This window comes from Psammomys obesus, unplaced genomic scaffold (genome assembly GCF_907164565.1).
Source record: "Psammomys obesus unplaced genomic scaffold, mPsaObe1.curated_primary_1811, whole genome shotgun sequence".
Taxonomy (NCBI): Eukaryota; Metazoa; Chordata; class Mammalia; order Rodentia; family Muridae; genus Psammomys; species Psammomys obesus.
The window spans coordinates 175,721-247,809 of NW_026590767.1; the positions used below are offsets into that span (position 1 = coordinate 175,721).

Genomic DNA, 72,089 nt, shown 5'->3' on the forward strand with positions numbered 1-72,089 from the left:
TACTTAAGGTGGAGGCAGAGGCTGGTAGATCTCTGTGAGTTTGAGGCCAGCTTAGCCTACAGAGAGTTCCAGGACCCTGACTCAAAAGAAATTAAAACTAGCAAACAAAACACAGAAAGAAAGAAAGATGGAAAGCAAGCAAGCAAGAAAGAAGGAAAGAAAGAAAAGAAAAACACTTCAAGCTGTCAGGGCAGGCCCACCAGCCCACTGGACTCACAGGGACTACCGGTACCTGGCAGTCTCCATCCCAACTGAAGACGCTCAGCCTCCAAGAGACCACTCCTCCAAGCCACCCCAAGCCACTCTGTAGTTCCTCTCACTGGAGCCTTCAAGAGACTTGATGGCAGCTGATTGCCAAGAGGGCAAATAGGTCATGCCCCATTCCTCCCCTCAGCAGCTTAAACTTTTAGATCAAGGACCAGCTATTGCAGGAGACAAGAAGCCACGGCCCTGGCGTTCTTTGGGTAGATGGGGATTTCAGAGAAATGAGCTTTATAGGTCAGTGTGGCTTATGCTACCCAAGAATTCTAAAGCTTTGGTGAGGACGGGTGAGATGGCTCAGGAGATAGCAGAACCCACGCGGTTGGAGGAGAGAACCAGCTCTACACATTGCCCTCTGACCCCCGCAGTCACACCAGGACACAAACACGCTATGCAGCCCTGGCTGTCCCAGAACTCACTAGGTGGACCAGGCTAGCCCTGAAATTTACAGAGATCCACCTGCCTCTGCCTTCCTAGAGCTGGGATGGAAGGCATGTGCCACCACACCCATCTAATTTGTACACTCTTATACCCTTACATACACAAAATGAGTAAATGTGAGGAGTGGTGGGATGGCTCAGTGATTAGAGCAGAGGACGTGGATTTGATTCCAGGGCCCAGATGGTTACTCACAACCCTCTGTAACCCCAGTTCCAGCGGATCTAACAGGTATGCAAGTGGTATATACATACATACATTCAAGGAAAACACTCATACACATAAGGTAAAAATATCTAAACGAATAAATAAGTGTAATAGACCTGGTAAGTCTGGCTGGTGATGGAGCTCAGTTGCCAGGCAAGCACCAAGCTGTGGGTTTGTTCTCCAGCACTAAACAGAACAGGGCATGATGGCGTACACTTGTAACACCAGCTCCCAGGAGTAGGAGGCAGGAGGATCAGAAATTCGAGGTGCGCCTTAACTATATAGTGGGTTTAAAGCCAGCCTACGCTACATGAAACTCAGTCTTAGAAAGAAAGAAAGAAAACTAGTAAGCCGTGAGTAATTGTCTTCATCTTACAGCATGCATACATATATCATACATACATATATTAAACATGTTATAGTATGTACACACGCATGGATATTAGATATATCATAGGCCCTTGGAGGTAGGCTTAAATATGCAAATAGGTCAATGCTAGGCTCCTAGTCAGGCCACCGGGTACTAGTCTTGATCTTGCAGACTAGCCAGCACTATGTCCTCAGCGTATCACAGCCTCGTGGGACAGGAGAACACCTACATTCCGAAGGTGTGGTTGCAACAGTAATAAACAAAAAAAGCACCTGGCGCGGTGCCTGGCACGTGTAGGCGCACAGAGAAATCACTGGAATCCAAATCACCCGTACTCCCATTGCAGGCTGTTTCCATAAGAGGTAAGCGTCAGTTAGCCTCCACAAAGTGGAAAGGGTTGGGGGGTGTTTGCCTTGCTTATGTGTGGTGCTGGGGATGAAACCCAGAGCCCTGAACATGTTAGGCAAGCCCTTTCTGAGACAGTCCGAAGCCCTGGGTTTTCTTTGTTAATTATAGGAAGTTGACACGGTATTAACAGTGTGATGTGCACAAGGTATAATTACTAATAGTAATTCTTTCAAGATATAAGGGGCAAGCAAGCCTTTACAAATAGTCAAGGAGGCAGGCATCGTAAGATGCTATTTGGCATTAAGCATGGGAGTCTTTGGAGTGTTTATATCCATTGAGCCAGTGAATAATTTGACAACCAGTCATTTTTGCCAAAAAAGTAAAAAGAATAATCAGTGCAATTATTACATGTATCACTGCATAGTTCTTCTCAGTGGTATTTATGGTAGGGAAAAGCCCACTCAGAAGATGACAGAGCTATAACATATTCCTATGGTAGACTACTTAACGGTTGTAAAAGACCGTGTGCCAGCAGGGAACACGACTAGGTTGGCAGAGCACTCGCCTAGCATGCAGGACCCCCTGGGCTCCACCCCCAGCGGCACATAAACTGGCTGTGGTAGCGGGTGGCTTTAATCCTGACACTCAGGAAGTGGAGGCAGGACATCGGAGATTCAAGGTCATTCCTGACCACATGGTGAGTCTGAGGTCAGCCTGGACTACGTTAGACCTTGCCTGAAAAAACACCACCCACCACAAAGAGGACCAGATGACCCTCAGCTGGCATTGGGTGAGCAGACTTTTCACAAGACCGTCACAGAAAAACAGGGTCCCCTGGGCCCACTCAGTGGAAGACGAGAGCTGACTCCTGCAAGCTGACCGTGCACACACACAATTAATTAATTGACTGATTATTTGATTGATTGATTGATTGATTGATTGATTGATTACATAAAATAAAACCTTGATTTGTCCCGGCTGGGGACATAGTTCAGTTGGTAAAGTCGGGCCTGCCTCCACACGCATGCTGTGGCACATGCACGATCATACAATAAATACGTATACTATGGATATATGTATAGAATGAATGAATGAGTAAGATAAAAGCTTGATAAGCCTAACTGAGGCTATAGCTCAGCTGGTAGAGTGAGCCCTCAGCACTTTGAGAGAAAGAGGCCAATATTTATGTTAACTAGCAGTTAACCACACTGAACGTTACTAGAAGTTATCTTTGGATAATATAATTTGGAGTGATTTATATTTTCATTATTATATACTACTATTTTGAAAAATGCCTGCAGTTTCTATACTTTTTATTTTTGAGACAGGGTCTCTCTGTGTAGCCCTGACTAGCCTGGGACTTACTATGTAGACCAGGCTGGCCTTGAACTCACAGAGATCCATCTGCCTCTGGCTCCTGAGTGCTGAGATTCACTTTTAAACCAGAGAACAAGAAAGCAGAACCTAGCTGAAAGCTTCATTTACGTTTAATGCTACAAATATGTAAGATCGGTTTTTTTAGTTTAATTTTAGTGAGTATTCAAAATAATGTATTATATAGAAATTATGTAATGTAATGGTTTCCTTGTTATTTATCTTTATGCTTTGTTCATGCTCCTATCATTACCCTCTTCTTCACAGTTATCATTTTTACAGCATTGGGACTTTTTTTTCCTTCTTAAAACTCTCAATTTCCCATGGAAGGATCAGGCAGGGAGGGCCTGCGGTTCCCAGCTTTGATCTCTCTTGAACACCGCACCACGCGTTCCTAGCATGCCAAAGCTCAGAGATCCTGGAAGGTCAGAGTCTCCAGCTGCAGATCAGGAAGCTTAAACCCAGACAGCAGCTGAACCTGGTTTGGCTATTTTCGGCTAATGAATGTGTTAAGAGCCCCCTCCTTGTGCTACATTGCCGCCTTGGAGGAAAAGATGAAGGTTCTGTATAGCGTTTCAGCTAAACAGGTAGGTTAGCAGGGCATGGTGGCTCGTATCAGAGAGGTAAAAGTAGGAGGGTTACCAAGAGTTTGAGGCTAACCTGGACTACAGTGTGAGTTCTAGGCTTGGCTACAGTGAGACACTCTCTCAAGAAAATAAATAGATAGATAAAGAAAGAAAGAAAGAAAGAAAGAAAGAAAGAAAGAAAGAAAGAAAGAAAGAAAGAAAGAAAGAAAGAAAGAAAGAAGGAAAGAAAGAAAAGAAAGCAAGAAAGAAAGAAAGAAAAAAAGAAAGAATAATTTTAAAAAAGGCTGATTAATTCGGTCAGTTTGTAACCAGCTTGTGTTTCTCCATTCTCAAAATCAAAACAGTCCTAAAAAGAAAAGGAGGAAATCCTGCTATTTCTGACAAACTGGGGGAACTTGAAGGACATTGTACTGAGTGAAACAGGCCAGATGCAGAAAGATAAATGCCATGAGTCCTCAGCGCAGCGCAGAAGAGGTCTGCAGCAGCTGCATTCCTAGAGCCACCGAGGAGAATGGTGGGTTTGAGGGCTCTGGAGCATGAGGACAATGAAAGCTGGAGATCACAGGGTGCAGTTTCCAGCTATACGCATGCACCTCCTATAGGAGCGTGCACATGAATGCAAGTGCCCAGGGTGCCAGAAGAGGATGTTGACTTGCCTACAGCTGGAATTATGAGCAGTTGTGAGCCGCCCGGTGTGGGTGCTAGGGACTGAATTTGGGTCGTATATACTCTTAACCACTGAGCCATCTTTCTAGTCTCCCAATTAAATGTTTTGTTTTGTTTTGTTTAAGGAAAAACGTAAATGATAAATTAAGCTTCTGTCCCTAAAGTGGTGATGGTGTGTGTCTCTAGTCCTAGCAACAGGGGTGCTGAGGCAAGAGAATCATGAGCTTGAGACCAGCCCGGCTACATAGAGAAATATGTCTTAGAAGCAGTGTTAAAAATCTCCTCACTTCTCCATTTATTCTATCGCCCCATTTCATCAAAGCGACTTTCAGCAAAATACCTCACATGACCTGAGCCTCCCTCCCTGTGCCTGGTTTCTCTCCTCCTAACCTCCTAGCCCTCTCTAGTCCATTGTCCATCTCTACTGCCCAGGAAGATGCGCAGCCAGCGCCCATCTGTCTCACTTGACCCCAGTCCACAGCCAGTCCCTTCCTCTGACCCCCATTGCTCCTTGCCTTTACATCACCCGCTGTTCCACGGTCACCTTTCCCTCTTTGCCAATGGTCAACCGCATCCCTGGTCCTCACAGCTGGCTCTTGTATTCTCTTTGCTATCCTATCGAGTTTCATGGCTCTGAATAACATTTTCTTAAAAAAAAAAAAATCAAGTTTATTTTGTGGAGATTTTTTAGGTTTACAGCAAAATTAAACAGAGCTTTCCTATCCTCTCAGGCCTGCACGTGGGCAGTCTCCCCATGCCAGGCCTCCCACACCATGGAGACATCTGTGATCCTGTGGTGGAGCCTGCACTGACTTGCCGTTGTTACCCAGAGTTCATATGGAGTGTGCTTTCCAGATGCAGGGCTCTCGTGCTGTCATGTTAGCCCTGCTCGCCTCCTCCACTTCTCCTCGGGCAGTCTAGTAAGACATTTCAGAGGCAATGCTTCTAGAACAAACTCTTCCTACCCACACCTGCTCTGTCCCAGTTAAAGGCAACGGTACCCCATCAGCCACTCAGACGAGTATCTGCCAGCCATGGTTCCCACCCTGTGTCCTTTAAAATACAGAATTTGACACTGCTTGCTCATTCGTTCCATCCTAGCCACCACTTCCGCCCAGATGATGCCCTTCTTCCCAGTCTGCTTCCTCTTCACTGTGATTCATTGTGAGCCAGCACGCAGGACTGTCCATCTCTGTGGAGTGTCTCATTCACCCTGAGAGGAAGTCCTTGGTCACACAGAGAACTGCGAGGCTCCTGGTGGAGTTCACCCTCCTCAGGACCCCCCAGATGCCACCACGTGGACCCTGCCTGTGCCCGGTGCCCACTGCCTTGTATCCAGAGCACTTTTCCCTGTATGAGTACAGTTCAGTGCCATCTGGACAGGTCCTTTCCCCCTCTCACCTTCCCATCCAGATCCCTACAAGTCATGTTTGAGATAGCAGAGCCAGGGCTAAAGGTGTAGCTTGGTTGGTAGACTGCTTGCCTAGGATATGTGAAGTCCTGAGTTCAAGTCCCTGTGTTACAGAAGATAGACTTGATGGTGCATGCCTAATCCTAGCACTGGAAAAGTGAAGGCAGGGAGACCAGAAGTTAAAGGTAATCCTTGGCTACAGACTGTGTTTGAGGCCAGCCTGAGCTACATGGGACCCTGTCTCTAAGGAAGCAGGCAAACAAATCCTCTCAGGCCTCCTCTTCCTCCATTCCTGCCACCTGTCATATAGTGAGTGTCCCATTCCAACACAGAATAACTTACAGAGTCTGGGAGAGGAGTATGATCAAAATATATTGTATGAAAAAACTGTAATAAAAAGGTATCTTTTCCTCTCATGGCCCCTTTCTACTTTGTTTTTTAAACATATTTTTAATTAAAATATAATTATGTCATTTCCCCCTTTCCTTTCCTCCCTCTAACCCCTTCCATGTCCCCCGACCCTGCTCCTTCTCAAGCTCATGGCCTCTTTTTCTTTGTTATTGTTACATATATGTATGAACATATAAATAGGTAAATACTACCATGACGACAAAACAGTTCAACATATGCCAGCTGTTGGAGGAGCATGCCTGTCACGCCAGCATGCCAGGCAGAGGCTGGAGGGGCAGGAGTTCTGGACCAGACTGGGCTATCTAACAAGAGTCTGTCTGAAACACTGAAGGATGGGACACAGCCCATTTGGTGCTGATTGCCAGCATACACAGGGCTCTGGTTCATCCTCCAGCACCATGTAAGTCAGATGTGTCTGTGCGTGGCGGACATCCAGGCACTCAGCAAGTAGAAGCAGGAGGATCAGAAGTTCAAGTTTATCCTCAGCTACAATGAGTTTGAGGCCAGGAATTAGGGCTGGAGAGACGGCTTAGCACTTGAGAGCACCGGCTGCTCCTCCAGAGGCCCTGAGTCCAACTCCCAGCAACCACATGGTGGCTCACAGCTGTCAACAATGGGATCTGATGCCCTCTTCTGTCATGCAGGCACACATGCAAATAGAGAACTCATATACTAAATAAACCTTTTTAGTTTTAAAATTGTCTCTTTACTAAAGACAATTAAATAGATGTCTGGCCAGCAAGATGGCTCAAGATGGCTGCCGAGCCTAATGACCTGAGTTCAATCCCTGTGTTCCATAGGGTGAAAGAAGGGAACCAGCTCCTAAAAGTTGTCCTCAGACCTCCACACACTGTGCATAAACATGCACACTCACAAAATAAAAATATAATAAAAATTTTTAATAGAAGTGTACATAAAAACTGAATACAAAATGTCCACAGCTGCTTTATTTGAAATAGCTCTAATTGGAAACACCAAATGGCCATCAACTGTTGACTGGAAGGAAAAATCCTAGCATATGGACATAATGGAACACTACTTGTCAACCAAAATAGAATGTCCCCTCCCCTGAAATGTTGGCTACCAATGGGTTCTGGGAGAGAGTGAGTCATTGTTTTCTGTTGTGTACCCACTAAGTAAATCACAAGAAATGGCCAAAAGATAAAAGCTACTGGCCTTGAAGAGAAAGTCCCGAAGATGGGGAAGAAAGCAGTATGTTTCAAACACTACTGGTGGAGACTGGTTTTTCACCCTGTTATAGTTCTAGTATAAGAACAGCTGCACAAACTGCTCCAGCTCAGTTAGATATGGATGGCTTACTGGAACATCTTTTCCAAGCTGATTGATCAGGCCCACAGTAAGGACTCTGGAGCCTATGACATCTACAAGTTCTCACAGCAGGTTTTTTATAGAAAGAACCAAATGCAAAGGATACTGGGAGGGCAGAAACACATTTTGGCTAATTAGACAAAATATTATCAGCCAACCTTTACGCTGATTGGTCCTAAGTGAGGAAAGTGAGGCAGGGCTTAGGGTCTCCTAGAGAATATCCAAAGTGCAGCCAGGTGTGTAGATAAGAAGGGAGCAACCAGACTGTAGCCAAGTGAATAGATAATAAAGCACGAGTTATAACACTGTTAAATCATAATAAAATATAAGGTGAGCTCAACCTTCTGGCAGGGTCCGCTCCTGCCAGCGATGAACAACCGCTTCCGGGAAGCAGAGGTGAAAAGTTTAAAATTTTGAACTTAATTTCATCTTAAAATGAATGCTGAATGCAAATATGGCTGCAGTTTTGTCTCAAATAGCAGATTGCAACAATAGTATGCATATATCATTCACTAAAAATAAAAATCAGTTTTTAAAATTCTACTGATATCACTTGCCTAGTCCACAGCAAGACTTGGTGATGGCGCCAGTACTATTGACTGCAGTCTTTTTAAGTGCTTGGCACCGTGGGAAGTGTGATTTTAAACACTGTCTTCACACAACAGCCTTTGAATGCCTTGGCTACCAAAAAGCGGGTAAGGGTCTCCTGGGCTACACAACACCTGGGTTTCTCAGAAGCTTCTCCTTGGAAAGGCATCAGGCCCAAGAGTGTTTCTGGAAAAGTATTTTATGGCTCTTACTGGCTTTTGGAAACTGCCAAAAGCTCTTTGGTGACCATGAACAGAATAAGGTGTGAGCTAACACAGAGAAAGCAGTGTGGGAGGAGCTGGGCCAGTGTGCCAGTGTGCTTCCAAGTACTGGAAATGAGTTCATGAGAACCACAGTGGGGACTCTTCTGAGGGAGATGCAATAAACATTCATCTAGAGGAGCCTAGTGAATCTGGTCAGTTTCAGGGACTTCCTAAAACTGTTTTACGTTGTTTGCTTCCTGTCTTTTTTTTTTCCCTTGTATTAAAAATAGATTTTTTTTTTCCTCACATAAAATATCCTGATTACAGTTTCCCTCTTACTCCCCCCAGTTCCCCTCCCCCCCAACCTGGATCACTCCCTTTTGGTATCTCATTAGAAAACAAATAGGCTTCTAAGGGATAATAAGAAAAGAAAAGATAAAACAAAAACACATTGTGGTTGCACGTCTTCCGGGAAACCTGGAATCTGCTGGGCCCAGGCCAGGATGATGCTTCGGGAACAAGCAGCAGCTGGCTCCAGTGGTGACCGAGGTGATTCTATGGCGACTGCCTGGCCAGAGGTTGAGTCCAGGAGTCCAGCGATGAATTCTTCAGGAAGAAGGGAAGTCCTTTCCCTCAGTGTTATAGCTCTGAATAAACAGCCAGTCTACATAGATGATGCTCGCTCTCTAATTCATGTGAAGCAGGGACTTAAAAACCTTGGCCAGTGGGGAGGCTCAGAGGGGTGTGGAGAATAAACGTGTCTCATTGGCTGGGACTTAGGTGTAATGAAAGTTTTGGTTTCTTTGTAGACTCAGATATGTAAATATGTTTTTTTGTTTTAATCCCAAGTGAGGGATTTTAGTTTGGGCTTTAGTTTGTCCACAGTTGATGTTTGTCTCCTTGGGGGTGTGACCTTTGACAGCTGGTAATGGCCTGCCTCGTGGGGAGTGGAGAGGGGCATGGTTTAGAGCTCTGAGGATATAAATACAAGAGCCCAGAAAGAGACGGTGCGGTGTGCATTGGTGTGTGGCGCGTAGCAGTTTGCAGAGACCAGAGACAGAAGATGTGGCAGTTTGGAGCAGACAGATGGAGAGAAACGCTTGCAGAGCAGCAGCTTGGAGGAGACTGCTGGCTGCTTCTGCTGTTAAGGGAGATTGGTGTAGAGCTGTAAAAGAACCCCTTGACCCCAAACAGCTGGGAGAAGTAAAGGGGTCTGCTCCCCCTCTCCCCATAACCTTCTCTCTCCTACTTAAGGTTGGAAAGGAGAGGCTTTACAGAACCCCAAATAAAACAGAGTTTAAAAGTGAGTGCAACACTTAGAACAATGGCAGTGCTCTATTTACAGGGAAAAGATAACAGGTGACACACTCATGTGACTGACCACCGGTGGCCACCTGGGGATTGTGTCACGTACTCCTGAGGCAGGCACAGAAACAGGAGAGAGCTTTGTCTATTCTCAAGATAAGATTTTAAATTTCAAGTTTGAGATTTCCAAGATTTGAGCACATTCCTTCTCAGCAGTTCCGTGCCAATTTCCCTGTAGATATGGCCCACAAGCCCAACATTGGAATTATACAAAACAAACAGAAGGAAAAGATCCCAAGAGAAGGCACCAGAAACCTGTTTGTGCTTTCAGGAATCCCATCAAAACACTAAACTGGCCTGACAGTGGTGGCCCATGGTCTTTAATCCCAACACTCTGGGAAATGAAGGCAGGTGAATTTCTCTGAGTTTGAGGCCAGCCTCAAACTCAAATCGACTTCTCTTTGTTCAGTGAGTTGTGTGGGTGTTATCATCAATAAGGCCTTGCTGTCAGTTTGTGGAAAGTAAACTATAGTCCTGGCAACAGCCTGGATTGTTTGGAGATTCCTGTGGGACCCTTTTGGCCAACAACCCAATTAGATGTAACCAATTCTGGTACTGAAAGTTTTATTTGGTGACAAGAGATGGCCAGTTGGGGCTCTGTCTCCCCCATTATTTGGTGATTTCATCTAGATCACCTTCATATATGTATATTTTTAGGAAGCATCTACTGTATTAGGTTTCCAACTACCCCTAAAATGTTCCTTAATTTTAGCTGTCTCTCCCCCATTCTCTCCCTCATTGTCCTCTTCCCTCCCCTTCTGTTCTTGGTCCTCCCATGTCAGCGCCCCTCCATTCATCCATAACTATCTATTTTATTTCCCTTTCCTAAGATCTGTCGTCACCCCACACACACACTCCCAGTGCCTAAACCCTGTGATTCTATGGACTGCAGCTTGGTCATCACTGACTTAACAGCTCATATCCACACATAAGTAAACGTGTACCATATTTGTCTATCTGGACCTTAGATACCTCATCCAGGATGATCTTTTTCCTAGTTGCATTCATTTACCTGCAAACTTCCTGATTTCACTTTTTAACAGCTGAGTAATACTCCGTTGTGTAAATGCAGCCTGTTTTCTTTATGCATCTTTCTGTTGAGGGACATCTAGGTTGCTTGCAAATTTTGGCTATTACAAATAGCGCTGCAGTGAGCAGAGCTGAGCAGGTGTCTCTGGGTAGAATGAAGTGTCCTTTGGGGATATGGCCAGGAGTGGTGTAGTTGCAGCTCGAGGTCGATTGATTCCCATCTTCCTGAGGAGCTATGACCCTGATTTCCACAGTGGCTGTACAAGTTTCATCCCCATCAGTAACGGGTGAGAGTTCCCCTTACTTCCGCACCAGCAGGAGCTGTCACTTGGGGCAGCAGGGGGATAAAGACTGTATCCGCTTTGTCCTGCAGGCATTTAGAGCCCAACAGAACGACTGAGATCATTTCTGCAGATATATTTTTATGCCATTAGGCTTTAGATACCAGCAGATTTAAATTACCTCATAGCAATTTGAGGCAAAAGGCAACCCATTAGTAGGCTAATAGTTAGCTGGATTCTTTTTTCTTTCTTTTCTGCCTCCCCCCCCCTTTTTTTTTGGCCCCATTTGGCAATTTCATACATATGTATAATGGGTTTGGGACACTTTCACCACTTGTTACCCTCTCTCTCTCTCTCTCTCTCTCCTGCTGAAACCCTTCTTCCTGACAAATGCTCTACCACCACCAAGCACATATTTTCATGTCTATACCTGTGTATGTGATCCGTTGTACATCGTGTTAATTAGGCCTGCTTGTATGCGCAAGGCTGGGAGGTATTTCCTGGAGCACGTCAGCTACACTATTCCTCCCCGAAACCATTAACTGTCAAGGAGGAATCCTCTCTCCAGCCAGGATGGAATGTCACTGAATCCAGTCTTGTGCAGCCGTGCAGGTAACCGCTGAGAGTTGACCGTGGAGCAGACCCGTCATGTGCAGGAGACAGCACCTCACAGGAAGCCTCCTCATCCTCTGGCTTTTCACCCTCAGTCCACTCTCGCTTCGACAATGTTTCCTTAGCCTCAAGGGAGTTGACATATTCTCTCCGGGGCTGAGCACTCAACTGAGACTTATTCTCTGCAGTTTTATGAATCTCTGCATTAACCATCACCCATTGCAAAAAGAAGCTTCTCTCGGGGCTGGAGAGATGGCTCAGTGGTTAAGAGCACTGGATGTCCTTTCAGAGGACTCGGGTTCGATTCCCATCCCCCTCATAGTAGCTCACATTCCAGTTCCAGGGGCTCTGACACTCTCCTCTGACCTCTGAGGGTACCAGGCACACATGTGATGCCCAGGCATACATGCAGGCAAAATACCCATCTATATAAAAATCAGTGAAAAAAATTAAACACATATCAAATTCCACACTCCACCTATTTTCAGGTGTTCAGTTCAACTGTATTGAACATTGTAACACCCTGCAAAGGACCTCTCCAGAATCTTCTATCCCGTCACCAGTCTGAGATTCTTTCTATCTGTTAACTAGCTTCGCCCCTCCCTTTCTCCTCTGACACTCCAATTTGGGTATTTTAAACTTGACATCCTTAATAATGTAAACAAAATCATATTGTCTCCAGCTTACTTCACTTAGCAAGCTGCCTTCGTGGTGCCTCTACGCCGGAAAAGTACCGGCATCATTCCCTTTCTCCACTCTTTGCTTTCATTTCTTTGTTTCCTTCCTTTTCCACTTTCGTAAGACAGGGTCTCAATACATATGTAGCCCAGGCCAAGTTAAGGCCCCTCTTGTCTTAGTCTCCTGAGCCCTGGGATTACACGTGCACATCCATCCAATTTAATTTTCAGTTCAAGGCTGAGCAATATTCCATTTCGTGGTATAGACCCCATTTTGTTTTTCCATTCATCTGTGTGTGAACATTTAGGCTCTTCTGCCTCTGGCAATTATGAATAGTGTTGCTACAAACTGAGACATGCAAATCTCTGAAAGCCTGCTTTTAGTTCTTTTGGGTATACAGGCAGATGTAGATTTCAGGTCACATGGCAATTCTATTTCACAGTTTTGAGAAGTCTCCCCGCTTCCATCCATAGTGGCTCTCCTATTTTACATCCGGGTAACAGCTAACAAGAATTCCAGTTTTCCACAGTCTTGCTAATACTTTGATTAAAGTCATTGTTCTGAGACAGGGTTTCTATCTGACACTCAGGCTGGTCTGGACGTACTCTGTAGCCCACACTGATCTCGTGGGTAATCCTCTTGCCAGAGCTCCCTGAGTACTGTGATTATAGGTGTGAGCCGCCACACTTGGCATCTGATTAAAATGATCCACGTTAATACCCACAGTCAAATTGTCAGTGTATGTTATAGAAAGGTAGATAAAGAATGGAAAAATACAAAAAAGCTTCAAGTATGAAATAGTGAGGGGGGTGCATCAAGATGATTCAGTGGGTAAAGACAAAAGCGACCAAACCAGTCAACCTGAATTCTATACCCAGGGCCCACAAGGTGGGAGTAGAGAACTGACTCCCTAAAGTTGTCCTCAGAACCCCATACGTATATCGTGGCGTTTGTCCCGTCTCCACACATTCACATTTTTGATTAAGTGTGGTCAGGCCGGTGAGTGGCTTAGGAGGCAGAGGTACTTGTTTGTGCGGTACTGATGAGCTCAGTTTCTGAATCCCACAAGGTGGCAGGAGAGAACCAATGTTCTCTCCCTTAGGTCCTAGTGTTTGCGCATGCTTTCCTTCAATCTCTCTCTCTTTCTCTCTCCCTCTCCCTCTTCTTCTCCCTTTGCCTCTCTCCCTTTCTCTCCCATCTACATTTAAAAATGTAGTTCATTAGATCACTGTTCCCAGAATATGAAATTTTTGTATTATTTTAAATTCTTTTATTAAGATTAGATTTCCACTTCTCTTATAATCCTTTATTTATTCTTGTTACTAAGAAGCTGACAGAGACTACTCCCAAATCAGTGAGGCAAGGGAGCAAACAAGCACTCACTCAAATGCACACTCAAGGAGTAACGTGGAAACGGAGGGCATGTGTGCCGGGGTGAAGGCAAGATTGTACACCTACACTGCCTTCCCTTTTGGAAATCCCATTCCAGCCTTCGCCCGAGCCCCACCGGCAGCACCTTAGAGGAAGCCAGCCTCTGAGGAGCATCATCAAGCAAAGAATTACACAGATACACGGAGCAGTTGTTGCAAGGGCTATAAAAAAATGAAATGACCTGACAGTGGAAAGACTGAATTTCCTATTTCTATATAAAATATTACAGCCTCATTGTCATATGAAGGGTTAGAGGTAACATAACCAAAAACACAGGGTTGGGATGGTGGGCAGGGAGTACATTGAGCTATTACCCAAAATATTGTGTTTGGCCAGTGAAATGGCTCATCAGGTAAAGGTGCTGCTCTTGCAGAGGAACTGGGCTCCATTCCTAGCACCTGCATAGTAGCTCGTGTAGCTCCAGGCCCAGATCTGACGCCCTTTTCTTGCCTCTCTGAGCATCAAGCATGCGTGGTACATAGGCATACATGCAGGCAAAACACCCACACACATAACTTTTCTTAAAAAGTGCTCTGTGAGTTCAAGGCCAGCCTGGTCTCAAAACAATCTGTTCCTCTGCTTCTGGATGCTCCTTCTCAAGGAAGAAGACTGATACATTCAACTGAAACAGGGAATGAGGTCATTCTTAAACAAAACAAAACAAAAACAAAAAATAAAAACTATGTCCCTGGGTATAACACATTAGATGCAGAATTTAAAAAGACCTTCCTTCCGTTGCAAATGATCAAATGAAGTTAGTTTCAAGCAGTAACATTTGCCCAACACACATGTAGAATCCACTTTGCTAAATATAAACATATCTTCATAGAAACTGGAGATAGTAGGGGCATATATCGGCTTTTGGGGGGCCGGGGGAACCAAGAACTTGCACTCTAGCCCTAGTCGCACTAAAACTTGCTATGTAGACCACGAGGGCTTCAAACTCATGATTCTCCTGCTTCTTGCTGAGATTATAAGCACAGATCGCCATGCTCCTCTTGATAGCATGGGTGCCCTTAAACCAGGCGCGCGTTGCACATCAACAGCCAAGCTGGCATGGCATAAACTGTGCCATGCTAGTGCCTAGCCAAGCGCAGTTCAAGTGCCTTTCAAGTTCCCTCCTTGCTTTAAAGGGGAGCGAGGTAAGATTAAGTGGAGGGGGCTTCATCTCCTATGCATCTTCGTAACACTTTTAAAATAGTCAGTGTGAAGTGTGGCCTGTACGTGTCATAGTGTGTAGTCAGAAGACAACTTCCAGGAGTCAGTTTGTCCTTCCGCTGTGGGATTGTGAGTGGTTAGCTGAGGCATCTCACCAGCACGTGTGGGTTTACATTTTTTTTTGTCTGTTTTGCCTCTATGTTATGTGTGTGCATTATGTGCATGCTTGGTGCCTGCGGAGGTCAGAAGAGGGCATTGTTGTATTCGTTTTTAAACTCTATTTTACTTGGGCTAGGTATGCCTCTACTTCCCTTCCACCAACCCTTTAATCCCAGGTAAAAGAGAGAAGGTTAGTGGGGAGAGGGGGTGCAGATCCCATTACCTCTCCTGGCTGTTTAGGGTCGATGGGTTCTTTTGGGTCAATACCAACCTCCCACGGTCAGGATAACAGCAAATGCAGCAAGCAGTCTCCTTGTCTCCTCCAAGTCAATGTGCGCCAGAAAGCGTCTCTTCTGTGTCTCTCCAAACTGCCACGCTGTCTCTGGTCTCTCCAAACTGCCACCCCTTCTCTTTCTGGGCTCTCATATTTATATCCTTCAGAGCCCTAGGTCACACGCCTCCCCATGCCGCAGCAGGCAGGCTATTACCAGCTGGTAAAGACCATGCCTCCCCCCTCCCCAACCCCGAAGGCAGGGCAATTATCAGCTGTGGATGAACTAAAATCCCACACTCGGGATTAAAGCATAACAAAACTTCCACTACAGGGTATCAGATACCCTGTAACTAGAGTTATGGATGGTTGTAAATCTCCATAATCAAACCCAGATCCTCTGCAAGAGCAATCTCTTAGCCACCAAACCCATTTTACTTTAAAAACAAAAAGGAATTTAACTTGTGTGCATGAGTGTGTGCTTGCATACAGAGGCCAGAGGTCAAATTCAGGTGTTGTTCCTCAGATGCTGCCCTCTTCATTTTTTGAGACAGGGTTTCTCACTGGGAGTTGGGGCTCCCTGATTGGGCTAGGCTGATTGGTCAATGAACCCCAAGCCTCTGTCTTCCCATCTCCAGCACGTGGATCACGTGTCCCCATATCCAACCCTTTCATGGGTTCTAGGAACTGAACACAGACAGTTCTTTATTGCTTACAAGGAAGTTTAGGGACTAAGCCATCTCCTCAGCCCTAACCTTAGGGGCTTATTATTATTTTATATGTGTATGGATGGTTTGCCTGCATGTGTTTATGTGAACCATGTGTGTGCCTGGTACCTGAAGAAGCCAGAATAGGGCTTTAGATCCCTTGGAACTGGATTTACAGAAGGCTGTGAGCTATATGTGGCTGCTGGGAATCAAATCTGAGTAGCTGGCGTTTGTAACCACTAGGCCATCTCTCCAGCTAGCCTACCTTTAGTTTTTAATTAGTTTATTGAATATGAAAATCCGGAATGTGCACATACCGTTTATCAGTGCAATATTGCATAGTTACTTACGTCTTGCCATTTTGCCTAAATAAGTTTGCATTTCTGTTTACTGGAAATTTAATTTCTTTAAAATCGGGGATGGGGAGGAAGGATGAGGATGGCAGCGTTATGGTATCTGCTGGCTATATATACTAAAACCCAGTTTACCTTTAAAATGACCCAATTCTACAGTGCCACTTGATGACCAGAAATTTTGCAAAAGGCCTCTCAGTGAAAAGAATGAAGTCAAAGTGAGGTCCACAGGTAAGCGGAGGTCAGCTTCAAGTTCAATGACTGGACCTTAACCAAAAGCCATTACTCTAAGTACAGGACTGCCCGACTGTCCTCCAACAGCTACTCAAATGCACTAGCTTTGTTTTGCAAAATTTCTACGCGACTTTAAAACATCGTATATGAAACCAGCCTGTGGTATATACCTGCCGTCCTAGCTACTCTAGAGGCTGTACAGGAAGATTCCTTGAGCCCAGTAGTTGGAAGGCAGTCAGGGCATCCTAACAATACCCTAATTCAACAAAAGAAAAAAGGGCACTAGAGAGCTAGCTCAGCAGCACTGCAGCACTGGCTGCTTTTCCAGAGGAACTAGGTTCTCTTCCCAAGGTCCCCGTATGGTGTGGCTTACAAGCATCTGAACCTTCAGTTTCAGGCCATCTCCTCTAGCCTCTGTAGTCATCAGGCACTCATTTGGTGTGCAGACATGTATGCTGGCAAAACATCCATACACATACCATTTAAAAGAAACAAGGTGAGTAAAGAGAGTGCGGCGAGGGTACAGCTCAGGACACGCTCAGCAGCAGCAGATCCCCAGGCTTAAACCCTGGCACAAAACCAAAAGGGAGACATTAAATATAGGTCACTCTTACAGAATGTCTCAGCACAACACTGGTTAGTGCGTTCATCAAAAACAAAGTGCCAGGCATGTGCCTAGAGCTGTGCAGGGGTTGAGGCAGCCCAGGAGTGCAAAGCCAGCCAGCCTGTCAAGGCTGTCATCCTTCTGGCACAGTGGCATGATGCTAGTCTACAAAGCTCATGCTCAAGAACTCGTTATTAACAAAAGAACCTCACATTTGAACTAAACTTATAATGTCGTGTTAAGACACATTCATAGCCATCCTAACCTGCATGCTGGCCATCCTAACCTGCATGCTGACTATGGGATTTGGGTTGGATACCAAAGTCACACAACATAGTGAGACCAGTTAAACAAAATGAATAAAAATGGTGCAAATTGAAGTTAATCGCTTAAGATACATATTGGGTTTGAATTCATTAAGGAAATCACTAACGGATACATATCTGTTAGTTGTAACATATTGTTTAAAACTATGCCAAAACGTATATGCATTATCACTCCATTAAGGTCTAACTCTATAAAGAAGCAATTGCTTTCAGTAACTGGTACCTCCCCACATTGTGGAGAATATTCCAGTACATGTGTGAAGCTGTGTTCATCTCATCTGTGCCGGCATGTGGTACGTTAACACTGGATGCTTTCCTCAATAGCTTCCTCATTTCATTCAATTTTTTAACTTTATAATACTATTATTTGGGTTTTTTTCGAGATCTTTTAGCCTTGGCTGTCCTGAACTCACTTTGTAGACCAGGCTGGCCTCGAACTCAGAGCTTGCCTCTGCCCAGCTTCTCCACCTGATTTTAAAATGCATTTACTTAGCATTGTGTCTGTATAACTGGTGGATGCACACGTAGAGGTCAGAAGAGAGCTTGAACAAGTCAGTTCTTCCGTAAGAGTGCCTGGGATGGAGCACAGGTCATCAGGCTTGATGGCACCCAGCAGTGGGGCCATCTCACCAGCCAGCCACCTTTTTCTGACGGTCTCCCAGTGTAACCTAAACACTTCATTTCAGATGGACTGGCTGAGCAGTGAGCTCCCAGAATCAGCCTGTCTCTGTGGCTAGGAAGCAACTCTTCATGTTTGCAGAGCACTTACTGCATCTGAGTAAGTGCTGAGATGCAGCCATCTCCCCAGCTTTTCTCCTTTATATACACATGTATTTATGATTATATATTAATGTGTGTTCCCTCTACTCCTAACCCTAATCTCTAAATTTTCTTATATATTTAGGTTCTTAGTCAATTTTGCCTTACCAGAGGTATTTGCAGAGTACCCTAAGAACTAAAGTATCTAGCCTAGTTCTAGTCTTTCAAGTAAGCCCAATTTCAATAGAAATCAGGAACCAAATTTCCTCTTAGCAAGGCTTTAAATACTGTGTGGTATGATGGCATACACTTGTAATCCCAGCGCTAGGGAGCTAAAGCAGGAGGACCATGAGTTCAATGCCTGTCTCTGCCAAAGAGCAACATCCCGGTTCAAGTTCTCTTCCACAAAAAGGAGGTCTCCTAGGCATAGTAGCTTCACAGAAGAGCATTTATTTAACATGCTTAAGGTCCAGGGTTTCATTCCTAGCACACTGCCCAACCTAGCCCCCAAAAGAGACTAGTCATCAATCTTTACCTATACTTTACTAAGCATAAAAGAACATTCTTTCACTTTTGTTTTTTGAGACAGTTTCTCTGTGTTACTCTGGCTGTCCTAGAACTCACTCTGTAGACCAGACTGGCCTCAAACTTAGAGAGATCTGCTTGTCTCTGCCTCCAAGTGCTGGGATTAAAAGCATGCTCCACCACCAGCTGGCTCTTAAACAGACACTCCACTGGATGACATAAGGACTTTTCTTAGGCGAGGGTGTTAAGGCAAGGTTCCTGCTATAGTCTGGAAACGGACACCCTGCCCAGTGTCTGGAGAGCTGAGATGACAGGGGTACAGAATCCTAGTCAGTAAAGTAAAAGCTTTTTAAAAACTGCAAAAAGCTAAGAGGTTTAGCATCTTTGCAACATACACCATAAATACAAGTGAGGGTTTAATTTGGGGACACTTGGAAGACTGGCTATATATACTTCCTAACATATGTTTCTGAATAATCTTTTATCAAAGATTAATATCAAAGATATTTTTACCACCTAGATAAGGTAAAAATAAGTTTATAGGATTAAAAAAAAATGAAGTTTTACTATAAAACATATCCCTTTTAAAAGCTATATTACATTTACTTGCTAGGTGTGATAATGTATACCCTTAATGGCAGCGCTTGAGAAGCAGAGACTAGAGGATTTGAGTTAAAGGACTGCCTGGTCTACATAATGAGCTCCAGGACAGCCAGGACTACACAGAAAGACCCTCTCTCAAAAATAAATAAATAAATAAATAAATAAAATAAGATATAAAGTGTGAACCTATACATACACAACAGTGTGCACAGAGAGCAGGAGTTAGTTGCTAACTTCCACCATGTGGTTTCTTGGGAACAGAACTGAAAGCTCAGGCTTGGCAGACAACTTCACTTAATGAGTCATCTTACTGACCCCATGGATACAAATTCCTGTCCCTCTATACCAGAACTTGAATTTTAATTAACACAATGAACCCAAGTCCTCAAACTATAGGGCTGTCTTATTCCTTGCTGATAAAGCCAGACTGCTTTATTTCATTGAGCCTGGAACAGCGACACAATAAACAACAATAAGAGAAAGCCACTTCCAGAGTCTAGTCTTTATTGAAAGACTTACTTCAACTGTGGTTTACAGCTTTGGCTTTAGTTGGCCTCTCACTGCCGGCAGACATAAAGATCAGACGGACTGGCACCGAGGAACTGCTAGTAGGAAAGGGTTCAAGCACAGACGATGGCAGGCAGAAACACACCAAGAAAAATCTCAAGAAACTATGAAGAGACATTTCCTTGCATGCCAAAGAGTCTCTCTGCTGTTCTTAGTGAACACAGGAAAGAAAAGGCAACAAGTTCTTAAGCTTAAAGTGGACTGAGGGCACAAACTCAAATCCGCATTAAGTAAGACAGTCTGAAACTCTATTAGCTTGACCATCATAGTTCGTAAAATGGTGCATTTCATTTGGACATGCCCCTTTCTATCTTAAAACTATTTGCTGTGAAATGACTGTGACTGACTTATCAAAAAATTTTCTCATCCAAATTAAGACAAAAGACATGTCAGTCACGTGCTTACTATGGCAATGTAACTAATCTGGATAATTTTATTAAATCATAGAATATACAACAGAAAAGACTACAGCTCGAGTTAGCCATTAGTTATCTCATTAAGCCACTTAATTTACTGGCAGAGGAAAAAAAAGGCAAACTGAAATTTTAATTTAACAAGTGTTTATCAATTTACCAACTTAAGAAGTCTTTAGATTGTTCCGAGTTTCACAAAGTTTAATAAAAATCTTAACTCAAAGGCAGAAGATAGCTTTTTGTTTTCTTCTTTAAAAATATAAAGTAACTTTTCCAAAAACATTCCCCCTAAAATATGACCAAAAGAAACAGGGGGTATATTTATTTAGTCATAAGCACAGAGTCATTGTAGTTTATAAAAAAACAACAACAACAACAACAAAAAACCCACCTAACGTAGGTAAAGATTTTGGCTAAAAAAAAAAACAAAAACAAAAAACTTCAGACCCTGTAAATTTTTATGCTGACTACATTTGGCTGTATCTCTAAGTGAAGAAAGTGGGAAGTGAACAGCAGAATTTTTGTGGTCACCAATATATAAAAACCACATTATCTTAATCTTTAGACTTCAACCGCCTCGTGTGGGCACCAGCTGCGTCTTACCCATCTTACCTCGGAACAGTCAGGTTAGGGTTGTTCGCTCTTACGCATACACAGGCCAACAGGAGTAACACACCACGAAAACATTCGTATCTCCTAGCTGTCACAATTGAAACATAGAGGATTTTATCTATTTCACATTCCCGTTTTTTAGAAGTATGAGGCAGACTGTATCCACACAGGCTGAAATGCCATGGAAGCACGCCTGAGCTCCCACATCTTCCCACCGGATGCCCATTACAAACTGCACACATACAACGCAGGCCTCTTCAGGCCTGTAACCCACACACTCCCCGCAAGGAAAAAGAACAAATTAGGAATAAAAGCCACAACTTTGTGTACAACTCAAATTGAATATCCAATTATACATCAAGTTGTAAGATATTTTAGCAATCTTGTTAAAAAAATTTCTTGGGCAAAATATATCTAATTTTTAAAAACATCCCAAGATTAAAAAAAAAAAAATTGTGCTATACAACTTATAGGAACCCTGAAATTACTTCATTGGGTTTTAAATCATGGTACTAACATACTAAATAAAGCAAAAAAATAAAAATAAAAAATCTAACTTCGACTTACAATTTCGAATATACTAATGCATCTAAGATTTGTACGGAATTAAATTAAGGCTTCTTCTGTGTAGTCATTTGTGTTATTTTAATTTTACATGGCCAACCTGGAAAATGTCAGTCTTAAACATTGCTACTGACCACTGCAGTCACTGCAGTATGTAACTTGTCACCTCGAATAATTACACTGCTGCTACTTCTATGTTGAAGCATGCTTTTGAAACACTGTAGTTATTCAATATTTACAATGTTTATCATTTAGACTCCATGTAAAAGCACAAGTATGACTGTCTGACTTTAATATAAACACCATACTTGGAATTTCCCCCAAAATGAAATGTAATATACTACATTTTTGATAACCAACACTTTTAAAGTTTTAAAACTATGTCTTAGTGTGGACCGCCCACGTCCGCTCAGGGCTCCTACGATGCTGCTCCTTCTCAGGCTGCAGCTTTCCGAGTCTGGCTTCATTGTCTTTACCATAGAAAAGTAAGTATTTCTTCCATAGCGATTCCCACAGTATGTACTTCTTCTGAAATCACACTTTTCCTGCTGACTTCAATGTGATCCACCTCAAGGGATGGGAGGGGAGTATCAGAATTCAGGACGAACTGATGTGATGCTCAGTTTTTCACGATAACTCCCTTTTTTGCTCTTTTAAAAACACAGTGAGTTAAAATACTGGACAGCAAGATAAAAACGGAATAGTGTCTAAGAATCAAAATGTATTACCCATTTCTCCTATTATATCAAAATTTATAGTCAGAATTGTCTTTATTGACTTTATTTTACGTTTTTGTACACAAAGAAAAATCATGTTCATATCCATCATGAACAAAAACTTAAAAAGGCAGAACTAGAAGACATGTGTCCTTCACCAAGCAAAGCTGTGTTAAAGGTTCCAAACATTTCAATTTTTAAAATAAATATTTTCATTTTCCGATGTTTACTTTTCATGTCTTCAGAGTGTCACAGGAGATTGCAGCCTATGGTGAGTTACAAGTGTGTTCAGAGTCCCAGCTCACTGTGTTGGGAAACTTGCCATTCCATAGCCAGCTTGGTTCGGAGGAGGTATTACAGGGGGAGGAGCTTGTCCTTGAGGAGGCTGAGCACCAAATCCACCCATCCAAGCAGCAGAAGGTGATTGACTTGGAAGAAAGAGGGAAAAATATTAAGCAAACACAAGAAAAAGATAATCTACACAATTATACAAAATCTGGCACAGTCAAATCACAGAACACAGAGATAAATCACAAATCTACAACGAACAGAACACATATACTACCATCTTAAAAGCTGCTTTTCACTGGCTTTTCCTTTGTTGCTGTGCTCGGGATCAAGACAAGGGCCTCATTTAGGTGATGTGCTGCCCTACAACCCAGCACAGCCTTCTTAAGGTAATCGGAACTCACCTCCAATCTGCAGACTACAGGAAAGCTGATTTTAAAAAAGAAATAACTGAGGACCAGGCATGATGGCGCACACCTTTAATTCAAGCGCCTGGGAGGCAGAAACAGGTGGATCTTTGTGAGTTTGACTGTGAGGCCAAACTGAACTAATAATCGTAACAAGAGAGCCAGGTGTAGCCTCCTATTTGTAATCCCAGTACCTGGAGTTTGGGATAAGACTGTTATAAGGCTAAGACTGAGGTCAGCCTGGGTCACATAGTAAGATCTAGGTCACTCTGGGCTAAAGTGAAACACTGTCTTACAAAAATAAAAATAAATGAGACTTAGCAGGTAGCATTCTTGTTACAGCCCTTGATTCTAGCAGTATTCTCAATAAATCTGTGAAAATAAAGGTCTAGCTCAGCCTAGAAGAAAAAGTGAAGCAACAAATCCATTCTACCAACATCACAAAAAGCAAACTGCTCTATGTCATGTAAGTTCCGAAGATGTCTTAAATAGGCCAAACATAAAAACATCATATTTCTAGTTCTAAACATATCCAGACAAAGATCTTTTGAGTCAAATTCTACCGGCGGCTTACAGAGAGGTCATATTGCACTCCCATCTCTGTAATTAAGAGCATTATAAACCCATTTCCTGAGATTTGTTACTGTAACATCTATAACTCAAATGCCTTAGCATACATCATTTCAATCCCCTAGGAGAGCACATATTTCTCTTTTGACAGGAGCTCACTCATCTGTTTCTACAATGGAAAACCCAAAACAACTCACTCTACTCCAAATCCTTGTTGGTTCCACGGCTGCCCATATACTCCATAGGGAGGTACTTGCCACCCGTTTGCCATATACTGCCCATACTGTTGTGGGTTTCCATACACTTGGCTCCACTGGCCCCACTGACTGTAGTCAACCTAGGAGAAAGCAAATGACTGTTTTAGGGAACAAGAACAAAACACCGTATTTGAAGAAAGAGTGGGAGACAAGGAAGAGAAAAACTAAGTAAGCACCCTTATGTGAATAGGACTCTGTTATTTATCATTGTCTAAGTTTATTGGGGTGGTGACACCTGTGAAAAGAAAGTATTAAGATTCAGTTAATACCGCAAAACAATTTTGAAATATCATTTTACACAATCAACTGAAAGCAACTATATGCTTTATTTTACTGTTTATTTTACAATTTCCAAAGCTCCTATGTAGGTATGTAAGATGGAAACCTTAAAAGTTGCTAAGAAAAATTGAATTACCTGTTGGAAGTTTTTAGTCATATCAGGAGATTCTTTACCCCAATAGCATTTAACCACATGTCCTTCAATTGTAGTACCATTCACAGAAACAATGGCATGGGCTGCACTTTCATGAGTTGAAAATCTAGGAGGAGAAAACGGTGAGGTTTTGCCTTCAATCTTTAAGAACTGGAGCATATAATACAAGAACTCATTAGTTGACACCTTTCAGTTGGCATTTTTCTTAAATTTTATATTATGTAGGCAAACTGACATCTTGTAAGGATCCAACAATATAAGTGAAAGGAATGAAGCAATGTAAGAATAATAATGGTATCACAGCTTGAGCATTACCTGACAAATGAATAGCCCTTCTCTGGAAAAACTCTTATTTCCATAATTTGTCCAAATGGTGAAAACGTTTGTCTCATAAGCTGATCTATACAAACAAAAATATACAAAGAAATACTTAAAGCTCATGCTAACCACGAAATTTATATTAACAGTGCTCAAATACCAACAGAGAAGGCAAAGTAGGAAATCAAACACTGTACCTGTGAGCCCCGAAGCAATTCCTCCACAATACACAGTACAGTTTTTGGGACTTGACTGGTTTACTACATCTTCAAATCTCAACTGCTTAGTGTTGGCTATATGTAGAAAAATATGAAACTTGGACTGTTATACAGTATTACAGAACTGCTTTTTGAGCTAAGGTTATAGCTCAGTGGTAGAACATTTGCCTAGCATGTACAAGGTGCCGGAGTTCAATTCCCAGCACCACACACATACACAATCTTTTATTCTTCTATACCACTTTAAATTTTGTTTGCTTTTTGAGATAGGACCTCTCTATGTAGGCCTGGCTATCTTGGAACTATGTGGACTAAGCTCGCCTCTGCTTCCATATAATGGAGTTAAAAGCATGCACCCCCATAACATACTGTTATGATATATCCCAGTGGGAGGAACAATTTTTTTTTTTCCCCTCTCAATGTTATGACTTAAAAGATTGGGACAAGAGTCTTGAGTATCCCAAAGTAAGTTCTAATTCACTATGATGCTTGGGGACTTTGAACTTCTGTTTCTGCCTCCATTCCCCAGGTGCTGAATTATAGCTATGAACTACCACACCCGGTTTATATGATGCTAAGGACCAAACCCAGGGGCCTCATGCATGTCAGGCAAGCACACGGATTCTACCAGCTCAGCTACAGCCTTAGCTTTAAATATAGATCTCATCTACAAATAAACCAGTTGGTTCTCAGCCTAAGAGATACTTATTCTAAAGCTCAAATAATGAAATTCAAGGTAAATTCAACTTAAATAATAAAAATTTAAGACATAATGCTACATGTTATGATCACAATCTATACTTGCAACATATATACAGATGTAACTTACTTTCTTGTGTGCTTTTAGGGGCAGGTGGTTTACGTGTGGCCCAATTGGTTCTGATTTGTCGACCTCCCAACCACTGACCCCCCATATGCACAATTGCATTTTCTGCATCCTATAGAGAGAAAAAAGATGGCGCTACATGTCATTGCTTGTGAGTCCACTAAACACCAGTGAAAAAGATGTTACCAACAAAGCAATTTGAACCAGAAAAGCTCAGTTTTACTTATGCGTTTCAAAACACTAATATAACATTTGAGTTCAAAAATTATGTTTCACTAATATAAAAACCCATAATACCACTGATCACCCAAAAATCATTTTTCTCAAATACACACAAATGTGTAAAAAGAAATCTCACATGGTCATTTTCAGTTCCTTAATTTTATAATTGCTTTGTAATGTAGAGTTACTGAAGGAAATGTAAAAAGAGGCTAGCATACTATTTGTTTTAAAATACAGTTTTGGTGAAATTATTAAAATAGAAATTTTCCTGGTTAAAATGAACATAGTTCTCATATTGGTCTGTTTCTTCTAGTCTTAGGCTTTATTTCTAATTCATTCATTCTGCCTTCACCAATGCACTTTAATAATGGACTTTAATAATGTTCCCTTCATTGTGTTATCACTCCAGCCTTTTCTAGATATTTTCAAGTTAATGAAAGAAGTTTTTGTTTTTCGAGACAGGGTTTCTCTATGTAGTCCTTGCTGTCCTGCACTCGCTCTGTAGATCAGGCTGGCCTCGAACTCACAAAGAGCCACCTGCCTCTGCCTCCCAAGTGCTGGGATTAAAGGTGTGCACCACCACCGCCCAGCTGGAACAATTGTTTTCTATTACTAATATATTAGTATATATATATCAAGAAATTATATAAAAGTTGTATTTTTAAGTAAACAATCAAGCACATTAAGTTTCAATCATTAATTTTAAGGAAGCATCTAAATCCAGAATTGAAGATTTTTTTTTTTTTTTTAATTGAGTCAACTGAAAGGACGTACCAGTTTGTTATAAAAAGATACAAAACCATAGCCTTTGGACTTTCCAGTTGCCATATCTTTAACTACCCGGGCATCCCTGTGAAAAGAAGCACAGCTAAATGAGGGAAGTAAAAGTCACCCTCAAAATAAAAACTAAAAGGAACCACACACACTGTATTTGTGAGCATTTTAAAAATAAACTCCAGTTAGCCCTAATTAACTACAGCCATCCCTGAACTCTCCCTAATGCTTCTTTACCTGTTAGAAAAAAGCAGTAGGACAAAAACATGTAATAAACATGCAACCTAATCATACAATCTGTTCTTTCTAACTAGATACTAAAATCTGAAGATTAATAGGAACAGTTTCCTTTTCTAATATTCTATTTACTAGTGTCCTCTAAGATTTACTGATTCTATAAATTACTGTAACAATGCTAACTACTTTACCATGCAATATCTAAATAGTTAAATGTCTTTTGCCTAGTGATATAAAATATATGAAATATTAAAAAATTGAAAAAGAGGAAAAAATAGGAATTAAAAAGGCATACATGGCCTGTTAACAGATTTCTTTATTTTTCTTGGTCAATTCTCTATCATCATTTTGGAGTTTGGGCAGCTGTAAATTTTGAAAAATTGACATTTTCAGAAATTTAAGAAAGGAGAATAAAAAACTAACAACAACGCTAAGCACACCAGTACGAAAACAACAAATTTACACAGAAATTTTAGTGAGTAAGTTAAAATGATTGGAAATATAGAACTCCACTGAATATAGAATGTTAAAATGTAAATACTAAAGTATGTATATATAAATAATGTATAATAAGAATAAATAGAAATGAGAAAAAAAATCTACAACTGAGTTCCAGTGTGCACAGTTCCTTGCAGTTAGCCTTCAAGATCCTGTCCATTCTTATGAGCAATTCTGCAAAATAACCAGAATGCTATTACTTTTAATTGTGACTTGGACTGTAGAAAAACTGCAGGTCTCAGGTATAAATAAAGATCAAAAACAGCAACCTGTATCATTTTACACTAATTTTATAACAGTACTACTTACCACATTTAGATTAAAAAGCAAAGCAAATATCAAAATAGAAAATTAATAATTAAAACTTTCTTACAAATAAATTAAATCTATAGAACAACAAGTTATGTAAAGGTTAATATAAAGTTGTTGTTCTTAAAACATTTCCGTTGTCATACATTTAATTTGAATTGACAAATATGTAATAAATTCATCTTAATCAAAGATAAATTATGACATTTTATAGAACTTGCAACTTTAATTTTTCAATATATTTAATCAAATAACAAAATTTGAACATACATATTTTCAAAAGTCAACCCCTCACTAACAGAATCAAGTATCATTAACAAAAGTCAAATTAACCCCATTTATTATCTACACACGAAAACATTTTAATATTACAATAATATTACATTTTCTCAAAGCTAAATATCAATACATATTAATCATTACATTTAAACATAAACATTTCCAAGTTAACGATAATATACTCAAGGATTTGCCTAGATTCCCCCACTTATAAATTCACTCAATAAAAGTTTAATACACAATATAAAATCACATTTAGTTTTCATTAACCCAATATTCTTAACCATCAAGATTTGAAAACATTTGACAAAAAGCTAGTTTTACCATCTAAATATTTGCTTTAAATGTAAAACAGAATCACTTAAAAATTTTAAACATATTAAACACGATGTTATCTGAAAACAAGACCCCAAACATTGAAATGACATCAACATTTGCAACAACATCTACTCAAAACAAAACAAACCAAAAGAAAAGTAAAGACCAAAGAAAAACACACTAAGAGAAATAAAACCTTGATTCTAATACCAGTTAATTATATAGTTTTGCCTATCACTACCGAGTCTGATACTGATTATGATACTTACGATATTTTACCAAAGGGGGCAAATGCTGATTTGATATCTTCAGTTGTAATTTCTGGACTCAAATCTCCAACAAACACATGGAAGTGATCTGAAATCAAAGCATTTGGTAATCAAATACTTAAGAAGTCAGGCAACACTAACAGAGGAAAAATCCTGAGGGAAGCTGGTAATGCTGCCAGGGTAGCGCCACACTCCACAGTAAAGCGCAGCAGGAGTACTTACTGGAAGTATCTTTTTTCTGGCTACTTGGTGTTGTTGCCCAGTTTACTTTGACCTCCTAAAAACAAAGATTATATTTAATACAATTATTAGGCATGCCATTATGAACTACTAACACTTACCACTTAATAAATCATCTATCAAGTTGGATTATTTGTGTAAAGGCACTAGGCTGAACAGAGACCACTCAGTAGCTGACTGTCTATTTTAAATATTGCTAAGAAAAAATACAGACTGATTTAGCATGCAAACATACACATTCACTGGATGTCACCATCCCATTATCTTACCTTTCCCAAAATTTTTCTCCCATTCATAGCAGCTAATGCAGCAGCTGCATCTCTGTGTTCATAAAATTCCACAAAGCAATATGGGTCATTGCTTGTATGCTGCAAAACAGAAAATCCAACAGAAGAGTTGACCCTTCTGCTATCGGGTTGCTGAGAAGAAAATCCAGGAAAAAACATTACTGACAGCTAGGAATGCACAAGATGAGACTGCATAAGTTTATGAAAGCCTAACACTTAAGACTTACTCAGAGTACTGTTGTGTTCAACAGAACCATACAAACGGTAACAAATCATGACTATGGGTATTAAATTAGAAGACTAGTGAAGTATGTTTAATGAAACAGAATTGTTTATTAGAAGGTAATAAATGTTTATTACCTTCTACCTCAGATTTAGTGAGGATTGTCCTCCCTACACAGGGTTTCTCTGTGTAACCCTGACTGTCCTGGACTCACTTTGTAGACCAGGCTGGCCTTGAATTCAGAGATCCGCCTGCCTCTGCCTCCCAGAGTGCTGAGATTACAGGCAGGTGCACTGCACCAGGTGAAGACTGTTCCTAATCACTGCTCTTTTCTTTAAACAATTTTTTTTCAAGACAGGGTTTGTCTGTGTAGCACTGGCTGCCCTGGAAATCATTATGTAGCACGGACTACCCTTGAACTCAAGAGATCTGCCTGACTCTGCCTCCCAAGTGCTGGGATTAAAGGCATGCACCACCACCACCACCAAGCTCCAACATTATTAACATTTTAAAAGACTGATTTCTACGTATGTATTACAATCCTTCATATACTACATTACAGGCTTATAAGGAAAAAATAGAAAAATGTAGTTGGGCATGGTAGCACACATTTTCTGTTGTTGTTGTTGTTGTTTCCAAGGCAGAGTTTCTCTGTGTAGCCTTGGCTGTCCTGGACTCACTTTGTAAACCAGGCTGGCCTGGAAGTCACAGAGATGGGCCTGCCTGTGCTGGGATTACAGGCATGCGTCTCTGGTAGCACAAACCTTTAATCCTATCCTTTAGGAGGCAGAGGCAGAGGCAGAGGCAGGCAGATCTGTGAATAGGCCAACCTGGTGTACATAGTTATAGGACATTATAGGATAACCAGGGTTAGAGAGACCTCGTCTCAAAAAACAAACGAAATATAAAAATTAGTCCATTTTACCTCTGATCAAAACTAGGGTGGTAGTTACTACAATTTACAGCATTTTGTATTGTTACTGAGATTGAATATAATGAGTTCCTTTTCTAAAAAAGGCAAGGAAAAAAAGCAGAAACATTGAAAATTTGTAACTAGTTACTAAAATGAATCTTCCATCTTTCAAAACAGGCATGATAGCTAGGCATGATTACACACACCTGTAATTCTAGCACTTCCGAAACAGAAGCAGATCATGTATGATCTACATTATATTCAGCTACGAAAGAAAGCACCTTTAAAAAAAGTCTAATGTACTAGAGAGTATGAATTTGTCTTCCAACGTCAAATATGCTAGTGACCCAAAATGTACTTGCTTAAAATGTATTCACATATTCTAGCACATGCTGGGAACAGCTCAGTGGCAGAGCCACTGCTTAGCACCTGACAGAGCATGGGTTTGCTGTCTAGAATCTTAAAACCAAGTAAATAAATAAATATTAAGTAACCCCAGGACAAAGCTACAAATTTACATCACAAAACAGAAAGATAAAAACTTCATGAGTTAGCAAATACACAGCTAATAAGAATGCTAACAAATTAGTGCTACCTAAAAAGAAATTAAAAAACAAAAACTGAAACCTATACTGTTGAGCAGCTTGACTGTACAAGCATATTCTTGATATAATGTTAAAAACATTCAGGAACTATTTAATGAAAAATGTCCTAAGGGGGTAATACATGATCTATTATGCTCTATGTAAACTTACTAGGAATTAAAAATCCCAGATAAAATAACTATCTTTTCAACAACAACAGTTTTTCATCCCAGAAAACTTTTGTAGAAAATCCCAAATAAGACATTGCAACCAGAGGCATTGCCTTGAAGGGTGAAGAATGGGATCATTAACAATGAAAAGAAAGCTATAGGTTCTCATACTATTGTCATAACCATAAGACAAGAGAAAGAGGGAAGAGAAAAGAAATGGAAGACTCCAAATAAAACACCAAGCTTTCTCCTGTGAAAGACTGAATATTTACCAGACACATTCACTGAAGACTTGGCAGACCACAAAAAATAAAACAATCTGGGCCAGGTTTGGTGGATCACACATTTAATCCCTGTAGTGGCGAGGCAGAGGCAAGTGGATCTCAAGTGAGTTCAAGGCTGAAGCCAGTCTAGTCTACATAGCAGTTCCAGGCTGCCCAGGGCCGTATGTTAGATATTCCTTCCTGGTGTCTATGTCCTTTAGAAACTTCCTATCTACACAACTGCCAAGTGACACTAAGCAGTTGAGTCCTTACCTTAGTAAGTCTGGTCACCCTTACTAGATGACATAAATGTCAAAACAGAAAAATAAATTTTTAAACTACTTACAAGTTCAAATCTAGTTATAAGACATGATTAAGTTGTAAAGAGTTTTTACTCTTCCAAAAATGTTCTCTTTCCTTTCTCCAACCTCTGCATTCCTGAAGTCATTCAAAGCCATTACCATCACCAAACCCAGACTCTGAAACTGCACAAACTGACCAGTGACCTCTCTGCAACCTGATCTCTTTTCTGTTCTTCCACACAATTCAAAATAGCTGACTACCATCCTCCCTCTGGTAAATATTCTCTTCTGTTGGTGCCACCAGATAGCTGGTGTCCCCATGTGGAACATGCTTCAGAAGGTTGTCATTCCTCCTTAACTCTGACCAGAACTCTTGAATGCTGAGTTGTTCTAAGCTCTAGGCCTCATACCCTTTACACTCTTCTATCTTTTCTCTCTAGGTGATCTTACATAGTCCCAGAGCTTCAAAAAAATCACTGTATCCTTTAGCACTGGTCTCTCTAGAATTCCAAACTCATTTATCCAACTGCCTACATATAACTTCCATTTGTATAGCTAAAGTGTATCTTAAATTTAATACTGCCAAAACAGAATTCTTGATTGCCACCACTCCCCCATCTATCCTGTGCCTTTCTCAGTCATTCCCATTTTAGCAAGTAACATGTTAACACCCACACAATTGCACTGACAAGGATCTTAAGTCTCCCCTGATTCCTACAACATTCTAGTCCTATTGCTCCTACCTCCAAAATAAAAACTCTGACCTTACGTACACTCTTAACACCCAGAGATCTATCATCTCTCATATAGACTAGTAGAATAAACCCACCTCGTTTTTCTCCTGCTCATGTACTCTACAATCCTCTACAAATTATTTTCCCCATAGCACAATATTTAAAAATATAAATCAGACTGTCTTCTCCCTGCCTAAAGCTCTCCAAAGACTGGGCATTATAATCGTAACTCTGCACTGGCCCATACTGCCCTATGTGATTCTGAATCCTCTTTCCCTACCACCACCCACTAGATTCCAGTCATCCTCTTCACCAGGCTGACATGGTTGCTATTTTGCTTTTCCCACACAGATGGTACCATCTTGACATTCTAGGCTAAGAGAGATGACATCTTCCCTTACACGTGGCCTCTGCCTCATCCTCTACTCAGTCATCACAGAACTTATTCTCTCCATGGTTCTTATCTCTGTTCATCTGGAACTTCATTTGCTTCTCCATTGTGTTCACAGTGCCTTCAATAATGCCCATGGAAAGAATATTTTTCATTAATAAAAGAATAAATGTAGAATCAAAGTTAGGAATGAAAAGAAGGAAAAATATACACTAGAATTGAATTTAACTGTCATCAATTAAAAGACTGAAGAGCCAATGCCCTTCACAGACTTTTTACAATTTCCCAGTTTGTGCACCTCCAAACACTCTTGCCTCATCATCTACTGGCATCTCCATGACTAATTCCACTTCAAATTCCATCTATGCATCTACTGAATACAGTTCTAACAGAAACCAGTCTCTAGTTTTCCTTTTTCACGAGCACTCTTTTTTTTTTTTTTTTTTTTTTACCTCAGGCTCCATCAACATTCTTCTCTTCATAGAATCTTCTTCCTCAGACTCCACTACAGAAGACCATCTGATATCCTTTAGGTTTCAGTCTATGCTGACTCCAAAGTAGAAATTCCCCATGACCCAAAACCACAATGGATATTCTCCTCATGTCCCCACTGCACTTTAAGCTGCCCCTAGCTTTTATATCCTATATCCTATTGAGTGTTGACTTCAGTCTCCTACCAGCCTGTAAAATCTCATGGGGAAAGAAACTCGCTTAGCACTTACCATAGTATCTGGTTTACAACAGTCAAAAGGGGGGGGGGGGTTGATAGATAAACAGAAAGGAAGAAAAGAGTGACACATGAGTCACTGGGTACAACTAGAGTCTTAACTGACAAAAGTAAATTTTTTTCTTTGACAATAAGACAAAACTTTTAGATTTTATTTTGGTACTAGGAGTTGAAACCAGGGCCTTCCATATTACAAGCACATGATCTACCACTGAGCCACATCTCTAGCCCAAATAAAATTATTATAATGGTTTAAGTTCCTATCTACAGAAAGTTGTTCAGGCCTTAGTACTATCTAAAGATGCACCAGATGCATGCTGCTCCACTGTGCACATAATAAACGAATGCTGACTTCAAAACATACCAGTTCCTGAACTTGAAATGCAGACTGAGATGTCAGCACTTAGAGTACATAAAATAGCATCCTCCTTCTCAGATAGGACTATGCACTGTGAGTGCAGGCTCTCTGCCTTCTCATACTAGCCTTCACTCTGCACCTAGCTTATTGGCCAAACCAATGCGTTAGGTCATACCACAAACACAACTCTCTCCAACAGAGTAATTTAAGGCTTAAACTAAAATGGTGTTAGCCAACTCATGCATCATCTAAAAATGTTCAACATCAGGCTAATGGACGGCATGTCTAGCTGGGAAGACCTTACCTCTGTTATCATTTTACAGCTTTTACAGGGTCCGATCTGACTGAATAACTGAAGAATAAGGACTTCTGTCACATCTCTGGAGAGGTTACCTACATATCTGAGAGAAAAAAACAAAACGAAAAACAAAAAACAATTATTAAATTATTAAAAAACAATTATCAGCAATTTTTCTTTAGCTATAATTCTAATGTTTTTTTTAGTTTGTCATCTTTTATTTCAAGTTCCTATCTTTAATAAATGTTTAACAGTTAAGCCTAGCCCTATAAAAATAGCTATATTTTCTATTTCAAAATAACTTACAACACAAATATGACAAATACTGGTCTACTGAAACATCCTGATAATGAACTAGTACTAGACAGCACTTGTTAGTGGGCTCATCTCAACACCGCCAACCAAAACAATTACATGGACAAAGAAGAGAGTGGGAGTCAGGTTGTTCTAGCAAAGCAGAGGGTGGGCTGGGCAGGAGAGCTGGGGTCGGTTCAGTCTTGGCTAAAGTAAACTACTACTGAGGGTACATCTTTATTGCTTTTTTTAAAAAAAAGGGAATTGAATAATTTAAACCTCCTTGTTAGAAAAAAGTATCAGAATCAACAAAAGACAATCTTTATGCAGATAACAAATAAAATAGGTTTTTTAAAAGTTCTTTAGAAATTCAGAGAAAATTAAAATAAACCCAAAACAATACTTTTGACTAGATATTTAAAGGTTTGAGGCTTTTTCCCTTAATGACCAATTGATTAAAATTTTTAACAAGAAAAAAGAAAAATCACCACCTTATCCCCAAGAGATGACCACCTTGGTTAATGTCTTACACACTCGGGTTTATACCTTACACTATGGGTTTAATTTATCTCAATAAATTGCTAACAGTCTTTCTGGTTCTCAAACAAGTAACACCTTACATGTACATCTGTCATGCACCACTTCATAAACCAAAACATTACTTATAAAATGTGACATAGTTTCTTCTGGGAAGCAACCATTTTACTTTTCTAACCATAATATAGTATCAGGAGACAGTGCTGAGACCAAAATAAGTCTTGCAACAGTTGCCATGTACCATGTTAGATAACATGCTAACAGAAAAAGGGCAACAGAAAGCTATGCTTAAGTAAAACCTAAAAGATTTTAACTGTGAATGGAGCGGTGGCCCAGCCAGGAAGCATGTCTGCTGTTCTTGCAGAGGAGAGAGTTCAGTTCCCAGCACCCCCAGGTCTGGGCAACTCCAGTTCCAAGAGATCAGACATCTTCTTCTGGCCTCCTCCCACACCTGTGTGCCCACATGTATAAACATGTAATACAGCCAGGAGCGCACACACACGCACACATTAAAAATGAAAAAAAAAAAAAAAAAGAAAGAAAGAAAGAAAGAAAGAAAGAAAGAAAGAAAGAAAATGAGCAGCAGCTTCCCAGCTTATTAAGAAATTCACAATGGTTACCAATAACCTCAGGATACATGTTCTAAGGCTGAAATACAAGTCCAGTGCTACTGAAATAAAAATAAGCGAGCTGACAAACTGGCTTAGTTCTAGCATGCCACCTTTTCCTGATAACTGGCATGGAGCTGACCCACGGTAGGCTATGCAGTGATTTTCCCCCAGCAGGAGCAAACAGTTAAAGGGTTATGAACCAGGTATAAATAACTGCTTGCCCCTTTGCACTCTAGGGGCTTTCAGAGCTGTAACCATGGAGTAACCTTTGTAAAGAAAATCTTGATTTTTCTAACACTGTTCATCTAGCCAGTCTAGTCTGCTCATTTCTGGAAAATAACAAGAGATTTAAATAAACAGTGATTTTTAAATGTGAAGCTAGCCAGTAACAAAAATAAGTTTATGTTAATGTTTAAAAACATTCATTTAAGAAAAATAATGCCTGTTACTTTTCACAGCTAAGTCACAAAAAAAGCTGGTTTTGTTTAATAAGACTTTCACTCTAAGTCAACCATTTCTAACCAGTCATGGAACTCCCAGGTTCTGGAGACACACTGATAGCTATAATTGACTTCTAGTACTGTTAACGATCAAACTGTATCTAGCACTGTCAAAGATCAAAACTGTTAACACTTAGGTTTAGAATGCCATGAAATATTTATAGAAAAGTTCAATGCTAAGGTATCTTTCAAATACTTCCATGAAAATTTAACTGCTAAAGCAGCAGACTAAAAATTAAAAAACATACAAAGCATTCCATAACTCAGAGGACACCTTAATTTGTCAAGATGAAAAGGACAAAATTCAGCACATAATTTCACCTATAGTTATCTAAATTTTAGACTGACTTTTCTACTCAAGGTTCTGTAATTTATGTATCTAACGGAGGCACAATTTATATTTCTAAAACCACTATAGTATATTGTGCCTTTTACACTATCAAAAATAATCCATCCCAGGATAATTCTAACAATTTATTTTAGACAAGGTTCAAAACTGAATGTAGTAGCATGATTTTGGTAGTTTATTGAATTGAGATTTCTCTCCAAACAGTATTTTCTATACTTCACCTTCTGCTGCAGTTAAGTAGTATTAAGTATATTCTAAAGTTCTAAGTTTTTAAATATGTAGTTTCTACCAGAGGAATATGTACAAATGGCTAAAATGCTTATAGTAACAGAAAACATTTAGGAAATTCCAAAATGATTTTTAACTCAAGGAAAAAAAATAAAGAAAATGCATACCTTACAGTCTATTGTCTTCTAAGAACAGGAACTGTAGAATCTGAAGCATTAATAACTGAAAATGATACCTTTATCCCTAACATTAGGTCTTAGAGTTAACTGGAGACTAGAAAACTTGGCAGTTTCACAGCAGACAGAAGTTCACATTGCCAGTAAACTATTTCCTATGTCCAACTGGGCAAAAATTAAGAACATTGTGCCTTGAAGAAAGCTAATGACAGCTTTTCCACTGAATGTGCTCTCACTCTGAAAAGTAACTCCCCCAAGGCCAAAATTACCAGTACTTTATATAAAATACGGTGGGGCTAAATTTCCATAAGGGCAGTTTTTTGATTATTCTTAACAAGCTCCTAAAGAAAATGAGATTTTTCAACAATAACCCTCTAAAGGTCTGTCCAAGTTGTCATTACTTGGTTTTTGGAAGGAGGCAAAATGGAAGAAAGACATGATATTATAAGGTAACTAACCTGAGCAGGGACCTCTAAAGGATGGACCTGCACACGCTTTAAAGAAACAAAGATGACTAAATTGAACCAGCTTGATTATAGCCACAATATAGCTAAATCAATGGTCTAAGAGCAGCTTTTATATTGTTTTCTTCTGCTTTGTTCACAGAGGTTCAGAACACAGTCTAAATCAACGCCTTATTTCTTCCTTCTTTACTGAGTACCAAGGAAGAATAAACAGCCTTAAAGGATGGCAATGACTAGCATAGTTTTATCTTAGATCCACAATTTCTAGGGTTTTAGTACACCAAATAGATGACTACAGTAGACTACAATTGGCTGTTACAATTTAGTGTCACACTGTGGATTCAGATACCACAAATCAAATCACTGCACTGCAAAGACACAACCCAAGGCTAGTCCCCACAAGGCTAGTCCACTTCAAACACCAGTATCACATACTGTGATCTCATTGGTTTCTTTTTTAGATCACTAATACAAAATAACCCAAAATAAATGTAATTGAGAATGAGGAACATCAGAAAACAGACCTTTAAGGCAACTATGTAACAAACAGGATTTCAGACTCATCAAGGCAATTCTATACCACTTTAAATACCATCAAATAAATTAATAATACTTTAGATAATGAATATTTAAAGACCTACCTAGGCTATAAACACCATATTGTTTTTCTGAAGATAGAACCATATGTCTTAGCTTGTGTGTGTCTGCAGGAAGAAAACCTTACTAGTAACACACAGGCATTTTAAAGTAAACAAGTTAAGATAAACTTTATTTAGAGTACATTGTTTTAAAACATGGTAGCCACTTGAGAAACCTAATCCATAAATCACAATTCAAAATATAGGTTCTTCATAAATAAAATCATATCCTATTAAACATTTGCTTTGATGTCAAGACTTTACAATAGGTTTATACTTATATATATATATCAACAAACTTTAGGAAGTATGACAACGTCTGCCTATAATTTAAATCAATCAGAATGTTTAAAAACAAAGTACAATTGTAAAATATTTGAGGACCTCTTATGTTCCAAGGAGTGAACTAAGTGCATGAAGGGTTAAGAGCTAGGAAGCAGTACAGTCCTTATATTTAAAAACAAAACAAAAAACACCAACACTTCCCATGGAGAAAAGTGGGGAAAGGGAAGACATAATGAACTGACATACAGGAACAACAGAGCTTAAGATATTTATTCACTGACAGGTATACATCACAGTTTTAGATAACAGAACACAGACAACTGAAATGTTTCAGGAAAAAAAGACAAGAGATCCAAGATGGTAAATGTATGAAATATTAAAATTTAGCTCTGGTCTAGAGGGGATCTGATAGTGGATGCAAAGACAATTACAGGAATAAAAGAAACAGAAAAGGCATACTATGTAACAGACAAAAGCCAGGAAACCTCTTCTAAAGGACAAATAGAAGCAGTTAATGAGGCATGAGAATTTACCAATTATCCAGTAGCTATTATGATGCAATGATGACATATTTTAGATACAATGTAACTGTCATCTTCCTTGACTATGCTTGCTAAGCCGTAAGTCTAGCTTTCCCAGGTGCTTCTATCACAGTACACAGCGCTAACTATTAATTATCAAGCCTTGGCTTAAACGTTAAAGAACAAATTTCAAGTTTTGTCTCAATTATCTTTTTTTCTGGAAAGAGGGAAATGGAAAATCACACACACACACAATTTTACTACCAAATTTTTCATTCAGGGGTATAACATGTTTAGGATGTTTTCAAATTCCCCAAGCAAGATGTTAAGCGAAATAAGAATGGAAAGTATAAACAATGCTCAAAAAAAAAAAAAAAAAATCTGTATCAACACTGAATATAGATATGGGCCTTCCTGAACATATTTTCTGTCCTAAGAATCAAGCTCTGAGAAGCTAGTCAGAGGTCCTGAGTGTCCATCCACCGTCGTCCATTCCCCCAAAAGTACCTCCCCATAAGCTAACCCAGCCAAGTGGACTCTGATCACCATATCAATCAATACCGGGCAGAGTGAGGCAAGAGAGACAAAGCAGCAGGCTGACTGCGTATTTACTCCAAGCAGGAGTAGTAGGCCTGGAGAGGCTGGGAAAACCCAAGGTGCTCACTTTAAACAATGAATTGGAAATTACTCAGACGAAGAAAAAAAAAAAAAAAAGAGTGCCACACTATTTGAAAAGGAATACAGACGCTGAGTCATCACTCTGCATTGGGAAAGGAAGGAAACGCCAATTAAGCGGTTGGAAGATGCAATTCATTCATTAGACTGGGCTTCAGGTGAAAAACCCCACAGTTAGACCGCGAAAAATAACACTCAAAAGACACGCATCAAATAGCGGGAGAAGACATCCTTTTTATCGAACTCTGATGGTCCCGACGCACAAACGGATTAGGAAGCGGCATCACCAACTGAGCGAAAGGAGTTTTAACTGGTTGTCAGTTTGCGTAGTGGGCGCTCAAAGTAAACTTCGTTATCCAAGGGACAGAGGTGATGCACGGCGGCAAAAGGCAATCTTTTTGGCACTTCAAAAGCAGCGGGCGCTGGGCGGGTGTTTCTGACAGCGCGGGGCACGTGCGGCAGAAAGAGACAAGGGGCTCCTCTGGTTAAAGAGTGGTAGGCTGGGGAGAAGCGCTCGGAACGACAAGGGGCTGAGGACGTGGACTGCTGAGGACGTGGACAGAGCCCGAGTGTTCACGCCAAAGGATGCAGCAGCGGTCCCACCCCCCGCCAAGCCCTGCCCCCGTGCAGACCCACAGCTCCCGGCTCAGCCCGGGTCCGCCAGAGCACAGGGGGACAGGAGCCCTCCCCAGCCTGACAGCCTCAGCCGTGCACAAGCCCAGCCTAGGAAGGGTGTGCAAAGAAGGGATCGGGAGGAAAAGGTCGAGACCAGCCCTAGACCCTAGAAAGTGACTGTGTTCGGGGAGGGAGGGCTTCCTTCTCTGGGAAAGGGGACAGATGAGGAATGCACTTCGCAGCCGCGCCACCGCGACGCCCGGCTCTGGGCTTCGGGTCCCGGTCTCCTGCTCCCTCCCTCAGCATCCCGCAGTGCCCGGGCCGCTCGGTGCCTGGCACCCCTAGTCTCGGGTACTCACAGAGTCCGGGGCTGTCCGTCGTCTTCCATCATGGTGGGTGCGACGGAGTGATCCCGGGACAAGGGGGAGGGCAGGGCTGGGGAGGGGAGGGGGCGGGAAGGAAGGGGAGGGGGGCTCCGGGCGCCGGCTGGGGACAGAGGAAAAGGTACTGAACCTCGCTCTCAGGTTCGCTCCCCCCAGCCCGCTCCGGACACTGCGCTCCAACCAGGAGGAGCAGGAGGAGGAGGAGGATGAACAAAATGGCCGCCACCACCAGCCAGGCAGGAAACGCGGCAGGGCGCAGGCGCGGCCCGCCAGGTCACTGCTCAGGCAAGCTGCGACGGCCTGTCCGGCAAAAGTGGCTGAAGGGACAGAAAGCCCGGCCGAAGAGTACACCCTGAGCCTGGACACTACGGACCACGTCGTCGCTGCGGGCCTACTGGCCGGCCGAGGCCTAGCCAGCTCCAAAAGAGTCCCGACACAGAGAGAAAAGCCGCGAAGTCAAGTCTCTGGGAATTGTGGTCCCGGGAAAGTGGGGGGAAGCCCTTCTCCGGTGGCCTTCTGGGAACTGTAGTTTGAGGAAGGCCCGGCGCCTGCCGGAGCGCGAAGAAGAGATTTCTGGGAAATGTAGTCGTACTTAGGACGTGCCGCGACAAAGTAGTCGGAGTGCCGGGAGAGAGCGAGGGAAAAAAGGCGGGCGGCCGAAATGAGAGAGTAGCTGTCCGGGAAGTAAACTACAAATCCCAGAGTGCCTCGCGCCGGGGCCCGCCCCAGGATCGCTCCTAGCATCTTAAGGCTCTTCTGTTGGTCCAGTGTGAGCTTCTGCTCCGCCTCCGTCCAGCCCCAGAGCGGTTTCTTCAACTGTGGATCTGGCGGTGTCCTGGCTCCGCGTGGTTCTCCAGCCAGCTGCTCTTGCCGGCCTGTGCCCTCAGAACTGCTAGTCAGTGTTCAACAACCGCCGCCTCACGCGACGGGCAGTAGAGAGGCGACTCTGAACCGGACCGGGAGGGATGTGGCGGACATCGGGCTGGCCTTTGAGCGTGTTTTCCTACAAGACAGGGCTTTCTAGACTAGGTATAGCGACTGTAATTTGCTTTACAAGTTTCACAGAGATCGCTACCCATTATCTCACTGGATTAGTGGACAAGGGGTCAAAAGAGCAGTCCTTCATGCAACTGATCTGTGCCTCGACCGCTCTTTCAAAATCTTAGTTAAAACCGAAAAAAATCGCGTGGTGGCGCACAGTACTGCCGAGCGGGAGGATAATGGATTTAAGGCCAGCCTGGAAGATATCAAGAACTAATTATCAAAAACTAATCATCAGTGAAAACAGCGAGGAGGCTCAAAGACCGGACTCATGCCAAAAAGTATAGCCCGGGGTTAATACTGAGGGACATTTAGTGCTAATCTTGAGTTGCTAGAACAAGAGAAGAGATAGAATCATGTCAAAAATCTACTGGAAGCCAGTTAGTGGTGCCAGTGGCCCACGCCTTTAATCCCAGCACTCAGGAGGCTGAGGTAGGTGGATCTGCGACTTCGAGGCCACCAGCCTGGTCTACAGAACGAGTTCCAGGACAGCTAATGCTACACAGAGAAACCCTGTCTTGAAAAAGAAAATTTTGTGTGTGTATGTATATATACCGGACTTAGCCAGAACTTCATCTGACAGGCAGTGAAGAGCCATTCAGAGGTTTCGAGGTTTCATCCTTTTTTAAAAAACGCTGGATCCGGGTGAGGTGGCACACGCTTTGAATCTCGGGAGGCAGAGGCAGTGGGAGCTCTGTGAGTTAAAGGCCAGCCTAGTCGACATCCTGTGTTCCAAGGCTGTCAGAGAAACTGTCCAGGGTGTGGTGTTAGACCTAGGTATAGAACTATATTAATCATAACCATAATTCAATTCACTGCCAATGCCTAGCCCAATGTATATTTCTTGTTGCTGTTGTAACAAATCATGAATTGAAACCAACATGCATTATCTTACAGTCCTAGAGGTCAGAAAGGCAAATTCAGCCAGTCATAGTAAGTGCTATATATAAATGCAAATATAGCTCTCAGGAAGTAGATCAGGTTTTCGAGGCCAACCCTGTATCAAAAAGGGGGTTGGGTTAAGAGAAACTGGGCTAAAATCATGGTGTTACTAAACTGTTTTTGTTTTGTTTCCCCTATTCTGACTTCTGTGTGTAGCCTACATTATTTGTCTCTTTGCATCTTTCTCCATCTTCGGAGGCAGTACACTCTTTTGGAGACCATTCTTTCATCTTTTTCTGACTACTCTTCTATCTTTTCACTTCCCCTTTATGATTAATTTGGCCACTTCAAGAATTTTAACACATGCAAAATACCCCCACTTCTTTATATTAAAAATGGTCACATGTTCTGGGGAATCTTTGATGTTATTCTAGTTACACTTTAGTGATTTTTAGGAGTGTAATAACATTAATTTATCTCAGACTTTTACTTTAGTTATATGACCCTAAATTCTGTCTTTATCGTTTCTTGCTCTCTTGTTTTGTTCTACATACATATGCTCTTTAAAAGTGCATGCATATTTCAATCATCTTTTAGATTCATCTCTTTCTGCTTCCTCACTGTGAACTCAAGTGACCACTGCCTCACACTCCCACCGCAATGCTTTGTCTGTCATGATGAACTGTATCCTCCAATTGTGAGACAGAATACCCTCTTCTTGCATCTGGTGGGTATTTTGTCCCAGCAACAACAATGACAAAAGGTAACTAATACCACACCCAAAACCTACAGAGTTGTCTCTGAGAACAAAATCAAATCAGTCTTCTGTGGGAGAGAAGCAGCCTGCCACCAATTTAGGCACATAGCTTTTCTTTTTCAAAGATTTATTTCATGTGTTTGAATGTATGCCTTCATGTATGTATACCACATGTGTGGCTGATGCCCCAGAGGTCAGAGAAGGATGTGGGATCCCCAGGAACTGGAGGTAAAAGTGGTTGTGAGCTGCACATGAGTGCTGGGAACCAAACCAGAAGCCTGTGCAAGAGCAGCAAGTGCTCTTAACTATGGCATCATCTCTCTCCCATGCCCTCAATTGTTGTTGTCTCTGTCCTCAGCATCTCACTGGAGGAGAGAAAAGTCAGTGACAGCGAACAGAAAGTTCTGGGGTAGCTTGTACATCTGCTGCTTAGCTGCATCCTCAAACCTTACATGAGATGCATGGGTAAAATGGGAGATGGCTGCCTCTATGTGAGCCTATGAAGGAGAGAGTCTGATAAGAAACAGATTCTATCCCAAAGGGAGAAAGAGCAAGAGTTTCAGAAATCTACAAAAGTAAGAGTGATTAGAAAAGGAAAAAAATGCTTTGTGTGTGTGAGAGAGAGAAAGAGAAAAGAGAGAGAGAGAGAGAGAGAGAGAGAAGCCAAGCTCAGCCTCAGCCATACAGTTCCCTGGTAGGGATGGGGAGGCAAAATAGAAACCACTTCCAAAAAGTAAGGCAGATGAAGGCCAGGCAGTCCTACACCCATGACAAGCCCACAACCCTTTTAAGTCTTAAATCCAGGTTTGATGCGACAGTAATTACCACAGCGGAAAATTCAACAGCAGAAAGAAATTTCATTTTGTCACGATGTATGACTCAGAGGGCAGCAGCCAGAAACAAACTGAAGGGAGAATTTATTTTTAAAAACAGCTACCTGGGGGCCTGAGATCAGGAAGCATCCACAGAGCCTCAGTTTAACCTGTCAGAACCTCCAGATAAAGGGGGATGCAGAGAAGGGATGCAGCTGTGGCGAGAGGAGAGCCAGTCACGGACAAACCAAAGGATGCAGGTGACAGTATGTTCTCAGGCTGGAAAAATGGAGACATTATCACTGGGGTCTGAGACGCATGGTTGGGTCAAATTCCAGAGTCACCTACCTGTTAGTGCTTGGGAATGCTGACGTTCCAAGGAGTGTTTGTGATACCCATAGCTGTAACCCTCCGGCCAGCAGGGTGATCAGTATTCAGGGGGCCTTGAAAGTATGAAGACTGCCTCTAGCTGTCCCAATCTCAGTGCTGTGGCTGCTTCTCATACCCACATCGCACTTAGGAGACACCCCTCAGCTAAAACCCTAGTCATCCCAGCAGTGTGATTTGGAGAGCCGTGGGAGCCCAAGAAAACCTGTGCACAGAATGTAAAACTTGACTAGCAGACATCCTGTTGCACAAAAAAGGAAAACAGCCACTGTGAAGACAGGTCTCGGTAGAGATTCAGCAGCACCATAAACCATAGGAAAGACCAGACTCTTAGTTCAACTGACAACCCCTCCTCACCCTGCATACTCTGTGTGTGTGTGTGTGTGTGTGTGTGCGTGTGCGTGTGCGTGTGCGTGTGTGTGTGTGTGCGTGTGCGTGTGCACGCGCGCGCACCATTCCTGGGGAGGCCAGAAGCTCCCCTGAAGCTAAAGTTACAGGCTGTTGAGAGCTGCCCAATGACGTGGCTGCTAACACTGAACCTCCTGTCCTCTGAGAGAGCAGTATGTGCTTTTAACCACTTAACCTGGTCTCCAATTTTTGAGGACCACTATAGAAAGAGGCCACTATAATGCCTCTTTAAAAAAAAAAAAAGTTATTTATTTTGTATTTTATGTGCATTAGTGTCAGATCCCTTGGAATTGGTATTGCAGACAGTTGTGAGCTGCCATGTGGTTGCTGGGAATTGAACCTGGGTCCTTTGGAAGAGCAGACAGCACTCTTAAACACTGAGCCATCTCTCGAGCCCCCCTAATGCCTCTCTTTTTTCTGTGATTTTTCTATATTACCAGGGTTCTTAAGTTGTTTGCTTTATTTATGTTGGTGATTTTCTTCATATATTCATCTGATTTTGTTTATTCATTTTTTTTACATTTGTGAAATTTTTACACTTAAAATACTTATTTTTAATTGATCCATAAGGGTTTTGTTTTTATTTTTGAACCTGAATGTGTATAAGTGCATTGTGTACATGCCTGGTGTCTGCAGAGGCCAGAAAAGGTGCTGAATCCCCTGGAACCTGAGTTGCAGACACCTGTAAATTGCTGTATGTGTGCTACAAATGAAACCTGGGTCCCTGCAAGAATAGCAAGAGCTCTTAACCACTGAGTCATCTCTCCAGTGGGGAAAATTTGTTTTTCTTTTCCTTTGTTTTGTCTCAAAGCCCATGCTGGTCTTGGTCTTCCTGCCACCCCCATCCCGTGTGCTGAGTTCACAGATTGAGCAACTCGGACTGGCCCCATGGTTTCTTTTTTGTTGTGTTTATTGAACCCATGTTTCCTCCCTCAGTACCCTGACTGCCTTCAAGGTCACAAAGGTCTGCCTACCTCTCTGAAGTGCTGGGAGTATAACCGTGTACCACCACTTCCAGCTGTATCTTTTTGTTTGTTTGATATGTCTATATTCTTTATTCCCCTTTACATTTATGTAATTTTGTCTTTGAAATTTTTTTCATTATTGGGAAATTTTTGTTTTTGTTTTTCCTTTATGTTCCTTTTAAACTTTTTTTCTAAAGTCTTGTTTGTTTTGGGGGTTTTGTTTTTTGTTTGTTGGTTTTGGTTTGCTTTTTGTTTTGGCTATAACATTCGCCACTCACTTTTTCTCCTTTCATATATTTAACCTTGTTTCTTCTTTATTTCACTCCTTTCCTTGTCTCCTTGCTTTACCTCATCCATTGGCTGAAATAATTTCTTTTCTCATTGCTGTGGTCAATTACCTGACAACAGCCACGGAAGGAAGGAAGGGAGGGAGGGAGGGAGGGAGGGAGAGAGGGAGGGAGGGAGGGAGGGTTGATGTTGGCTTGCAGTTTGAGGAGGAACAGTTCACGATGGTGAGGAAGGAAGGGGCAGTGGCTAGTCACACAGGCCCCACAGAAAGCAGAGAGAGGTGCTTGTTGATGCTCCTCTTGTTTTCTCCATTTTTCTCATTCAGGAAACTCAGCCCATAACATCATACCACCTACAGTGAGGGCAGTTCTTATACCCTCATTCACCCAGTCAGGAAACTCCCTCACAGACATGCTCAGAGACTGGTCTCCCATGAGGTTCCAGTTCTGACGAGCTGACAACATTCATCACCGTATTCACTGTTTCCATACCTACCCTAAATCCTTTGTAACCTCTTAGCTCATTTTATAGTCATTTTACTGTTTTCAGTCTCTGGTGCTGTATTAGCAGGATAGAGCTTATTTTAAACGCACCTCTATATCTCAGTTTTGTTTTTTTGTTTTTTCAAGATAGAGTTTCTTAGGGTAACCCTGGCTTTCCCAGAATTTGTTCTGTAGACCAGACTGGACTTGAACTCACAAAGATCCACTGTTGGGGTGGCTTTTTTATGCACTGTGTAAAGACTGACTTTGTATTATTCAAATGCTGATTTCTATACCAGCAGAGAGCTGATTACAGGCTGGACTTTATATTGTTATTCCTATGGCTGTATTTTGTAAACACTCCCTCCAACATCTTCTGATTGGTTTAGTAAAGAGCAAAATGGCCTATAGCAAAGGCAGGAAAGGGAGACAGGACATCCCACAGAGAAGAACTCTGGAAAAGAATAAGAGGCCCATGGAGTCACCAGACAATGAGGAAGAAACAGGTGCCAGGACTAAAAAGGAGAGGTAACAGGTCATGTGGCAGAATATAGATTAATATAAGGACTAATATAAAGAGCTATTTGGGGACAAGCCAAAGTGATAGCCAAGCTCCAAACTTTAATAATTAATGATAAGTCTCTGTGTCATTATTCAGTAGCTGGTGGTCCAAAGAAAGACCCATTTTAATCCACTTCTGTGCCTCCCAGAGTGCTAGGATCAAAGGCATGCAGCACCACTGTCTAGCTATATCTTGGTTTTCATCTGAAGAATTTTTGGTTTGTTTTGGTGTAGTTTGGTTTGGTTTTTTGAGACAGGGTTTCACTGTACAGCCCTGGCTGTCCTGGAACTTGCTCTGTAGACCAGGCTAGCCTCAAACCCAGAGATCAGTCTGCTTCTGCCTCTCAAGCGCTGAAATTAAAGATGTGTGCCACTACCACCAGGCCATTTGAAGAGTTAGTTTTTAATGAAAGTCATATATAAGGTTACTACTCTATTCCAGTATCTTCTCAATTGTTTCTTATGTTCATTTTTCTCTACTTGGTATCTGTCTTGGTTAGGTTTTCCATTGCTGTGAAGAGACACCATGAGCATGGCAACTCTTATAAAAGAAAACATTTAATTGGGTCTGGCGTACTATCTCAGAAGTTTAGTCCATTGTCATCATGGCAAGGAACATGGCAGTGTCTAGGCAGACATGGTGCTGAAGAAAGATCCAAGAATTCTACATCTTCATCTGTAGGCAGCAAGGAAGAGACTATATTCCACACTGGGCAGAGCTTGAGCATAGGAGACCTCAAAGTCTGGCCCCACAGTGACACATTTCCTCCAACAAGGCCACACCTACTCCAACAAGGCCACACCTAATAGTGCCACTCCCCATGGGCCAAGCACTCAAACACATGAGTCTATGGGGCCCATAACTATTCAAACCACCACAGTGGTCTTGTTTTGTTTGTTTGTTTGTTTTTGCTTTTGTTTTTTGAGACATGGTTTCTCTGTGTAGCCTTGGCTGTTCTGGACTCACTTTGTAGACCAGGCCAGCCTGGCTCTGCCTCCCTGAGTGCTGGGATTATAAGCATGCACCATGACACCCAGTTTAGTTACTTTTCTACTTCCACAATGACCAAGGCCCAGAAGAAAGAGTTTATTTTGGGGTTACAGCTCAAAGGGTGGGTGAGCCTATGACCACAGGCATGCAGGCATCATGCTAGAACAGTAGCTGGACACTTACACCTTGATCCACAAGCATGAGGCAGAGAGAGCTAACTGGGAATGCTATAGACTTTTGATAAATCAAAGCCTACGGCCAGTGACATACCTCCTTCAACAAGACCACACCTCCTAATCCTCCCCAAACAGTTCCACAAACTGGTGAGCAAGTATTCAAACAACTCTATGAGCACCATTCTTACTCAAACCACATTTGGTAAGATTTGACTTTGTGTTCCAGGATCTTTTTACAGGCTTTGTCCAGTTTTAGCCTAGTGGGTTGCTGGGATGAATCATAGACAGTTGTGCATTAGCCTTCTTTAGCTGTGCTTGTTCGGTGTAGATGACATATTTCTTTCTGTAAAGCCAGACTACTTTGCCAAACTGCTGACCTTTGTAGTGCACAAGTTGAACTTTATCATCCTTTTGGATGGGCATAAATGGAGCTTGTGCTTCTGTTTCAGCTCTGTAGAAAGAAAGACTTAATCTTCCTCTGAATATGGAAAAGTGCATCAAAATCTCTTTCATGGTTTATGTTGTCTGCTGCTCCAACAATAGCTGCAAAAAGTTAACCATCTGATATGGTTGCATGTTGCTGCTGCTATAGAAGTTTGTTTTCTCCTCACACTGATGGTATGAGAGTTGAGCCTTCAAGAATAAGCTGCTTTATTGTTGTTTTGTTTTGAGACAGGGTTTCTCTGTGTAGCCTTGGTTGTCCTGGAATAAGCTATGTAAACCAGGCTGTCCTCAAACTCACAGAGATCCGCCCACCTCTGCCTCTCAAGTGCAGGGATTAAAAGCATGTGCTACCACCTCCGGGCTAGTAAACTGCTTTATAATAAGACCCACCAACAAAAAAGGAGCCACCCAAACCAAAAGACATACAGATAGCACAGATATGTCAGAAACATGAAAAAGCAAAGCAACATGGCTTCTTCAAATGATCATGCCTCCTCAACTACTGAAATCAAACATACTGAAATACATAAATGTCAGATACAGACTTTTGTTGTTTTTTGAGATAGGGTTTCTCTGTGTAGCCTTGGCTGTCCTGGACTTTGTAGACCAGGTTGGCCTCAAACTCATCAATCCACCTGCCTCTGCCTCCCTGAGTGCTGGGATTAAAGACATGCACCACCATACCCAGCTCAGAAACAGATTTTTAGAGAGTTCTAGTAAGTATGATCAATGACCTGAAAGAGAATAAAGATGAGGGGATTGAATCAATCCAGAACCAAGAGAGGAAAAGAAAGTGAGAAAATGAGCAGTATGAATGAAAAAAAAGAAAATATTAGCAAAGACATTGACATAAAAAAATAAAATGTTAGAAATAAAAACACAATGAAAGCCAGAAGACTCCTGGGTCTGATAAACACTTTCCACAAAGTGGCAGAATACAAAAACTGGTGTCTTTTCTATATCCACTAACAAACTTGCTGAGAAAAAAAAAAAAAAAAGATATTTAGACTAAACCTCACCGAAAAAGTGAAAGACCTTAACAAAAAAAAAAAAAAAAAAAGAAAGAAAGAAAGAAAAAGAAAAAATATTAAGACCCTGAAGGAAAAAACAAAACAAAACACTAAAGGATGGAAGTATGTCCCATGCACCTGGATTGGCAGAATTAATATTATGAAATGCTTATATAACTGAGAGCACCCTACAAATTCAGTGAAAACTACCCAAATTCCAATGACATTCTTGACAGAACTAGGAAAAAAATCCTGAAATTCATATAGACTCACAAAAGACCCCCAAATAGTCAAAGCAATCCATGACACAAAGAATAGTCCTCAGGTGCCACAATATCCAATCTCAAATTATACTACAGAGCCATAGTTTTAAAAAAATCAGCTGGGTGTGGTTGGCTCACACCGTTTATCCCAGAAGAAGCAGGGCATCAGGCAGAAACAGGATCTCTGAGTTCAAGGCCAACCTGGTCTATTGTGGATGTAAAGATGGTGGTGTTTTGATCCCAGGTGTAGGATATAAGATTAATTCAGATTATCCACAGCAGCAAACTGTTTGCCTCCCGCAGGCTCTAGGAGCAGTTCTTTGCCAGCTACAGATAGTTTAAATCTAAGGACTGTGGAGAGAGAATAAAAGCCAGTGTTGAAGAGCTCTGAGAAAGAAGGCTGCTAGTGCTTGCTTCCTGCTGTTTCTGGTTGCTGTTGGTGCAGTTTGACAAGAAAAAGCCAGAGAGATCCTGAACTGAAGGTTGGATTTGCCCTAAGGAAACTCTAACCAGCAGGAAGTAGCCAAAGAGAACTATGCCATATCCCCATTAATCTTTCTCTCCTGCCCAGTCCTGGGTGTTGGAAGGTGTTGGGAGCCACTGGTCTGCCAGGCTGCTTTGATCTCAGTGGAAAGACTGCTTTCACCCTGGCCTTCACTGGAGTCAGTGATAAGTCACCAAGTCTATCTCCTTTTGTTTGAGACAGCAGGTCTTGTCAAAGTCACACCTTTTCCTTGACTTCCTTGTGAATTCATTCATTGTGCTGAGATGCTTTTGCTCTGACTTAAAAGGAGTCTGCAATAAAGCAAGGCGTCTAGCTTCCACTAGAGCCTCTCAGAAAAGTCCCAGGTGTTGTATGTTGGTTTATTAATTTCAGTCCTCACTCCCAACTCAAGAACCATCTGACTCTACTGGCAGGCTCCTGCAGGAAGGGATTGAGGTAGAGAAGGGAGAAAGAGGCAATAAGAAACCAAAATAAAATAGTATAAAAAGCAGCGCCAACCCTGGTCTGCGTAGTGAGTTCCAAGACAGCCAGAGCTATGCAGAGATCTCAAAACAAAAAAAGACAATACTAGCTCAAAAACAGACATACAGACTAGTGGAATATAGGACCCAGAAACGTGCACTGTTACTGCCACCTAATTTTGACAAAGTTTTTTTTTTAAAAAAAAAAAAAAAAAAAAACAAGAATTGAAGGAAAGAAAGCCTATTTATAAAACAAATGGTGCTGAAAGAATCAGACTAGCCTTATGACCTATATTTTTAAATTATAGGCCCATGTCAAACTAAAGTCTCCCAGTACTTTTCCAGAGAACAGGAGAATGTAATAGCCCCTCCTGACCCCAGACATCTGCACAGACGGAGATAAGGAAATAAACAAGCAAAGACCTGCACTTGGTTGCAGAAGAAAATAACATTGTCTAGCAACGGATCCAGATGGTCCTAATTCCCCTCCCAAATAGCTCCTGACCTTTTGACTAAAGGTATGTAGCCCCGCTTCTCAGAGAGACCGCAGGATGAGCAAATTGCTTTTCCCACCTTTAACAATGGCCTAGTATCAAAAGAGATCAGATTATCTCCCAGACATCTGGGACAAAGCTGACTGGACCTGGTGCCCCAAATAGACCCTATATCTGCTCCCATGCTGTCAGACCTGTAACCCCCTCGTCTACCCCTTTAAAAACCCGAGACTTCTGTAAGTCGCAGCTGACTCTAGCCTGAATGCAGAGTTAGCCCCAGCCTGCTGATGTAAATAAACCTCTTGTTCATTGCATCGATTCCAGCCTTCGAGTCTCCTTCAAGGCTCCTCAGTAATTAGGCTCCCTGCTGGGCCTAACAGTGCCAAGAAAACTGGATTCTCTATGTAGAATAAAATTGTATCCATATCTCTCAACCTGCACACATGCATGCACACACCAAATCAGTTCAAAATGGATCGAGCTGCTTGCTTCTCAAGCTGCTTTGTCATTGAATATTCAACAAAAACCATGTTTTTACCCTGGCCTTCACTTTGAGACAGAGATAAGCAGGGAGTTTCGCCAAGCTCCTTACACTTGTTTGTGTGACTTTGAACAGTATCTGCTACAGGAAAGTGGTTTAAGAAAACAAGCTTGGCAGTTCCATGAACAACTTTTTTGTATTGATGTGACTTGTTTTGCTTTGCCTATAAAAAGGAATTGTGGAATAAACTCGCGGCTGCAGTTCTTACTTACAGTCCTCTCGAGCTGATTCCATGTGACCTACTTAATTTCAATTCTCACTCTGCACTCAGGTCCTATTAGACTCTGCTGGTGGGTTCAACAGCCATAAACTAAGACATTTTGAAGGTGATTCCAATAGGGGCTGGAGAGATGGTTTAGTGCTTGCAGAGGACCCAGGTTCAGCTCTCGGCACCTCCATGGCAGGTATCTATAACATCTTTTCTGACCTCCAAGTATATACACATAGTACATATACATTGTTGTAACCTGCTTAAATTCTATAGTCCCTCTGTTGAGACCTACTTTAGTTCTAAGTATAACTATAGCTTCTCTGTTAACACCTGCTGTAGCCTTTAGCATATCAGAAGCCATTTTGCCTTCAAGTCTCCATTTTTATCATAAAGTGAAATTAAGTTCAAGTTCTCAGGCCTACATGCCTGAGACCAGAATATATAATTCAATAGTTCAACACTTGCTGCTTAGAATAAAACAATAGATGATAAATGCATGTTCTGCTTGAGTTAAAGATCACAACATCCTGCTATATTCCTTATATTTCCAGAAAGCTGGAAAGCCCCCAAGAGCTCCCCTACCCTAAATCCCAGACAGTCAGCTTAAAGTGCTTTTTCTAGCTACCTAGATACAATACAATAGGAACAAAATTATATTTAGCTAGTCAAAATTATGTAATGCTGCCCCCTTTGCTTTTTACACCTGGCTACCTCGTTACAGTTTTTCATATAAACAACCTGCCTTAGAAACAGACTAGCATCATAGTCTGGCTCTCCAGTCTAGGTAATGGTTCAGCATTCAATAAATTTCCATCAGTCTGAGTCTGGTGTCTGAGTGGTCAGTATGGAGCTATTCTTGAACCCATAACAACATATGCAGAAATACATAAGTTAAGAAAATTACTCCAGCACCCAATATGTAATTCCCAAAATAGACAAATGGGATGACATGAAATTATAGAGCTGCACAGCAAAGGAATAATCAGCAGAGTGAACAGACAGCCTATCAGGGTGTCCTGGGGGCTGTATGCATCTAATGGCAACTATGAGCCCAACACTAAAGTATAAACTTACTTAAAACATTGAACATTTTCTGCATAAGATTATTTTTTTAATTTTGCATTTATTCTCTGACAATTTCTCTCACACATACACAATGTATTTTGATTGTATGCTCCACCCTCACCTGTGTTTTTCTACTTCCCCCCAGGCTCCCTAAATGTGTCCTCCCCCACTTCCATCTCCTCCTCCTCCTCTTTTATAACCTGCTGAGTCTAATTAGTGCTGCCTGAATATGCAAGGGCCACCCACAAGTGGTCACCACCATCCAAGATAAGTGACTGTGACTGTCACCCCAGCAGCCATCAATTGCCAGTGTCTCCTCAGCTAAGGTGGAAGCTCATGAGCATTCCCCCATTCATGCTAGAATCATTGAATGGATTGATCTTGTGCAAATAACCATGGCTCCTGTGAGTTCATGAACACAATGGCCATGTCATGTTCACAAGACAACATTTCACAGTGCTCCTTCCCATCCTCCAGCTCTTCTTTCTGCCCGCTCTTCCTAATGTTTCTTCTTTGAGCCTTATGGGAATTAATATAGATGTACCATTAAAGGCCGAGCATTCAAAAGTCACTTATTCTCGACACTTTGACCTTTGAGTTCTCCAATTGCTTACTCCCTACTTGGTGGGAGAAGCATCTCTGATCAAGGCTGAGAGCAGCACTGATCTGTTTATAAGCAAAAATATTTACAAGGCAGTATGACAATGTATCTATTTAACAAAACAGTAGTAGGGCCCCCTCTACGGCTATGATCTACCAGCCATGGGCTTTTAACCAGGCTTATAGTACCAGCCGTGTATTCCCTCCCATGGGGAAGGCCTCAAAGCAATCAGAAAATGATTGTTTACTCCCATAATAGTCTTGCCATTATGATACTTGTGGACAGTGCATGTTGCCATTATATGGTATGTGTGTGTGTGTGTGTGTGTGTGTGTGTGTGTGTGTGTGTGTGTGATTTTATTCATTTATTTGGTTGCGAAGTTCTAGAGCATGGACTTTGCAGATGACAACTTAATGTCACTAAAAATAAATGTTTGTGCTAACAACCTTGCAGACAGCATGTTGGATACCCTGATAGAGACTGAAAACACTTTCTTGCCAAATACATATCATAGAGAGGATTAAGAAGATAGAGCCAGATTGGCTGCTCTTCCAGAGGGCCTGGGTTCAATTCCTAGCATCCACATGGCAGCTGGCAACTGTCTGTAACTCCAGTTCTAGGGGGATTCAGTGCCCTCTTCTAGCCTGTGTGAGCACCAGGTGCTCAAGCAATGCACAGACATACATTTAGGCAAAACATTTTACACATAAAAGAAAAATTAAATACCTAGGATATTCAGAGAACTACAAAAAGTAAGCACACATTCAGTTATTTCTCCCTAAGAACCCTTTCAGCGATCGGAAGTTTTCCTCACTTTCCCTTAATAAATCTATGTTTCATTTGCTTTAAAAATAAAATGGGGGGGGGCAGATATGGTTGTTTGTGCCTTTAATCCCAAAACTCTGGAGACAGAGGCAGGAGGAGCTCTACGACGTTCCAGGGTATCGTGATCTACATAGTCCTTTGTCAGCCCGGGGCTACACAGTGAGAACCTGTTTCCAAACACCAAATAAATGCTGGTGGTGCTGGCATACGCCTTTAATCCCAGCACTGGAGAGGCAGAGGCGGGTGGATCTTTGTGAGTTAGAGGCCAGCCTGGTCTACAGGGGGAGTCCCAGGAGAGCCAGGACTACACAAAGAAACCCTGTCTCAAATAATGATGATGATGATGATGATGATGATGTTGATGATGATGATATGATAAATAAAATTTTAAAAATAAAAAATAAACTAAATAAGTGATTATTTTAAAGAATTAGGTGGGGGCTGAAGAGATAGCTTAGGGATTAAGAGTACTTGCTACCCTTACAGAGGACTGGATTTAGTTTCCAACACTCACATGGCATTTCATAATTGTAACTCCTGTTTCAAGAAATCTGGGGAAGCAGCCTTGCCAGGCCACAGAGGAAGACAATGCAGCCAGTCCTAATGAGACCTGATAGGCTAGGGTCAGATGGAAGGGGAAGAGGACCTCCCCTATCAGTGGACTGGGAGAGGGGCATAGGAGGAGATGAGGGAAGGAGGGTGGGATGGGAATGGAATGAGGTAGGGGGCTGCAGCTGGAATACAAAGTGAATAAACTGTAATTAATATAAAAAATACTTTTCTACCCCCCCAAAAAAAGAAATCTGAAGCCTTCTTCTGGCCTGTGAGGGCGTCAAGCATTCACACAGTGCGCATATATACACATGGGCAAAATGCACATACACATAAAAATAGATCTTAAAAAGGTAAAGAACCTGGTGCCTTGAGAGATAGTTCAATAGGTAGAAGCACATACTGTTCTTTTTTTCCCCCCCCTTGGTGCTTAGATTTTTTTTTTCCAAGACAGGGTTTACTCTGTGTAACAGCGCTGGCTGTCCTGGATCTCTTTTTGTAGACCAGCCTGGCCTCAAACTCAGAGATACACCTGCCTCTGCCTTCCATGCTGGGCATACCCTGCGCATATAGTAATCTTACAGAGGACCCAAGTTTGGTTTCTAGCACCCATGTCAGGTGGGTCACAACTACCTGTAACTCCAGCTCCAAGGGATCCAATGCCTCTGTCCTTCATGGACCTTGCACTCATACACACACACACACACACACACACACACATATAATTAAAGATAATGAAAAATAGGCCAGGGGTTAATCCTAGCACTTGGGAGACAAAGGCAGGGCAATCTCTGTAAATCCAAGGTCAGCCTGGTCTACACAGAGAGTTCCAAGCCAGCAAGGGCTATACATAGAGTGAAACTCTGCCAAGAAAGAAAGAAAGAAAGAAAGAAAGAAAGAAAGAAAGAAAGAAAGAAAGAAAGAAAGAAAGAAAGAAAGAAAGAAAGAAAGAAAGAAAGAAAGAAAGAAAGAAAGAAAGAAAAGAAAGAAAGAAAGAAAGAAAGATGAAAGAAAGAGGAAAGAAAGAGGAAAAAAGAAAGACAAAAAAGAAAAGAAAAAAGAAAGAGAAAAAAGATTGGGGGATGGTTGTTATGCAGCAGTTGATGACGGCAGCAGTTCTGATAATCCACTCTTCTCTACTAAAAAGATAGAAGGTGCTTCCTACAGTTATTCTCTGTTACTGTCCAAGGCCCATGCACCTTTTCTGTATCTCCAACATATGTTTAGAAATTTCCCCCTGTGTTCTCTGTTGGCCTGTAATTTCTGTCTCCTCGCTGTAAAGGTAAGAAAACAAAGAGCTTAAGAAGTACACCAAAGGTCCCAACTTCATAAGGGTTCCAACTAACGCATGAGCCTTCAACACTATTAATCAACTCTAGCGATGGCATTTATTTGCGTCTGATGTCACTGGAAGAATGACCATCGTTCAGAAAGCTCCCTCTTACGGACCAGCAGGGGGAGCTCTGCTTCTAAGGAGCCACTTTCCACTGCCCAGGGGGTAAGCCAATGCGGTGTCCCGGTGGAAAGGCGGGTCATCCTGGGAGATGGCAGACTACTTGAAGGAGAGGAAAAAGAAGAAAGCATTGACCGTGTTGGTGAACCGTGTTGATTTTAATACGAGAGCCTGGAGCTGCCTTAGAGAACCCAGGGGCCTTCTCTGAATTACCCTGTGTTGCATCTGATCCCCACTGCCGGGTAAAGGGCGGTTTGTCTGGAGTGGACCGCAGAGGTTCCCAAGTGAAAGGAACCTGGGATAGCGGCATGGTTGTCTTCCTTAGATCTCCATCCCCTGGCACTGGAGAGCAGGCCAGTGCCCTCCCTGGACCACCTTGTCTCTCCCTGCATCCTTTCCTCTCTAGACCTGGCCCTACACTTGGCTCTAGGTGCTGCCTTGTTCTTGCCCTTTGCCAACCTTCTCCCTGATGATGACGGTGAGGAAAAAGGGACTTCCCTTCCCTATCTTCGAGGCAAAATCAGAGACCCAAGTCAACATGGGAGATAAACAATAGTCCTTGGTGTTGATCCGGGTTTCATAGTGTGCCAGTGTAGCCCATGGCACCCACTTTCCTCTGTTTAGAAAGAACAATGAACAACCCTTTGAAATTTCTTTAGTCTTCTCTGACCACCTTGTACTGATTATCTGTTTTAGAGCTAGCTCTAGGGAAAACTAACTGCCCGAAGGTAGCATGTGGGCATTTCAGATACCCCAGCAAAATTCCACTAAAACAAACTTAACTGGCTGTAGGGGGCGGGGGGACCTGTCATCACAGCACTTGGAAGCCGAGGCTTAAAAGAACATGAATTCAAGTCTGGGATATAACATGATTTCAAAGCCAGCCTGGTCTATAGAGGGAGAGCATGTCTCAAAACAAACACAGGTGTAATTGTAACTCCTTTAAAGAGTGTGGTGATTTGAATGAGAATGGCCCCCACAGTTTAAATACTTGAACTCCTGTTGGTGGCTGTTTGGGAAGGCTTAGGAAGTGTGGCCATGCTGGAGGAAATATGTCACTGGGGTGGGGCTTTGAAGTTTCAAGTCAGGTTTCCCTGTTTCCTGTTTGTGGGTTGAGATGTGAGCCTTCCACTGTTGCTCCAGCACCATGCTGCCTGCCTGCGCCACGCTCCCTACCATGGTGGTCATGGACTCTTATCTCTTTAGAATCTAAGCCGAGATAAATCCTCCCCTCTATAAATTGTCTTGGTCCTGGTGTTTTAGTCACAGCAATAAAAAAGTAACTAAGACAGTATATTTAACAAGTTGGGTATGATAGCAAAGGCCAGTATAACTGCACTTGGCAAGCTGGGGCAGGAGGATCATGAGTTCAAGACCAGCCTGGGCTATGTAGAGAGACCTTGGGAGGGAACTCAATTAGTAGAGTGCTTGCTGAGTAGGGTGGTTCAAATGAGCGTGCCTCCATAGGCACCTGTGTTTGAATACTTGGTCTCCAATTAGTGGAACTGTTTGGGAAGGATTAGAAATCTTGGCCTTGTTGGAGGAGGTATGTCATGGAAGTGGGCTCTGAGGCTTCAAAAGCTTCCCAACACCTCTAGTGTCCTATTGAAGATGTGAGACCTCATCTGTTCTGATACCATGCCTTCACTTCATCATCATGGACTCTAACCCTCTGGGAACTTAAACCCAAGTCATTGCTTTTTTGGTAAGTTGCATTGGTCATTATGTCTTAGCACAGCAATAGAAAAATTATTAATATAGAAGTTGTTACCAGGAACTGAGCTATTACTGTGTTAGACTGTTAATCTCATCAGACAGAATAAGAGTATACCACATTTTTTTTTAGCAAGCTTGATTTTTATTGGGGTGTACCTGAGAGCTGGCCAGGGCTTCTCTCTCTCTAACTCAATTTAGAGCCCATTCATTTCTTAGGGCCCTTTTAAGGATTTTAAGGAGCAAAATCATGAGTAGTTTGCAAAGCAGAGACAATAGAGCAGTAAGAAAGTACAGAAAAATCTCAAAACAAACAAAAAGCCAACAGCCATCAATACATTGTCCCTGACTAGGGACAATTTGGGTGTTCTCAAAAACAAGTCAAGGTCATGGGGTGGGGCAGGGAGACTTAAAAACAGAAACTCAACTCTTACAGTAATTGGAAAGTTATTTTTAACGCTACAGCATAACAGCTCCTGCTTTCAAAATGGAGTCAGTCAGGTTCCTCGAGGACCTGATGATGTGATTTTTTTTTTTTTTTTTTTTTTTTGCAGGAATGTAGAAGACTTTGGAAATTTGGATGAGAAAAGCCATTGGATGCTGTAAGCAGAACTTACGGCGCCATCCTACCAGAAACTTGGAAGACCTATGTGGACAGCAGTGACGTAGCTCAAGCAGTTCTAAGGGGAAGGATATTAGCCACTAGGTTAAGAACCACTCTTGGAATATTTTGGCAAAGAAAGTGGCTGCTTTTTGCCTTCTTCCTAAGAACTTTCCTGAGGCTGCTTTTAACAGCAATGAACTAATTTCTGTGGCAGATATTTCAAGACAGCTTAATATTGACTCCGTGTGGTGATTAGTAATTGCTGTTATGGAGGTCTACAGTGAAAAAGCAAGTGGGGCAAAAAGAAATACAAAGTATAGAGTGTGAAGAGAAAAGAGCACCAGGAAATTTAATGTTGGAGCCAAGGCTTGTGTTGAAAGAGATGAGGCCATGAAGGCGAGGCCTGGTGCTCATTGCTCAGTCCAATAAAGGAAGTGGTGCCCTCAGGGCAGGACCCACCCCGCTTAGCTTCCAACCAGGAAAAGCAAAAAGCCTAAGGGACATCCTGCTCCTAAAAAGGAACAAATCAAAGTTGCTGAAAATGTGATTCAAGGGAACTAGGGTGCACCACAAAGTTGGCGGTCAAACTTGGCAGTGTCATTCCTGTCGTGCTGGCTTTAGAGTCAGGAGGGATACAGCAGTAAAACGTGTCATGGACTCTTCCTACATGGTTAAGGAAAGTCACTGATGTCAGAGAAGTCCCTGCCATGAAGGAGCAAGAGGCCTGAGAGGCCCTGTGTCAAACTGTGAAAGTGAAGCCTGGGTTAGGGTTATATTGGGGAACTCCAAGGGGTTAGAGGCACCAGTAGCATGGAGAATCTGCCATACGGAGAGGAACTGAGAGACCAAAGGATTAAAAATCAGTGGCTATTATTTTAAAGTTTAAAGCACAAGCCTGAAGTAAGGCCAGTCAAGTGGAGATATGTCCAGCCACCCTCAGCGAAGAACTAATCTTAATGCCCTAGGGGAAGAACTAGCCTTACCGCATTCTTTTCTGCCCACTATAGATACAGTTGCTAGGAAACCATCCTATTACCCCTAGGAAGGGAAGGCAGACCATTAATGGTTTGGGGGCCTTCCTGTAGTCAATCAATTCAAAACGCAACATTCCCTTTTGTGTTTTGATCAATAGATGCTTGCCAGGCAGTAATCCCCCTGCTTTGGGTGTGAGGGGAGGGATTGGAATCTTTAAATCATCAACTAACCTGAGTAAGAGGCTCTCAGCTCTCACTCCTTCGGTGGTGGGGGTGCGAGCCCAAGCTGCAGCTTGTAATTAAAAAATCCTCATGTGTTTTGCAATGGACTCGACTCCTGGTGATGGTCTTTTGGGGTCTCATGATTCAGGCACAACAGAACAAACCCAAGAGATAGAAGTATGCTGCAGCCAGCAAAGCTGGAAAGGCAGATGTAGTAGGTAATTTATATTTTGGTGGGAGCTTTTCTAATCACCCACTCTAGCTCCCAAATAAATGACACAGAAACTATTGTGTTTATTAATTTAGACTGTTATTTATCTTTATATTTAGTGTATACAGCACATTATTTATATGTATTGTTTAGACTATTATGTTTATTAATAAGCTTCAAGCTCAATCACTGGGCAGATATTCTTTCATATTAATTCTCTAAGCTAGTCTGGCTACTTCCTAGCCACATGCCCCAAGTTACTTGCCATATATCCTGTCTGGGCTGTTTCTGGTCCATCGGGCCAATTCCTCATGCTCTCTTTATTGTTTCCTCTTTCTATTATTTCTTCTTTCTATTATTTCTCTACACTTGTGGTCGATACCTGAGACCCCAAGCCCAGGAATGGAAGTTCTGCCTACCTCTCTTCTGCCCGGCTACAACATGCCAGCTTTTTTATTAACCAATCAGAGACAATTGGGGAGCAAAGTTTACCCAACATTGTTCAGAATATGGGACGATGCACTCATCCTCATCTCAGGGCCCAGAACTCAACATTTGTATACCAGACCAACTCCCAACAGGCAGAGTCACCTAAACCCTCCTGTTAGACACAGAGCTACAGAATTTGAAGTTTGCCCTGTTAGATTTCCATCTTTCTTAGAACGAGCTTTTCCTCACTGTGCCTCCACTCTTCCCTTTTGGAATAGTAATATGCAGTCTGTCACAATGTACGTTAGAAGTATGTAATTTGTATTTTGATATACAGGGGGTTACAGTTAAGAGACTGCCTTAAATCTCAGGAGAGACTTTGGACATTTTAACAGAGTTGAGATTGGAAGACTGAAGGGACTGTTGAAGTTGCATTAAACACCTTTTTGTGTTATGATATGGCTACAAGCCTCTGGGAGAACCAGAGAGTAGAAGGTGGTGCTTTGAATGAGAACGGTAGGCTCATACATTTAAATACTTGGTCTCCAGTTGATTGAACTGTTTGGGAAAGATTAAGAGGTGTGGCCTTGCTGGAGAAGGTGTGTCACGGAGGTGTGCTTGGAGGCCTTGCCATCCCAGTGCTCTCCTTGCTTCCTGTTCAGCAGGTGAGTTCTCAGCTGTTCTTGCCATCACACCTTCACTGTTCTGCCATTACTCACTTTAACCCTCTGGAAACGTAAGCTCCAAATAAATAATTTTTAAAAAAAAAATAAGTTGCTTTGCAGTTCAGTAAAGCCCCAGCAGGGAGCAAGCTTGAGACTAGCCCCAGATCAGTGCCACTGGGCCTGGGTAGGCAGACCACACCCAAGAAATCCCCAGTCTGGCACCACATGGCTCATGCAGACAGACCACACCCCAGTAGACCTCTGTTGGTGCCACACAGAACAAGCAGGGCATTGCATTCCTGAGACAACCCCAGACACACAGTGGCCCTGGGTACCACAAAGATGAGCAAGTAAGTGGTGGAGAGATGGAAGAGAAGGAGAAGCAGAGGGCTGTAATCACAATGAAGAGAGGCAGAACTGGAGACTCACAGGTAGTGAGGAACAGCCTGATGTGAGTAGCCAGCAATGCTACTCATATCATATACTCATACCACCTAAAGCCATGGTAAGGTCCTGGCCCATGGTGCCACTGAAAGCCATGTCCAAGTCTGTAGCCCTACAACAGCAGGGCATCTGTTAACACCAAATGCCAGGTCTGGGCTGCAGTCTGGGGCCATGTTGATGTTTGAGGGCTGTGAAAAGCTGACCCCACCCCTCACTACCTGCATTGGTGGGAAAGCTGGCCCTGGCATCATGAAAGCAGGAGAGCTGTCCCAGCCCCTCACCTGGAGAGAACAATAAAGCTGTCTCCAGTTGCAGGGGTTCTGGGTGAGCCAGCCCCAAAGGCATGAGAGCAGGAGAGCTGTCCTAGCCCTCACCAGCTACAGCAATTGGGAGAGCAGGTCCTGTACCTCATGTGGACAGCACTATAGAGCTGGCCCTGCTGGTGTGGGTATGGGTGAACCTGCCCAAAGAGCATAAGAGCAGGAGAGCTGGCTCTGCCCCTTGCCAGCTGCAGCATTGGGTGAGGTAGCCAGGGCAGTGTTGGAGAGCTCATTCTGGAGGTATGGGTGTGCTCTGGGTGGTATGGGAGAGCTGGCAGGCTGACCAGCTCAGCTCTCATTCAGGCCCAGATCCAGCCAGGGCTTTGAGCTGGCCCACCCCAACATCTATACCATCTGTGAACTGCTGGAGCATATGAAGGGGCCAGTCGTGCAGATCCAAAGCTGCAGGATCTTCATGACACAGGGCTACAATAGGATATCTGAGAGAAGTCCTGGTGAGGATCCAGAATTGATGGTGTAGCTGAAGCCAGAGGCCTCAAACCAGGTCAACAATTCATTGCAATGAACACTGGCAAGTAAAAAAAAGTGTGGGCAAAAGGCACAAACTGTGACACACTGCAGCTTCCATGATGAGATTTTTTTACTTTTTTTTCTCTTGTGGGGGAGAGTCCAAGGGTGGAGGGTGTGTAAGAAGGGATGGAGAGATGAATGGGATCAGGGTGTGAAATGTGAAATTCACAAAGGATCAATAAAAAAAAAAAACGAAATAATAAATTGCCTTGGTTAGGATGTCTTATCACAACAACAGAAAAGTATCCAGTACACCTCATGCCCATGAAATCCTAGATTTGATCCCCAGCAGCATATAGAACCAGGTGGTATAATTCTGAAATCCAGCCTTTGCGTACACAAGAAAGATTAAAAAAAAAAAAAAGACTATATAGGCGTTGTCAGCAATAATGAAATGGGGCCAGGCAGTGCTGGTGCCCAAATGTAATCCCAGCACTCAGGAGGCAGAGGCAGGCAGCTCTCTGTGAGTTCGAGGCCAGCCTGGTCTACAAAGTGAGTCCAGGCCAGGACAGCCAAAACTACACAGAGAAACCCTGTCTCAAAAAACAAAAACAAAACAACAAAAATATTTGGAAACTCTCCAATTACATGCACATCATACACACTTAATTTCTGTCACTCTATGCTTTCTTCTCTTGCTTGTACTTTAACCAGAGGTTCGATGGTGGACCTCATCAAGTTGATAGGACTGAGAAATCCCTGGATCCGTGAAACACATCTCTAGTGTTCTCTGTGATGGTGTTTCCAGAGGCACTTACACCATAAGTGTTCTGATCCATGAGTATATAATGGAGAGGTCCGAAATATGATGGTGTTTTTGGAAAGTGATGGAGTCTAGTTGGAGGAAGTAGGGGAAGACCCCTTTTTGTATTGCTTCTTCTCTGCTTCCTGACCATCATGGCGCGAATGGCTATGCTGTGCTGTAGTGTATCCACCAGGATGGGCCTCTTGAGACCTCTGGAACTTTGAGCCAAATAAATTCTTCCTTTCTTGTTTCTGTCAAGTGTTGATCACAGTGGTGAAAAAGGTCACTTCCATTAGGGTGAATTCACAGATGAGGCAACTTTCATAAAGCTGAACTCACAGTTTTCTTATTTAGGATTCAAATCGTGGACTGACTGGAGAGATGGCTCAGTGGGTAAATTCCTTGCTATACAAGCATGAGGACCTGAGTTTGGACATCCCAGCACCCACATGTCTGTAACCCCTGTGCTGTCAGGCAGAGACAAGCAGATCCTAGGCACTCACTGGCCAGCCAGTCTAGTCCAAAAAAGCAAGCTTTGCATAGAGTAGGAGACCTTATCTCAAAAAAAAAAAAAACAAAAAACAAAAAAAACAAAAACAAAAACCAGAGTGGAGAAGTGAAGACATGCCAGTGTCAAACTCCGGCTTCCACACCTGCCCTCATACACACAAATGTGCACACATGTGTATCAGAGAGAGTGAGAGAGAGAATACCAATGTTAAGGGACTGCCATCATGTATAACACACATTCAGCAGTTCAAATGCTCCTCATACATAATCCATGTGAATAGGTTTCAGAAATCTAATTTTTGGATATTTGGACATCTAATGATCATTAGTCATGTTGTTCCTAAAACTAATTATGAAATACTGGGGCTGGAGAGATGGCTCAGCAGTTAAAAGCACTTGCTGCTCTTGCACAGAGGACCCAGATTAGGTTCTCAGCATCCACAGGATGCCTTGCAAGTATCTGTAACTCCAGTTCCAGGGGATTGGATTCCCTCTTTTGACCTCCAAGGGCCCCGGACACACAGATGGAGCAGGCAAAGCACCAATACATACAAAAAATTTTTAACGAAATACCAATTTTATCACACTCGTATTTATCCCTTTACATGGGCAATTTTGTAAGGTTCAGGCCGTTGATTTGGTTTCGTCTTTTTGTGTACTTGTAATTCAAACACGGCAAAAGGACTGTTACTTCCTTAGTGTACCACATTAGCAGCAACCTAATGTTAGGTTGTGCCATTAATGTAAGTTCAGTCACTGCCGTCTACCAGTTTCCCCTCTTGACCAAACATCTTTTACCTTTTGAAATCCATAAGTCATCTATGAGGTAATGAATTACTTGAGTCCATTCCAATGTTCTCTTTCCCACGTTATTTTGCTGATTGTTTTAGAATCCATTAGTGATTCTTCCCTAAACCAGTGATTACTATACTCGTTACCTCCCCCCCCCACACACACTAAACCTCCTGCCTCCCTAGTATTTGATTTAAAGAAAGATCTTTTCATTTTCAGTTAATGACCACAAGGCAGTTACAAAACGCTTTAAAATTTTGCTTCGTGCATTAGTTTCTTTTCAGTAGTTTAAACTTACCGCTTTCTCTTTTCTGGCCTCTAATGTTGGTAGTGAGGATTTGCCTGTTAATTTGTCATCTCCTGTAAGGGATCTGATTTTCATCAGGCAATTAAAGGCTGAGAAATGAGACCATCCCAGACTAGAAAGAAAAACAATTGGACCTTGAATAAGGGCCATCTTAGAAAGAAAAACAGTTAGACAATTAGGGCTACTAAACCTTGAGTAGAGGCCAAACCAGATGGCCCTCCTCAGAAGACAGGATGAGCTTATTTTAAGATAAGAAACCTGGGGCAGGAAGGACTGCTCTTGGAAGAAGCTACAAGCTGCCAGCTGCAAAACTGCTGTCTTTCTGCTGACCAGTCAATGTAAAGAAACATGTGTGGCCTGATTTTTAGGTATAAAAACTCTGTGCTTTGTTTGCTTGGGGTCGTCTCCTGCCTTGAAGGGGCAACCCCCATCTCGATCGGAATAAACTGCCTCTTGCTTTTGCATCGAACCTCGGTCTGTGAGTCTATTTGGGGAGGGAGCGGTTCGGAGTCCCTGCATCAGGAGTGCAGGTCTTGCTTGTGTTGCCTGGGAAACCGACGCGTCCCTTCCCCGACTCTCACCAGACTGGGTTCCGAGGTCAGGCTGAAACAGGTCAGTCATTTTGTTTGTTAGATTTCAGATTTCTGCAGATTCTGCTTTTTTTTCTGTTTAGGCGCGGGTCTCAACCTTCCTGGTTGTTTGTTAGGCCATTGCGATTGATGGATGCGTCAGAATATCTCGTGGCAGGAAACTGGAGGATGCTCCAGGTTCCGTCTGCTGGGAGGTTGGATCGGAGACGGTCCTCCTCCCGTCTGAGTCTGATTTTCATAGAGAACCGCGGCCAGGCAGCCGTTCCGTTAGGGCACGGTGGTACCACCCGCAAGGGCGTCCTTGTTTGATTGCTTGCCTGGTTCTTTTTGTCTCTGTTGTTGTTGCCTCTCTGACTTTTCTGACGGACGATTTCATTATGGGACAGACTGTGACCACACCCTTATCCCTCACCCTTGACCATTTCTCAGAAGTGAGATATAGGGCACATAACCTCTCAGTGGAAGTCAGAAAAGGGAAGTGGCGAACTTTTTGTTCCTCGGAGTGGCCTGCCTTTCAGGTTGGATGGCCACCGGAGGGCACCTTTCACCTTGATATGATCCTTGCTGTTAAGGCTAAGACTCTCCAAGCACAGGGGGCCATCCTGATCAGGTACCTTATGTTCTAACCTGGGAAGACATTGTTCGCCATCCATCCCCCTGGGTGCGCCCCTTTGTTCTTTCCACAGAGACACCTTCGACAATTGTTTGTGCCCAACTGTTTGTGCCTTTAAGGAAGAGAAGAAAGTGCTCACTTCTCCAGAAGCAGATCTCCTCCTTTTTGACCTTCCGCCCCCTTATCCGCCAGCCATCTCCCCTACCCCTGCCAGTTCCCTGGCCGGTTCTCCTGCCAGACCTCGAACTGTTTCCCCTGTCAGTCTCCCGGAGGCTGTCAGTTCTCCCTCGGGGCCTAGGGTGGGGCTTGCATGCAGTTTTTCTAGTCCCCTTTTAGGGCCTTCACCAGGAGCTGCCGGTCCCTCAGCACCGCTGCAGCAAACATCGCCAGAGTCGGCGCCACAGACACCTCCAGGAGTCCCCCTGCAATCACCAACCGACCCTCAGAACGAAGGGGGCCCAGCAGCTGGAACACAAAGCTGCAGAGCAACTCAGCTGGACTTGGTGGCTCTCCTGTTACTAGCCTATGGGTTCCCAGATGGGGATGGGAATCAACCTCTTCAGTACTGGCCTTTTTCCTCAGCTGATCTCTACAACTGGAAGGCCCACAATCCCCCTTTTTCTGAGAACCCCCAAGCTTTAACTAACTTGTTTGAATCTGTCCTTTTCTCTCATCAGCCCACTTGGGATGATTGTCAACAGCTTTTACAGACACTCCTGACTACCGAGGAGAGGGGACGGGTCCTTCTAGAAGCAAGAAAGAATGTCCCGGGGGCAGATGGGAGGCCTACAGTTCTCCCTGACGAGATTAATAATGGGTTTCCTCTCTCAAATCCTAACTGGGATTATAATACACCAGAGGGTAGGCAGTACTTGAAGGTCTATCGCCAGACTCTAATGGTGGGTCTCCGTGGGGCTGCTCGAAGACCCACCAATTTGACTAAGGTAAGAGAGGTGGTCCAGGGGCCGGAGGAATCTCCTGCAGCCTACTTAGAATGGCTGATGGAAGCGTTCCGCCGGTTCACTCCCTATGACCCTACCTCAGATGAGCACAAGGCAACAGTAGCTGTATCTTTCATAGATCAGTCAGCTAGGGATATTCGTAGGAAACTTCAGAAATTAGAAGGTCTGCAGGATAAGTCATTAAAGGATTTAGTGCAAGTGGCAGAGAAAGTTTTCTATAGTCGAGAAACAGAAGAAGAAAAAGAAGAGAAGAAGTAGAAAGAACAGAAGATGAGAGAAAAAGAAAGAGACAAGAGGTAGGATAAAAAATTGACTAAGATTCTGGCCACCGTAGTTCAGGAAAGTCTTACTGAAAGGGAGAGAGTTCCTGGCAACCGTAAGGGCCCTTTGTCTAAGGACCAGTGTGCCTATTGCAAGGAAACGGGACATTGGATGAGAGATTGCCCCAAAAGGAAGAAGAAGCAGCTGAATTTTCGAGCCATGGGGACCCGGGTCCTAACCTTGAACAATGACAGCGATTAGGGAGGACGGGGTTCGGTTCCCCTCCCTGAGCCCAGGGTAACCCTCAAGGTGGAGGGGAAGCCAGTCCATTTTCTAGTGGATCCTGGTGCTCAGCATTCAGTTCTGTTGTAAGACTCAGGGGCTAAGAAAGAGAAAAAATCGGGTTCAAGGGGCCACTGGATGTAAGCAATATACATGGACTGCCCGAAGAACAGCGGACCTCGGAGTGGGCCGGGTATCCCACTCGTTCTTAGTCGTGCCTGACTGCCCATACCCATTGCTGGGACAAGATATCCTGACCAAAATAGGAGCCCACATCTATTTTAACCCAGAAGGCCCACAGGTTAGACAACAGAGGGGATCCTATTCACGTGCTTACAATTCACTTGGAAGATGAATACCGGCTATTTGAAAATTTAAAAGAGGGGGAAAAAGACATTGACTGGTGGGTGAAGAAATACCCTGAGGCCTGGGCTGAGACAGCTGGCTTAGGGAAAGCAAGAAAGCAACCGCCAGTCCAGATAGAGCTAAAACCTCAGGCAGCCCCAGTTGCAGTGTGGCAGTATCCAATGTATAAGGAAGCCCATGATGGGATTCGCCCTCATATACAGCGACTCCTTGACCTAGGGGTTTTGAAAAGATGTCAATCTGCTTGGAATACTCCATTACTGCCGGTCCGGAAGCCTAGGAGCAACGATTATCGGCCTGTGCAGGACCTGAGGGAGGTTAATAAACAGGTTATGGACTTACATCCAACGGTCCCCAACCCATATAACCTGCTGAGCTCCCCTCCCCCTGACAGAGTCTGGTATACTGTTCTAGACCTCAAAGATGCATTCTTCTGTCTTCAACTTAGCCCTACCAGCCAAGACATTTTCGCTTTTGAATGGAAAGATCCCGACTCTGGGGTCTTGGGCCAACTAACATGGACTTGACTTCCCCAAGGATTTAAGAATTCTCCTACCATATTTGATGAAGCCCTGCACCGAGACCTGGAACACTTCTGGGCCACAAATATTCAGGTAACTCTTCTCCAGTATGTGGATGACATCTTACTAGCTGCAGATTGTCGGAAAACCTGTCTCGAAGCCACCGGCCGACTGTTACGAGAATTGGGTGAACTCGGCTATAGAGCATCGCGAAAAAGGCCCAGAGATATGGGAAACAGGTCCGTTACCTGGGGTATATACTAAAAGAACGAAAAAGATGGTTATCGGAGGCTAGAAAAGAGACTGTGTTTCATATTCCCCATCCACAAACTACTAAACAACTGAGGGAATTTCTTGGTACAGCGGGGTTTTGCCGATTATGGATTCCCGGGTTCGCTGAAATGGCAGCCCCTCTGTATGCCCTTACAAAGGGCAATGACTCTTTTTCCTGGGGAAAAGATGAACAGGCTGCATTTGATAATATTAAACAGGCTTTGATGTCAGCTCCAGCCTTGGGACTTCCTGATGTCACTAAACCTTTTCATCTCTATGTGGCCGAGAACCAGGGGATGGCTAAAGGGGTGTTAACTCAAAAGATTGGACCCTAGAAGAGACCGGTAGCTTATCTATCTAAAAAGCTTGATCCAGTAGCGGCAGGACGGCCGACCTGCCTCCGGATTATAGCAGCAGTCGCCGCATTGGTAAAGGATGCTGACAAGCTGACCTTGGGACAGGATCTTACCGTCTATGCCCCTCATGCCCTTGAGAGTGTTGTCAGACAGCCACCTGATCGCTGGCTCATTACCAAACTTTGCTTTTAAATAACGACAGGATTACTTTTGCCCCGGCAACGGGGATAAACCCTGCCACCCTGTTACCAGATCCAGAGATTCAGCCCCCAGAGCATGATTGCTTGCAGGTGTTGGCGGAAGAACAGGGCTGGCGAAAGGACTTCAAAGACCAGCCTCAGCCGGTTGCAGAGGTGACATATTACACAGATGGGAGTAGCTTTCTGGAAAATGGAAAAAGAAAAGCGGGAGCAGCAGTGGTGGATGGACACAGGGTAATATGGGCCCAGGCGCTGCCAAAAGGCACCTCTGCTCCACAGGCAGAACTAACTGCCTTAACTCAAGCAGTAACTTTGGGAAAAGACAAAAAGATAAACATCTACACTGACAGCAGGTATGCCTTTGCTACGGCCCATGTGCATGGGGCCATCTACCAGCAGAGAGGCCTATGACATCAGCGGGTAAAGAAATTAAAAATAAAAATAAAATCTTGGCCTTGCTCAATGCCCTACTACTGCCCACCAAGGTAAGCGTAATTCACTGCCCGGGACATCACAAGGGAAATTCCAAGGCGGCAAAGGGAAATAACATGGCTGATCGGGAGGCTAAAGCAGCTGCTGGAGGAAGTCCTGCTCCAATAACATTAACTGCTGAGTTGCCAGAGAAGGAATGACTAAAATACTCAGAGGATGACCTGGAGCAAATACAGAAGAAACAAGGGACATTCGATGCTAATGTGGGAGCATGGATTGACTCCAAAGGTAAGATCATTTTACCACAGGAAGATGCTAAGAGACTAACTAATAGCGCAAATGCATCAATGGATTCATTTAAGGGCAAGGAAATTGACTGAAATTGTTCGCCAATCTCCTTACCGAATACTAAACCTCACTGCTGTAACTGAAAAAGTGGCTCAGGCATGTACCCCCTGCCAAAAGGTAAACGTAGGGAAGAATTTCCAAAGCTCGGGAAAACGGCTAAGGGAACTAGACCTGGAATGCATTGGGAAGTAGACTATACCGAGATCAATCTTAGTCTTTGTAGATACCTTCTCAGGTATCTTTTCCCACCAAGAAAGAGACTGCTCTGGTTGTAACCAAGAAGATTTTAGAAGACATTTTTCCCCGGTTTGGTGTTCCAAAGGCAATCGGGTCAGACAATGGGCCGGCCTTCGTTGCTCAGGTAAGTCAGGAGGTGGCCAGATTTTGGGGGACTAATTGGAAATTACATTGTGCTTTTAGACCCCAAAGTTCAGGACAGGTAGAAAGAATGAATAGAACTCTAAAAGAGACCCTTACTAAATTGACCATGGAGACTGGCGGTGACTGGGTGGTGCTCCTCCCTCTGGCTCTTTTTAGGGTCAGGAATACTCCTTCCTTGTTGAACCTTACACCTTTTGAACTATTGTATGGAGTCCCTGCTCCCTTGACTCTCCTGGGAGACCCCCTTGACATAACCAGTGGTAACTCTGACTTGTTGTCCAGGTTAAAGGGACTGCAGCTTATTCAGAAAGAGATCTGGAGCAAGGTTGGCAGTGCATATGCACCTGGGTCCTTGGAGGTGCCCCAGCAGTTCCAAGTTGGAGACATGGTTTATGTATGGCGACACCGTAGTCAGAATTTGGAACCCCGGTGGAAAGGTCCTTACCGCGTCCTGCTCACCACCCCAGCAGCTGTGAAGGTAGAAGGCATCGCTGCTTGGATCCATGCATCGCACGTCAAACCCGCTCCAGAGGACTCCACTTCTGACTGGAGAATCCAGCCCAGTGACAATCCCTTAAAACCCGCTTGTTAAAAATGTTAGCCGTGAGTGATATCCACAAACTGCTAGTGCTTTTGGCTCTGTTAAGCACTTACAATACTTGCTTGGGCTCCAGTCCTCACCAGCCCAAACTTTTGACTTGGGAAGTAACTAATCAGAGACATATTATAATTTGGTCTGTATCAAAGATAGCCCCACCCTTCACATGGTAGCCGGACTTGTACCCTGACCTCTGCAAAATGGCTTTAGGAGCACCTGCAAACTGGGATTTGCAAAGCCACCTAGACCCCAACGTGGTTCCTGGGGACTCTAGACATGGGTCTTTCAGTGAGAGAAGGGGCTTAGATCCCTGGGGGGGGGGGGCTGTGGGACCACCAACCACCTCAGTATGCTGCGAGTCCTAACCTTTTATGTATGTCCAGGACCCCACCAGGAACCTAAATTAGTAAACAAATGTGGGGGGAGAAATGACTTGCAAAAATTGGGGGTGTGAAACCACTGGAAGCCTACCTCCAGTTGGGATTACATTATTGTTAAAGCTAATTACAGTCATGCCGAGCCCCCAGATCGGGGACCAAACAATAGATGGTCTTATCAGCCAATATGTACCACCTGGTGCCACCCCCTGCTAATCCGGTTCACAGACTTGGGAAAACGGATTTCAACTAACTGGGTGACGGGGTTCACTTGGGGCCTACGAATATATAAGGAAAGATATGATGATGGGTTACTTTTCACCATCAAATTGAAAATAACAACCCCATCTGCTGAAGTAGGGCCAAATAAAGCTGGCCCTCATCTGGTTCCCCCAGTAAACTCAGACCCCCAGACTATGGCCCCATGTCCAGTAACCCCCTCACTGACTCCTAACTCAAAAATAGGTAAAGATTCTTCCCCTAAGCCTCCTGGACCATACATTTCTTCCCTAGCACAGGGAGCCTTCCAGGCCCTAAATAACACCAACCTGAAGGCTACTGAGTCTTGTTGGTTATGCTTTGGAATTGCTCCCCCATATTATGAAGGAATTGCCTTTACAAATGAGATAAGTAACACCCAAGAGGCGACAGCCTGCCGTTGGACGCAAAGGGAGGTTAGATTTTCCCTGTCTGCCGTTTCAGGGCAAGGACTCTGTGTAGGTAAAATTCCCCCCCAGT

General features: G+C 42.8%; 1 protein-coding gene across 5 annotated transcripts; it reads right to left on the bottom strand.

The window, feature by feature from the left end:
• Nucleotides 1-22,208: 22,208 nt before the first annotated feature.
• On the bottom strand, nucleotides 22,209-40,625 carry Tial1 (TIA1 cytotoxic granule associated RNA binding protein like 1). Of its 5 annotated transcripts, XM_055608827.1 has the most exons (13): nucleotides 40,126-40,625; nucleotides 37,674-37,736; nucleotides 33,880-33,976; nucleotides 28,893-29,042; nucleotides 28,606-28,660; nucleotides 28,384-28,471; nucleotides 26,474-26,549; nucleotides 25,481-25,589; nucleotides 24,631-24,726; nucleotides 24,431-24,515; nucleotides 24,098-24,221; nucleotides 23,623-23,762; nucleotides 22,209-22,588 (listed from the first exon to the last, which is right to left on the bottom strand). In XM_055608827.1, exons 3-13 carry the CDS (start codon nucleotides 33,889-33,891, stop codon nucleotides 22,462-22,464), a joined length of 1,062 nt encoding a protein of 353 aa, XP_055464802.1. In that variant the 5' UTR covers nucleotides 33,892-33,976; nucleotides 37,674-37,736; nucleotides 40,126-40,625; the 3' UTR covers nucleotides 22,209-22,461. The 5 variants fall into 5 exon arrangements, with proteins under 5 accessions (XP_055464802.1, XP_055464801.1, XP_055464800.1 ...); XM_055608826.1 differs by lacking the exon at nucleotides 37,674-37,736 and having other exon boundaries at nucleotides 28,893-28,991; XM_055608825.1 differs by lacking the exon at nucleotides 37,674-37,736.
• Nucleotides 40,626-72,089: the final 31,464 nt, after the last annotated feature.

Bases quoted from the DNA above. Each gene is read 5' to 3' on its own strand.
- Tial1 (XM_055608825.1), bottom strand. From the start codon at position 40,157: ATGATGGAAGACGACGGACAGCCCCGGACTCT. The intron at 26,550-28,383 runs GTAAGTATCATA...TTCTTTTCACAG, and splicing joins GCCCCCTTTGGTAAAATATC to GGATGCCCGGGTAGTTAAAG. The intron at 24,222-24,430 runs GTAATGCTCAAG...TTCTCCTCCTAG, and splicing joins AAGGGCTATTCATTTGTCAG to ATTTTCAACTCATGAAAGTG.